Below are 53,809 nucleotides of genomic sequence, written 5' to 3'. Positions count from 1 at the left end.
ATTTCGACAATAAATGTCTCTTCAGTGATGTTAGGGATCGAAACGGTATTTGGAAGGCCATATAAAAAGTACCCTCATTTTTAGAAAAAGTACCCTCATTTCTAGAAAAAGTACCCTCATTTCTAGAAAAAGTACCCTCATTTTTAGATAAGACTCTTGAATTTTAAGAGTCAATATAGGATGAACGGATCATATAAACCGGAGGAAAATATGATACAAGCACAAACGAAAAAATATAAACGAGTCTAAATTGAAAACTACGTTCAAATCTATGATTGCGTTGGATAAAAACCGCAATTTTTATACGTGTGCATGTAAAACAAATTTCGTTGTAGAATATGCGGTATGGGATTTGCTCATTTTGAAGGCCGTTCGTTGGCCTATATATCCTTACATTTATGTCATTTGGTCTCTTGTGGCAATCATACCACATCTTCTTTTTTATACATTATTAATTTAATGCGACCGAATAGCTTTTCAACACAATCAAGTTAATTAAATTTTGAAAATCAAGTAATATATTTGAAGAGATAACAAATCACTACAAGTGCGATATATCAACTATTCTTTAGTCATTAAAAGATTCAAACAGACATTTAAATATTAAATATTCATCGTTAATGTAGTTTTTTTGATATCATTAATGTTTTCTACTTTTCACAAAATACACTGATTTATGAATCGGCAGTTTTCTATTCAAGCGAAACATAGAGCTAGATATATGGAAAACAATGGTCTTTTAGTATACAAATTTCAATTTTCTAGATTTCATGTATTCATTGACGATGTCATCTGTGACATTTAGCCGTCTCTCCCTATGTTCTCCAACAAGCTTCTGGAGAACATTAGTTAATTCCTGTTTCAGCTCTCCTGTTAACATTTTACCACTTGAATATCTCTGAAACAAACAAAATAAACCCCGATAAAATATAAAATGAATTTAGACAACTTCAGATCGAATAACAATTGGTTTTAGTAGTTACTGTATGCAGTGCTGACATGATTTATAATAGTTATCAAAGGTACCAGGATTATAATTTAGTACGCCAAACGCGATTTTCGTCTACATAAAACTTATCAGTGACGCTCATATCAAAATATTTATAAAGCCAAACAAGTACAAAGTTGAAGAGCATTAGGATCCAAAATTCCAAAAAGTTGTGCCAAATAATGCTAAGGTAATCTATGCCTGGGATAAGAAAATCCTTAGTTTTTCCAAAAATTCAAAGTTTTGTAAACAGGAAATTTATAAAAATGACCACATAATTGATATTCATGTCAACACCGAAGTGTTGACTACTGGGCTGGTGATACCCTCGGGGACGAAACGTCCACCAGCAGTGGCATCGACCCAGTGGTATAAATAGTTATCAAAGGTACCAGGATTATAATTTAGTACGCCAAACGCGATTTTCGTCTACATAAGACTCATCAGTGATGCTCATATCAAAATATTTATAAAGCCAAACAAGTACAAAGTTGAAGAGCATTAGGATCCAAAATTCCAAAAAGTTGTGCCAAATAATGCTAACTTAATTTAATCTATGCCTGGGATAAGAAAATCCTTAGTTTTTCCAAAAATTCAAAGTTTTGTAAACAGGAAATTTATAAAAATGACAACATAATTGATATTCATGTCATCACCGAAGTGTTGACTACTGGGCTGGTGATACCCTCGGGAACGAAACGTCCACCAGCAGTGGTATCGACCCAGTGGTGTAAATAGTTATCAAAGGTACCAGGATTATAATTTAGTACGCCAGACGCGCGTTTCGTCTACATAAGACTCATCAGTAACGCTCATATCAAAATATTTATAAAGCCAAACAAGTACAAAGTTGAAGAGCATTAGGATCCAAAATTCCAAAAAGTTGTGCCAAATAATGCTAACTTAAGTTAATCTATGCCTGGGATAAGAAAATCCTTAGTTTTTCCAAAAATTCAAAGTTTTGTAAACAGGAAATTTATAAAAATGACCACACAATTGATATTCAATAACACTTTTCTTAAATCATCCGTTTATAAATTTATACGTTATCAAGAACTAGAGATCCAACTCCCTCAGAGAAAGGTGACCAAAGATTGAGTCAGCTATCATTTGTTTATAGATATAGGAATATGTGGTGTGAGTGCCAATGAGACAACCTTCCATACAAATAACAATTTAAAAAGTAAACCATTATAGGTTAAAGTACGGCCTTCAACACGGAGCCTTGGCTCACACCGAACAACAAGCTATAAAGGGCCCCAAAATTACTAGTGTAAAACCATTCAAACGGGAAAATATCCTTTTTAGTCATAGAGCTGTTAAAACACGCGTTTCATTTCTCATAAATCCTTGGCTTTTAAATATTTGGTTTTGAGCGAAACCAATGAAGGCTAATCATACATTTATTATGTGTTTTCTTCTTCATTTTTATAAGTTTAAATGTGAATTAATTTAAATGACATATAATTAAGAAGAGCATACATACGTTTTGTGTTTCGATCATTTAGTCAGTTTTATTTGTCGATTATGAAATTTTCTACGTTAAGTACTGTAGAAAATATTTCATGTGTATCATGATAAGAGGAGTTTACAATAAATCGTACTCATTTTAAAATGTAGGACATGAATGAAGGGATGCATGTTTTGAAAGCTTTTTGAAATATAAGGTTTCCAATAGTTTTTGGAAATGTGTCTCCAGCTTAACACGAGGTATTATAAGTAAATACAACTACAGAATTTAAACAGTTCGAACGACAAATAAAGAGCTGAGATAGCACGGTCGACCAGAATTCAATTTAGTTTAACTGTCGGATTGGGGAAGTGGAGTTGATCATATTGCTATACCTATTTAATCCTAACGTGTTACATGTTTATAAAATAGTCAAATGTTATATTCGATCTATAGTTTTGTAGGAGTCAATGCACTCAATTTAACGTACAAACTGATTCTCTTTAACCTTAAAAGATTTTCAATCATTTACGACAGTTTAAAAGTATTTCATAAAGAACATGTCATGACAATTAACAAAAAACCAAACAAAATGACTTCCAAAGGTAAGCATAGGATCTTCAATGATGGATTATTTGGCCACATTCCAAGCACATACTTTGAACAAAATGTCTATTGAAAACATTTTCTTTTTCATTGAAACGCCATAACCTTCATGGAAATTAGTCTTATATTATAACAGCTTACAGATTTAATATCGGCTAATTTAGCGTCATCTTCCATAAAGAATGTCAGATATTGGTAAGACACATCAATGTCGCAGTCGCCGCCATGCTTTCTATGCTCCTCTTCAGTTGGCTTTCCTCCAGAGAACGCATATTTATTGATCTGTAAATTAAAATGGCAACATCAGTAATCTATGATATGATGATTAGTTGTATAGATTAACATGGATAGTAATGCATGTAAAGCTGGAGACATATAGAATTCATCACTGCAACACGTGTGTTGCGATATTTCTCCACTCGAGACAGTTTAATTTTAATATTTAAAGCTCGATGCTGGCCGAACTTTTTAAACAATTAAAATTCAACTGTTGAGATGGGAGAAATATCGTAATACACGAGTTAAAGTTCTCTCATGATTTTAATCCTTCTTTTTTGAAAGATTTGCAGAAAGATATATTCTTTATGAGTGACGTCATCATGCATGGTCGCCTTTTTCAGGACGTCACAATAGGATATTCAGAAGAAATCAAGAAAATTTAAATTGATAATTAAAACTAGAGAATATCTGTGATGCTCTAAGTTTCGCGCCCTTCATAGGAATATATCTTTGTTTTTGTTTTATTATATTTATTTGTATCGTTTGAATCGAGTAATGAGATATGAACATCGATAAACTGTTGAATAAATCCGGGTCTTGGGTAAACTTCTGGTTCTTATCGGATGAATACTTTCTTAAAAAAGAGGGTCGAAAGATATCAGAGGAACATTCAGACTCATAGATCAAAAGAACAACTGACAACGCCATGGCTAAAAATAAAAAGACAAAAAATAGTACACAAGACACAACACAGAAAACAAAAGACGAAGCAACACGAACCCCACGAAAAACTGTGGGTGATTTTAGGTGCTCCGGAAGGGTAAACAGTTCCGGCTCCACACGTGGCACCCGTCGTTTTGATCATGTTATTACAAACCCGGTAAATAGTCTACTTTGTTAGGTCACATTCATGAAAAGGGAACGGGATTGTAGTAACGACATAAGAAACATATCCGATATCATTTGTGAAACGGATGTTTCATAACGGTCAACCAACTCGTGATGGCGTCCGTAAAATTTATGAAGAAATGATTTCAACTTCACCATTTGGAACTCCTGATTTAAAAGCTTTTTTGTAAGCAGCAATCCTCTTAAGCGTTTATATTTTGAAACATGTTGAATTCGAACATCACTTGAGACACATTTATTGTCTATATGTGCATCTGATGCCGTTATGGGGTTATGCTATAAAGGTGGTTTTTTTTTTCATTAAAAGAATAACAACGCTTTAACCTATGAACGGAAACTATGGTTTGAGTGATACCTCGGTGTTAAAAGTGTACAAGAATGATTATCTTACCTTTGTTTTAATTTGTTCGTCTGAGTCTGTTAAAAATATAGACGAATTTGGATCACTTGCGCTCATTTTACCATGGGCTCCTTGTAACGCAGGAAAGAAAGTGGAATGAAGTAATGCTGGTTTAAGAAGACCTAGTCGTGGTGCTACATCACGAGTCATGCGGAAATATGGATCCTGTGTTGAAAAGTAAAAAATATAAGCAAAGAAGCATAGTCACGTGTAATTATCACTCTTAATTAATCAAAACTTCAAAGAATATTTTCATAATACATTAAAAAATTATGCTACAGGAATGACACGCAGACAAACCAACAACTACAAAATTTTAAAAAACACAACAGTAAACACAACATACACAACATAGTCCATATAGCCAGCATTCTTAAGGACAAAGAATGTGGTAGGATTAAACCAGTTGAAATGTGCACACTTTATTTTGGTTGATCTAGAGCATATGTCGCAAAAAAGAAACACAATGCAAAACCTGCACATTCTAGCTATACGTAAGGTACCCACTAACTTTAAAAAATAAATAAAGCCAGGTCAAAATGTAACAATATAAAGCTATATATGCTCTTCAATACTGCAATACAAAACTAGAAACACACTGTTTACAGATTTCGTAAAATATCAGCATTACAGTTACACGATATCCGCAGTATTTGTTACAGGCCAGTAAGCTTTTTTTTCAGTCAAAAAGTCAATTTAATTTTTAAAAACATACCAGCTGCAGCTTTGTAACCTTTTTAAAAATTTCCTATTTTATATTCTCATGATGAAATGATTAATCCTCAGATTTTTTTAAAGAGATTTATAAATTTGTTTTTAAACAAAAGAAAAATCATGAAATTAAAGAAAATGTATTTGATATTGTGGAAGATTTATTATTATAGTATGGGTATTTTGTCATGCGAAAAGCTTGAATATAAGCAGGAAAGGTACAATCTTAAAACTTAATGTTAAAGTAATAGTTTCCAAAAAAAGGAAATAAGGGATTTTGTCTTTTCTTAATAAAACAAATTTCTACAATTTTTAAGGGGAAATTTCTGCCGTACAAATAGATATTTGCATTAAACAGAATAATAAATTATTGAACACCAAAATGAATAAAATATGAAATTAATTTAAAAAAAATTAGTGCTACCAAGTTAGATGAAATAGATTACCTGGTCTATGGCGCACGGAATGAGACAAGGTACGTCTTTCTTTCCATTGAAGATCTGAGGAAATGCTGAACTGAAACTTGGTGTGGCTTGAATGGCAGGAAAACTAATTTTACCAATGCTGTCACTATCTGTGAATCCAAAGATTCCCTTCACTTGATTGAACGTGACGAGTTTCTGTATTTTACACATCATTTTATAAAATTCTGTGCTTTCTCTACAATACATATTTGTGATATTTGCAAAAAAGTCAATTTATATGATGTAGTTAGTTGTGATATGATCAAGTTAAACACGCCTGTTTGCAAACGGTAATATCCACTATGGGTTTGCCACATCTTTTATTATTATGATTTCCGGGAAAAATTACAATGCCTCAATTAAAAACCCTCCATATTACATCCAATAAATATGTATTACAATGGATGCTTGAAAATGAAAAAGATAATGTTGTGCTGATAATGAAACAATTGTCTATTTGCACGAGAAACAACCTGTGTTGAATAGCAGAATCAAATCGGCAATTGATATTGACTTTTAGGAGTAATGCAATAATATAAAAAAAAACCATATATATACTTTTTAGGACAACATCATGACTTAAATAGAAAAACCACAACAGACAAACAATAGTACGCAAAACACAACACCAAAAATTAATGACTGAGCAACACGAACTCAACCAAATGCTGGGTGGATCTCAGGTGATGCAGAAGGGTAAGCAGATCCTGCTCCACATGTGTGATCCATAGTGTTGCTCATACACGTACACACCAAGTAATGCGTCTAATTCTGTGGGTCACGTTATGAAAAAAGGGAAAGAATTATAGTTTCTAAATTAGGAACATAGCTGTTATCATCTGTAAAACCAATATGCAATAAAACTAAATGAGTTTTAATTTAAACTTCCATTTCTTTTTTTTAAAGTAAGAGTACCTATACCAGTTTTAAGAAAGAGTCACTTGTTAAATGGCAGACAACAACATTATTTATAACCGATAGCTAAAAGAAGGATATTTACGAAATGTATTCTACATCGCTGAAGATAAATGTCTTGTCCTTGTCAAAACCACAAGCAATGATATCTTTGGCATTCTCATGAGCAAGTTTGTTTGTCTCTTCAATTGTCAGATCTTTCCATAGAAACTTCTCATCATCGGTCATTTGGATCACCAGTGGAACATCGAATGTGTCTTGAAGCCATCTGTAAAAATAATGAGGCACACACTATTAAAAAAGAATCAAAAACTGATTTTTATTTGCAGAGTGAATGTTGAATTGATTACTTTTATATTTAGAAAAAATAAACAGTATGTGTGAAAAATTCACCTAAACAATGGGCGTAACAAGTTAACTATTTCTTAAGCAGGATAATGTTGTTATGAACTAATGCAAACAGCTGTTGATGCCTTTTAGTGAAAGAAGCGCCTTAGCACAATGCAGATGTGGTAGCTTCTATTAGGCTGGAAACTGGAAGGTATGAACATTTGCCGCTTTAAGAGAGATGTTGCTTTTATTTTCTAAATACTGCTGAAGATGAATATTATTTTATTTTACATTGTCCTGTTTATAATGATTTGAGACAAGTTCATTTTACCGAATCTCTTAAAATTGATGAGGATTTTAATAGTTTCAAAGATAGTCAGAAAGTGGTATTTTTGTTTTCGAATCAAGGATATGTGCCAAAACCTTGTATTTTGTTATGAAAAGACGTCGAAAACTTTTATAGTGTAAATATTATTATGTTGTATAATTTTACCATTCATGTTCATATTTATTATGTACATACATATTGTTTAGTTGATTATCATCTCTCATAAATCTATACAGATTGGCTGCTGTATCACAAAATGTATATTTTTTCTATAAATGTATTGTGTAATTTTATGCAGAAGACGTGAATAAAATAGTGAATTGAATTGAATTGAATAACACATTTAAACAAAAAGAAAATTCACAGTAAACAGGTAAAAATATCGTCTTTAGTCATGTATTACACGAAACAATCTGGTACAAAATATTATTATCCCATATCAATTTCTATGGAAAATGCTCTGTTAAGTGACTTGTAAACTAACCTTTCTTCTGTAATCAGAGATTAATTTTGTTTTGTAAACATTTGTACTGTTTGAAACGTAATTCATGCTTAAATGTATCAGATTGTACGTGTCCAGAGGCCTTACGTAACATGTAACTTAATATTTCAGGGCATAGATCCTTAATGGTTATTTGTACATTCACAATTGGCCGTTTCATAATCTAATGTATCCTGGGTAATATTTTCAAAAGCGTACACCAAAGCGTTTTGATTGGTTCAAAACATTATAAACAATGGAAATTCAACCAATGACGAAACGTTATTTTCACTTTGGGGTACGAACAATGAAATTACCCATGATGCTTTAGATTCTGAAACGGCCAATTACGGTTTGTTAATCATTTTCTTTGTCATATCTATTTCAGATCTATTTTCACTTGTATATTTTGAAAGATTTTTTCTATAATTAAAGATATATTTTTAGGAAAAACGTTTGAACTGTTTTAAACATAATAATTGCTTGTCTTTATCAGATAAGAAATGCCTTGATGCTTACGTAACATGTAACTTTATACTTTAAAAACCATTGAACTTTGATAGTGGTTAGTGCATTTATAATATCATTATAATAACTGTTTCGTTTATCATTCTCTATGCTATATCCTTGAACGTTCACTAAAAATAGTGAAATGTAATGAAATATATTTTTAGTTTGTAGAAAAAGAAGGATTTTAAATTTCGATGCAGGATTACACAAATAATTTTTAAACAATAAAAAAAGGGTAAAGCCAAAACATTTGGAAAAGCTCTTTAAACAAATCAAGATGATGATTATTCTGCACTGAATTAAAATGTCTGCAAATTTTCAGCAATCTTTGTTAAGCCCCATATAAAATTGATTACCCAAAATAGACATTCACATTTCCTGCCCACCAAAAACACGTCAAATCACCATATTAATATGAATATTGCATTCTTTTAAGTTAGACCAATTAAAAAAACAAAAACTACAGAAGAATATGTCATACTTTGTGAATATGAAAGGAATCAAGTGACCCAGGTGCATAGATTCTGAAGATGGTCCTCTCCCTGTGTACAAATAAAATCCTTTCTTCTTTTCAACAAGGTCAAGTATCTGGTGCATATCTCTGTAAAAAAAATATATTATCTTTTTGAAGGACAACAGTTTTATTTTTATTTTGCAATGTTCTTCATATAAGGTGTAGCACGAAAAAAAGAACTTCAAAATTTGATGAGATTGAAATTATCATAGCTCGCTTTAATTTACATTTATCAAAATTAACACAATGATAATTGTAAACAAACATGTATCATATATGTATGTTAAGCATACGTTCCAATGCAATAAACATTGGTGCAAATATACAACATAATGGAAATAACCTGTGAGAGAAGAAGATGCCCCTTCGCAGAAAGTGATGAGTCGGTTTTCCTGTTAATTTGACCATTCTGTCCATCAACTCTTTATCAATTTCGGTACTACCAAACCGTTCTATGGCGAAAAAAATGAATACGTATATATTAATATTAATAATTTGAGCTAACACCCGAACAAGTATATCAGCTAATAAATGCGGTTTTTTCTATAGTGACTTTATTATTTTCTTTGCTTGGCATATCATTTGTCATTTTCTAAAATTATATCTTTATTTATATAACAGATTTAAAGTCTTGCTTATGTTGCTTGAGATATTAACGTTAAAGAAGTTGGCTACACGTCACGTGAAAGAGGTTTGCTTCTGTTGGTGCTCGTAGAAGAAATTTTAACATGCTAGAACAAATATAATAAAACGAATATTGTTTGTAAAAATGCTTAAACCAGAGATATCGTTACCATAAATTACTGAAAACCTTTACTTAATTTTTCCATAGATATAAAGATTTGGTTTTGAAGTTTGGATGCACTTGTAGAAAACTTATTTCAAACGGGATAGCACATCCTCATTTTTACGGATAACCGTGCCCGGAAATTTAGAAATGATCCATGTAAACTTGTCGCTCCTTTAAAAAAACTTATTCTAAAAGGTTACCTATTCAACACCGTAATAAGATCATTGAATATTGTTTTATTGGAATAAATATTGATTTTGTTATCAGTAGATTAAAAGCTAACTAAATTTTACTAGTATGTTATATATATATATATACATATTCATGGATCTACAATCTGTCGATACCTGTAACTTGGCAATGTCATGTTTTTCTCTGGCTGTTTATGATGTCTTTACACTAAATCCATTGGATGTTGGATGTGTACGAATTGATAGTTTAGTCTTAGATGCATGATTTTTTTATTAGTTGTTAGTGGCTTTGAACTAGCTGTCAGATAACTGCGAGTACTCTCAGATCTGTTCATTGTGTCTTTTTGTGTCGGGATGTATAAGTACCCGGCCACGTCCACTTATATTTTTGTCCATCTGATGAGTTAAGCCTTTTTCAACTGGTTTTTATAGTTCGTTCTTATGTTGTACTGTTATGCCACTGTCCCAGGTTAGGGGGAGGGTTGGGATCCCGCTAACATGTTTAACCCCGCCACATTATTTATGTATGTGCCTGTCCCAAGTCAGGAGCCTGTATATTCAGTGGTTGTCGTTTGTTTATGTGTTACATATTTGTTTTTCGTTCATTTTTTTACATAAATAAGGCCGTTGGTTTTCTCGTTTGAATTGTTTTACATTGTCTTATCGGGGCCTTTTATAGCTGACTATGCGGTATGAGCTTTGATCATTGTTGAAGGCCGTACGGTGACCTATAGTTGTTAATGTCTGTGTCATTTTGGTCTTTTGTGGATAGTTGTCTCATTGGCAATCATACCACATCTTCATTATATCTTCATTATCTTTTTTATATTAATAAATATCCAATTAATAGATATTTTATACATTAAATATCATAATATTTATATCAGTTGAAATAACGATTTTTTCAAAAATTATTACTGAACTTAGTAAACAATAGTAATCGAACTAGATTTATCTCAAAATGAAATAAAAATAAAACAAAAACGTTCCATATAGAACAATTCATCACTTTACACAATAAATGGGAATAGTTTACTGATTAAACTTACTTATAAGTTTACTATAATCTATTCCTTTAGCAGATGAACTAACAACATCCCATGGATTAACAATGTCTTCATCGTCATCAATTAATGCTTTTTGAACTTCTTCAGCACCCTTATCCGCTTCAGATGCCATAATCTTCTATAATATATAGATAATACATATTTATAATATAAAATTTCAATCCTGGTATCTATAATGCAATATACAAAATTTATTGCAAACAATTAAAATATTTCGAATATATTTGTTCTAGTACTAAACATGCATTTCAATCAAGTGTGTATTGATATTAAACAAAAGACCCTTTTCATATTACCGATTTTTGACTCTGGAATTTATATTTTCTCGACCGGTTATGTTCTCTGTGGTAGGATATCCTAGTACACGGCCAATCAAGAGCAACGTAAATAAGTAAATTCAAGATTAAATCCGTACAATTTTGAAGAAAACTGTTTAATATTGTATAAACATGATTAAATCATCCAAAAACGGGTAAAATTTTCCCCCAAATTACATCGATTATATATTTGATTTTACCTCGTTGGTTGCTCGTTATTGACCGAATACCAGGATATTCTTCCACAGAGAAGTTAACCTGTCGAAACATTATAGAACCCGCAGTCAAAAGTCGATAATATGAAAATGGTCTATTGTAGCCTTCTGTTGATAACGCTTTTGCTATAAAAACTCCTAAACGGGTTTTACATTTTTTGACTTCTGTAACTGTTATCTTGAATCTATCTGTTGAAGGTTTCTCATAATCTAAGTCCCCTCGAGTCAGGTTTTGAAATAAGGAAATTTTTAACATCTGTTGGTTGTAGTCAAATATATATAGAGATTAATACATGGCCTTTTCAATATCAGCCTGGGTATCATCCCGAGACCCCCATATCAGCCTGAGACGGAGTCGAGTTTCCGATATGGGTCGAGATGATACCCAGGCTGATATGGAAAAGGTCATGTATTAATCGCTTTATCATATACTTCCGACAATAGTTTTATGTAAATGAACTCATCATAGATACCAGGACTAAATAAGGCAAATAAACAAATGCAATAACTAAAACAGTCAAGTTAAATTATGAATCAAATATACTATAATTGTCCAACAACAGCATCACTACCTCCATATAGATGTATGGTAACATTTCTTATAGAGGTATTTTGAAACATTGAAAATTTGGAGGAGTTATATGATCATTATTACTCCATGTTTGTTGTACTATAAAACTATTCTTAATTGTCAATGGCATTTGTTAGCAAGTACTAAACTGAAGACAAAAGTTCCCGTAAATTTTGACGTCGTCATAAAAAAATATCTGACGTCACAATGGAAAAGTAAACAATTGATACCAGACACACCGGAAGTAACTTGCACGAAAAGCACTGTTATGTGTTTTTGCACGAGACGCCCCTGATATGGGTTATCAGCCCGGGCTGATATGGGTTATCAGACCGGGTGGGAAATTATGGCTTGTGTACTTCCACTCTTACACATATGCAAAAGCTATCATATCAATGCTAAGTATATGATAAATGACAATAACATCAGCAAACCCTAAGATGCTTTCTTAAATAATTCTTTATTTTTGTATATAAAAATTTGAAAACAGTAATGCAACATCATAAGCGACACAAAAACAGGATACAGAAGTTGTTTGCATTAGAAAAAAAGTATTTGATCCAATTTCACAGCAAAATTTAGTCAAACGTTAATTCTGTTTCTATAGATTAAATATATGTACAGTTTAGTTCAGACCAAATATTACCTTAACTAATCACTAGTGATCGCCGGAGTGATTGTTCATTATTTGTTATCTTATCTCGTTTGCTTGTCAAAATCTTACACAACATTATTAACATTAAAACATTTCAATGAATGTTTTCACGTAAACGCAAATGTGATCGTGAAAGTAAAAACTTTTTGAAGCTTATGCATAGTTACATTATTGTTAACAGGAAGTGCACATATGTTGACGCTGCGTTAAAAGTTTTCCTTCGACTACTTTGTTTGCTTGATCTGCACCAAACCTTTTATATTCATATTGTTGTATTTGTTACATCTGTTTTTTTTTGTTTTTTTTTATAAAGTTTTACCGATTTCTAAAATGGGTTTTTGTAACTGTTATATTGAAAATAATTCAAGCTATTTTTGGAAATATCATTTTAAGAATGATGTAATACTATTGTATTTGGACATGACAGAAATGTTAAGGAAATAATTCATATTGTATTAAATTGAATAAAACCTTTTATTGTAATCGTTGACTGAGATAATTTTATTTGACAACCATCATGGTTTGTAATGATTAGAATAAAGGCGTTTACTTTTCAAAAGATACAAAGCTGTGGTCCAAAGTGATTACACGACTCTTAAAATAAATACATAGGCTCCATTCTTTTTTATGTTATTTATTCAGAAAAAAATAGGTTATTTGTCAATTTGCCAGCTAACCAATATAACTAACAACGGAATTGTCCTTCATTGCCAAACATTTCGAAACCTGTTCCTAAATGTGAACTAATACCATAATCAAAAAGAAAAATAACCTCTATATAATACATGCATGATAAATAAAATCAATTATTAGCTTCTTTAAAATTGTGAATACATTGAGATAATTAAAACGCATCACGCAATCATCGTTTAGTTTAACATTTATAAGTCGGTTATATTTGTTTTCTAAAAGTAAGCATTTATGTCAAAATGATTTTTGTCATTTTGCCAGTTAAATTATTTTTAAAAATGTAATCATTTAACTTTTCTTGCAATGCTGGATATATTTCAAACCTTAACTTTACAGAGACAAAATAAATACGCCCCTGATATGGGTTATCAGCCCGGGCTGATATGGGTTATCAGACCGGGTGGGAAATTATGGCTTGTGTACTTCCACTCATTACACATATGCAAAAGCTATCATATCAATGCTAAGTATATGATAAATGACAATAACATCAGCAAACCCTAAGATGCTTTCTTAAATAATTCTTTATTTTTGTATATAAAAATTTGAAAACAGTAATGCAACATCATAAGCGACACAAAAACAGGATACAGAAGTTGTTTGCATTAGAAAAAAAGTATTTGATCCAATTTCACAGCAAAATTTAGTCAAACGTTAATTCTGTTTCTATAGATTAAATATATGTACAGTTTAGTTCAGACCAAATATTACCTTAACTAATCACTAGTGATCGCCGGAGTGATTGTTCATTATTTGTTATCTTATCTCGTTTGCTTGTCAAAATCTTACACAACATTATTAACATTAAAACATTTCAATGAATGTTTTCACGTAAACGCAAATGTGATCGTGAAAGTAAAAACTTTTTGAAGCTTATGCATAGTTACATTATTGTTAACAGGAAGTGCACATATGTTGACGCTGCGTTAAAAGTTTTCCTTCGACTACTTTGTTTGCTTGATCTGCACCAAACCCTTTATATTCATATTGTTGTATTTGTTACATCTGTTTTTTTTTTTTTTTTTTTTTTTTTATAAAGTTTTACCGATTTCTAAAATGGGTTTTTGTAACTGTTATATTGAAAATAATTCAAGCTTTTTTTGGAAATATCATTTTAAGAATGATGTAATACTATTGTATTTGGACATGACAGAAATGTTAAGGAAATAATTCATATTGTATTAAATTGAATAAAACCTTTTATTGTAAACGTTGACTGAGATAATTTTATTTGACAACCATCATGGTTTGTAATGATTAGAATAAAGGCGTTTACTTTTCAAAAGATACAAAGCTGTGGTCCAAAGTGATTACACGACTCTTAAAATAAATACATAGGCTCCATTCTTTTTTATGTTATTTATTCAGAAAAAAATAGGTTATTTGTCAATTTGCCAGCTAACCAATTTAACTAACAACGGAATTGTCCTTCATTGCCAAATATTTCGAAACCTGTTCCTAAATGTGAACTAATACCATAATCAAAAAGAAAAATAACCTCTATATAATACATGCATGATAAATAAAATCAATTATTAGCTTCTTTAAAATTGTGAATACATTGAGATAATTAAAACGCATCACGCAATCATCGTTTTGTTTAACATTTATAAGTCGGTTATATTTGTTTTCTAAAAGTAAGCATTTATGTCAAAATGATTTTTGTCATTTTGCCAGTTAAATTATTTTTAAAAATGTAATCATTTAACTTTTCTTGCAATGCTGGATATATTTCAAACCTTAACTTTACAGAGACAAAATAAATTTTTTTAAAAGATAAAGATATATTATTTCTATGCTTCCAAAATGTTAATATCATGAGATATTTGAAAGTGGATTAAACTGGGCATCCAAAAAAGAATTAAAAATAACCAATGTAAATACGGATGATTCACAGACAAATTTTCAAGTCGGTTATATTTTGTGTATTGGAAACTAAGCAGTTTTTCAATAAATATAGACCTGAAAAACCGATATTTGTCATTACGCTAGTTGAAGATGTCTTATGTATAAAACCATTAAATAGTTCTAGCAATGCAGGAGATATTCCAAAAACCTACTTAACATTAGAGCAAATTCCTATATTAAAAAGATAAAGATATTATCTAATTAAATGCAGGCCCTTTAAATAAGCAATTATTTCTATATTATTCAAGAATGAAATATATCAAAATATACTACAAATCACGAATACCTCAACAAAATGTTGTAGCTCTCAGCGCTCCAGAATAGATTGGACCGTTGGTTTGCCTGTAAGTCAGGGCCCTTTTTTGACTTGCTGTTCGGTGTAGGCCAATGCTTCGTGTTGAAGGCCGCACCTTGACCTACTATTGTTAAATTGTATACACTGTGACTTGGATGGAGAGTTGTCTCAATAGTACTCATACCACACCTTCTTATTTATTCAAGTTTTTCTTAGAATTTAATATGCAATTCACAACATACATTTGTGCTAATGATTTTGTAAACATTAAAAATAAAGCACTTTCAAATTTATTAATACAGTTAATTTAATTATTTTGATGTCAAACCATAATTTTTTTAAAGCACTTTCCATCTGATTATCTGTTGTAAGCACTTTTTACGGTAGATATAACTTGGCAATGATTCAATATTTAAAATGAAACAGACGACATGTAATATGTGTATATAGTATCCATATGATTTTCCAAACAAAACAGACATATTAAAATAAATGTCAAAGTACATCAAAGATTTCACTTAAAATGGTATTGTTCGATTATATACAAATGTATAATACACTAATAAAGTATCTAAATTGTTTTTAAACCTGTCCATGCTTGCAAAGAAAAAAAATGTTTTCACCCAAAAAATCTGTTGTCGAAATATACACAAAATCACTGTGCATAAACATTTGAAATTCATCAGATGTAATCAAACTGTAAAACAGGGACGAAAGATACCAGAGGGACAGTCAAACTCATAAATCGAAAATAAACTGACAACGCCTGGCTAAAAATGAAAAAAGACAAACAGAAAAACAATAGTACACATGACACAACATAGAAAACTAAAGAATAAGCAACACGAACCCCACCAAAAATTATGGGTGATCTCAGGTTCTCCGGAAGGGTAAGCCGATCCTACTCCACATGTGGCACCCGTCGTATTGCGTATTTTATATCAAATCCAGTAAATAGCCTAATTTGGTAGGTCACATTCATGAAAGGGAACGGGATTGTAGTTACGACGTAAGGGACATATACGATATAATTTGTGAAACGGTTATTCCATAATGGTCAACCAAGTTGTGATGGCGTCCGTAAAATTTACGAAGGGATGATTTCAACTTCAACAATTGGAACTCTTTGTTCCTGGGTTTGTAAAATGCAAAGAGCGTGACACTGTGTTTACACAGCTGCAGTGGATTTAGCGTCCCAATGCTGACCGGATGGGGGTGCGTACTGGATACGTTCCGCACAGCAAGGGCTTTACTGCCGGTCGAAGGAAGACTAATGATGACCATATTTCTAATCACCAGTCAACTTTAGTAGTATTAACTTTATGTTTCTTCTGCTAATACAATATAATACTAGTTGTTGCAAAAACCATTACTTAGCAAAGAGGAGCAAAAGATACAAGAGGGACAGTCAAACTCAAAGATCGAAAATAAACTGACAATACCATGGCTAAAAAAAAAGACAAACAGACAAATAATAGTACACATGGCACAACATAGAAAACTAAAGACTAAGCATTACGAACCTCATAAAAAAAATATGTAGATGATATATATATGTTCCGGACCATATGAGTATTTGGACCATACGCGTATGGTCATGACCATATGCGTATACTCATATGGTCCGACCATACGCGTATGGTCCGACCGTACGCGTATGGTCGGACCATATGCGTATAATACTTGTTTGGTTATTAACGGGCCGGACCATATGAGTATTTGGACTATATAGGTATTTTTTTTTAAGTTACATCAAGTTATAAAAGTTTCAATAATACATATACTTTATCTAAAAAAACAATGATGATTACATGACAATGTAATATTTTTTATAATTCAAATACTACGTAAAACTTAAATATTGATGCCAGAGTTAGTTTTCATCGCTAATTACATTCTTGCATGTAGGCTTGGGGTGACATTTCAGTACTTCCAAATGGTATCATAGCTTTTTTACATTTGCAATTCTTGGTTGTGAACGATCCTTTTCATTTACACCTTTTGTTTGCGAGTGAAAAGCTAGTCTTTGTGTAGCTGCGTACAGTGATACCGAGGTTTTTGGCCATTCCGATATGTCTACGGTGTTTTAAGAAGCTCTAGATCTCAAATATTGCCGGTAACATGATTGCTATCATGTCACCATATTCACAAGACAACTTTTAAATAAACTATGTTACTTTCCAATGACTTCTTGTGTAACAGTTCATTAAGAAATGTTTTGAATTTATTTTTTAAGTCGACATATTGCCATTCACTCGTAATAACAAATCGGTAATGACCATCGGTATAAATTGTATTTATTATAGTTTTGACAAGTAAGTAAAATTAACTATGTGAAACTTCTTATATTTATTTAGCTAATCTTTTTATTATAATATAATAATGAAATTACCTTTATGAATGCGTCTTTTTAATGAACGGTCATACCATATGAAGAGTTAAGAAGTATTAAAAGTAAACTGTAACAAGAAAGTGTTAATTACCCCGACCATACGCGTACGGTCGGACCATACGCGTATGGTCGGACCATATGAGTATATACCCATATGGTCATGACCATACGCGTATGGTCCAAATACTCATATGGTCCGGAACATATATATATATAATGCAGGAGAATTTTCAAAAACCTGTTCTTTACACTTAAATAATTAGGTGACATACTTTTGTGGTTGATTATTCACCTCAATTAATAAGTTACTTATCATTTTGACAGTTGAATATTTAAAATTATACATGTAAAAGATTTATAAAAAGAAAAATGGGGGTTAATGGGTCAATTTTGTTAAGGCATTCAAAAGTCCCAAAATTTTATTTACTACCCTTTTTAAATTTTAATGTGAAAATGTTGCTCTCATAAATTAGACCAAGTTTAACCAACTTAAATATGATTTACAAAATCGTAACTTTTTTTAGGAAGGCAGTAAACACATATAGTTTTTATTTAGGTTTGACCTAACAGTCTTCTTCATTTTGTAATTGTTAATGTTTATCATGTACTTGGTCATATATATGAGAAGCCACAACCTCAGGTTCTTTTGTTTCCATATTAATAAATTTGATCCATGTTTATAAGTCATTTCAATCAACGTTTATTTTAGTATTTTTTTGTTTGTTGAATCATGAAGAATATATTGTTTTTAATACAATTAGATTTCATAAAAAAACTAACATATTTGTGTTCATCCACCCCAAGAAGCGCACTTTACGTATCGAAATTCTTTTTTTTCGGCAGAAGAGATCAGAGCCCCTTAACCCTATTTCTCTTTTTTGTCACTCAAACATGTTGTCAAGTATTGAACAGTTAAATTGAAGCGATCTTTTTCATGTTATTTCGACAAATAATTGTTTAAAAGAGGGACAGTCAAACTCATAAATCGAAAATAAACTGACATATATTGTCTAACCCGTAACTAATAACTCTTTAAGAACCATTAGGACAAGTCTTGTTGTAAGGAAAATACGACTCTCTTTCCAATATACTCTCATTTCCATGTGTCAGTCAAAATGATTAAACTACATGTAAATCAAGATGGATCATCTTTTTAGATTATACCTTCTGGATTATTTGATAATTTGTTGTGGTCCCGTAAATGCATAACATATTTTTAACTAGAGGTTAATCAAACACCAATTCAATCAAAGTCAAAGAGTGTGTGTGACAGTTTATAGAACGTATTTGTGGTTCCAAATTATCGGCTGGATGAGTGTAAATGTCTTTTTATTAGCGATCGTATCCTTCTTTCTTTTTTTTTAAAACATTTTGGGCGAGTTGAACAAACTGAACTATCCTTTTCATGATTTACAGTAAGAAGACCTATTCCGATAATTTCATGTTTACAGAATCAAGTTCAGAGGAAACCCTAAAAAATAGATGCTATAATCGCTGACAGTTATCTATTCGTTTGTTGTGTTTGAGCTTTTGATTTTGACATTTGATAAGGAATTTTCCGTTTTGAATTTTCATCAGACTTTTTGTGATTTTAGTTTTTAGTGGTATCCTGAACATTTATAATAGATATTCACCTGCCGTTTCTTGGTTTTAAAACCCTTTTTCTCTTGTGTTAATGACAAAAAGTAATCTTATATTCTAATGTTGCTGGAATTGAACTGACTAAATCAGTTTAATCTAAGGAAATTAAAAGACATATACTACAATTATTGATTTAATTTAACATTAAATTATCTTTAAAACGACAAGGAGAGGTTGATTTTGCATGAATATGCTAATTCAAGGGGAAACCAAGCTATTTGACCTGATTCAATCAACAATTCTCTCGGAAATACCTGATCCATGTCGGGAATATATTGATATATAAAAAGTAAATTGGCTATTCTGTAAAATCCGGAATATACTAGAATAACGACCAGTTTTCTCTTATTAAAAACTAGCGTTGCTTACACTTTCAAAAGAATTAAAAATCTATTTGGGAATTGAAAATAAACAGCACATCATCAATTCAAATAACCAGATTATATCTAAAAGTCACCATTCCGTCTTTAGCAATAGAATCATCCAACCAATCAATGTCTAAAGGTCTAAATTGTCGCAAGTGTAAAAGTCGTATTTCTATTTAACAGTTTTATCATGTATTAAATAAGTATAATAATAATTGGTGTTCACCATCAGCATTTTATTATCTAAATTAAAAGGTAGTATACCAAGTTACTTTGTTCATTTACAGAATGCATTATATATTACATGCTTCAACGGACAACGGGTCTAAATAAAGGCAACAGTAGTATACCGCTGTTCAAAACTCATAAATCCATGGACAAAAAACAAAATCGGGATAACAAACTAAAACCGAGGGAAACGCATTAAATATAAAAGGAGAACAACGACATAACACTAAAATGTAACACACATAGACAAAATCCCACGAGAATAACAAATATAACATATATATATAACATCAAAACCAAATATATGAATTTGGGATAGACAAGTACCGTGAAACGTCTTATCGCAATGTGAATTTACACTCAAAAATAAGAGAAAACAAACGACACAACGTTATAATGTAATACACACAGAAACGAACTATAATATAACAATGACCATATTCCTGACTTGGTACAGGGCATTTTTAAAGGAAAAAATGGTGGGTTGAACCTGGTTTTGTGGCATGCCAAACCTCGCACTTTTATGGCCATGTGAAATATAACATCAACATGACAACACAGGACTACAATATAAATAAATTGGAGAACACAATTGACAAAGAATCACATGAACAACAGCCAACAAAAGGCAACAAGTTCAAAATTTTAATACGCCAGAAGTGTATTTTGTCCACACAAGACCTATGTGTGACGCACAGATACAAAAGTTTGAAAGCCGAAACGAGTACAAAGTTGAACAGCATCGATGACCAAAAGATCAAAAAGGTTGTGCCAAAAACGGCAAGGGTTTTCTGTTAAGTTACCAGAAAATCCCTATAATTTAGAGTAATTTATACTTTTGCAAACAGTAAATTTAATAAAATGAATATACAAAAGATGTACATGATAAAGCTGAAGTATTAACTAATTACAGGAAACAACTGAAATACATTTACATAACCAGACATTTGAAACACAAAAGTAGACACATCCGAATACGTTTAAACCTCTACGCCAAGTGACGTCCTATTTGAATTAGTAAAAAACTGAAAAATGACGAAAAAATGACGTCATTTGAATTAGTAAAACAGAGCATCAAAAAATGAAAAATGACGTCACATAAGAATGAATAAGATAGAATTAGGATTAATTTAAGATTATATATTTGAACCAAATACTGATATTGCATTTAATAACAAAGCACATTTTAATTCTTATTAATATAAAACTGAGGTAGCAATTAACTATATTATAAAACTATGTCAGGTTTGTTATGAATCCAACCTCAAACGTAAAATATCGTACTGATTACTTTGAACGAAATCAAATCCGATAAATGAAGGCGGCGACTAACTCTCTCTACCATAACACATAAATACAACAGAAAAGACGTCAACACATCCGACAAAACCCGATGAGAACCACAAATACAACATTAAACATTTAAACTAAATACATGAATTTGGGATGGATAAGTACCGTACCACGTCTTATAGTAATGCGAGTTCACATTCGGCAAAACAGTCACAATCGGGAATAAGTCACGTTTGGTAATTAAAAGATTAGACGACATTATGACAAAACACAATCTACCATGTGGTAAACATGTCCTTAGCTAGTTTGGTCAACGAAACATCGTATGGATCCACCAAATCGTGATGGTGTCCATAAAATTTACGGAGTGTCAATTTTAATCTGTCCTCCTCATAACTTTGTTGGAGCAGTTTCTGCGTAAGGAGCACACTCCTGTATATGAAGTCCGTATAGTGTGAACAAGCACGAGAATAACGTATCAATTGTGATATGTAAACACCATACGAAGGGGCAGAGGGTATGTTACTGCTGAGAAATGGGAAATTGATAATTGGGAAGTTGAAATCATAGATTTTCGTGTGAAGTCGTCCATCTACGTCAATATTGAGGAAAAGATCAAGGTATGAAGCAGTCCTTCTAGTATCAGTGGTATCCTTAATTTCAAACGTAAACGTAATTGGCAAATAACTGAAAACAAAATAAACGGTACCAATTTTTCTGCACCAGATTCACATTTCGACAATCAATGTCTCTTCAGTGATGCTCGAGGCCAAACTATTTGAAAAACCAAAGCTCATTTAAAATACGAAGAGAATTAAACAAAAAAGGACCAAAATGTATAGCCAAAGCTGGGCAATGAATCAGAGCTTTGCACGAGGGATATAAAGTCGTTAATTATGAATAATTTCCAACAGCAAATTTTAATAACATAAAATTCGTATTTTTTCATGCCAGTACCAAAGTAACTAACACTACTATCATTATGTTACTCTATCGTATGATACACATTTTGGGAGTGTAAATATGATCTCAAATGGAATTAATGCAAATATGTCCGTTAAAGCATGTTATATATAATGCACTGTGTAAATGAACAGTGAAACGTTGTATATTACCTTTTGATTTACATAATAAGATGACTAAATGTTAATGGTAAAAAGTAAAATAACAACAACACCGAACTCATTTTCTCATGTAGCAAATATGGGATTAAACCTGGTTTTATAACTAGATTAACCTCTTGGTTGTATGATAGCCTAATAAAATTCCTTGGATGTCTTAAAATGGATTAAGATATCAGTAAAAATATATTAACCAGTGTGTATTCTGATCAGGTTTTGTATAAATCAATTTTGACATAAAAATAGTTTCTAGAAGTTCCCCACAATAAATTTCCCTTTACAGTTCATTTGTTAACATTTGTAGTCATTTGATATAGTCAATTGATTATGGTGTTAAGTATAGAAATATTTATAAAACTGATAATGATTTTTCTTAAAAGTAAGAAAATCATTTAAGAGGTCATATATAACTATGCCATGTTATTACCTTCAATACCTTCAGCTGATTAAATGATTCCTTTCGGCCATTGCATGTAAATGTAAATATTTTTGGTAATTTTTACAGCCTAAATGTTAGTATGATTCATTTAACATTGGTCAGTTTGTCGATCCTCGTAAGTTATTTTATATGTTCTATATAGTTATCAAAGGTACCATGCTTATAATGTAAGACGCAAGACGCGCGTTTAGTCTACTTAAGACTTATCAGTGACGCTCAGATCAAGATAGAAGAGAACATGCCGTACGGTTGCCTGTTATTGCTTGCATCCTCATTATTTGAATGATGGTGACACATGTAGTTGTCTCATTAGAAATTTTACCACATCTCCTTTATTTGTCTATTTATTACAAAATTACAAACAAACCAACTATTGTGGATATATTTATTTTGTTGATACCAATTTTCGTGGATATTTGATTTTAAGGTTTTTTGCCAAATTTAATGCTTACCTATACCCACAAATCCACAAAAACTGGTATTCTACGAATAATTATGGGTCAACATTATCACTCTATACTTCATAACCTTTTATTGGTTAATTTTATTTATTGTTTGATTGTTTTGCCATTGAACTGCAACATCAAATATCATAAAATTCCAAAAAAGCCCTTTATACTGCTTTACATTTTCATAAAACATTATGATTTACATAAACAAAGCAATATACACAACAGAATACAATACGAAATATGATTTTTTATATGTTTTAACTTACCCGCTAATCGTTCATTATTCATAGATTTTGAGAAGTCAACCTCATATATTAACATTATGCATGTGGTTGTAAAATCTCTTTCTCTTGGCTGGTGATACCCTCGGGGACTAACAGTCCACCAGCAGAGGCATCGACCCAGTGATAGTAATAACATTAACGGTACCAATTTTCCTGCACCAGATGCGCATTTCGACAATACATGTCTCTTCAGTGATGCTCGTGGCCAAAATATTTGAAATCCAAAGCTTAGATAAAAGATGAAGAGCTATAACCCAAAAGGTCCAAAAAGTATAGCCAAATCCGTGAAAGGAATCAGAGCTTTGCATGAGGGAGATACATTCCTTAATTTATAATAATTTCTAATATTTTGTAACAGTAAATTTTAATAACACAAAAAAATCGTATTTTCATGCCAGTACCGAAGTACTGGCTACTGGGCTGCTGATAACCTTGGGGACTAACAGTCCACCAGAAGAGGCATCGACCCAGTGATAGTAATAACATTAACGGTACCAATTTTTCTGCAACAGATGCGCATTTCGACAATACATGTCTCAACGTGAGATTGTCATGTATCTTACCTTTACGTTTAACCTATACTTTATAATATGATGGCTGCATTTCTTTCTAACACGAACAACGCAAACGGCTAAGGGCGCACATGTTTTGATAATTTGTTTCTAACATACGTTCGCAAAGATTACATAAACTTTGACAAACGATGCACTCGCTAAAAATGCGTCAGCAGTTTTCGTTCATCATTTGTTGGAACAAACGCTACATGTGTTTCTAACTTCACCCTGATTAAACGATGTATTTGTTTCTACGTTTGTAAAAAGTCTGTTTACCAACAATATGTGCATACATTATTGAAAGTTCAAACAGGGTCAGTAAACACTGATTAAACGATGCATTTGTTTCTACTTTTGTAGTGTTTAGAAAACAACAACAAACGCCACCCAAAATTTTGTTAGAAAGAAATGCACTCATAATATATTATGATACTTGTTTTCAATTAACTCTTGACCGTTTAAATATTATCAAAGCAGTGTTCACTTATATTTCATGTCATATATCATACATTTTTAAGTTGAACATAGGAAAATCTGCGATATCAGTAAAAGAAATAATGTAAAGGTAATTCTATAAAGTTATAAAAATTAAAAATAATCTTAGACAAAGCAGTTATCATATTACAGCCAAAACCCCCGAATGCATATGAAATACATTATAACAGACTTACCAGTAGTCTCTACGAGGTTGTCAATTTCAAAATGACAAAACGAACAAAATGTATAGTACAGTGAAGTTATGAATTTCAGAAAACGATTGAACAGGTAATACTTCGAAAAGATTTTAAAAATAGACACTTGGTCATAATAACTCTAGGTCTAATTATATTTCTGTATACAATTGGTATTACATGCCTATAAAAAATTGCTGTCTATCAGGTGACCGTATAAAAAAAGAAATTTGCTAAAATATTATATACTTTCAAACTGAAGTGCATCTGCGTGTCACACTCTAATATTAATAGTTTTACACAAACTTATGTACGAAATTCGCAATTGCAGAACAAGGTAAGTTGTATGGCTTCGAAAACCACATATTTCAACAGATAAAAAAAAAAAACCTGAAATAATTTGATTTAAAGAAATATAAAGTAAAACAATTGATTAGTTTCCATTGAAATCAGTCATTAAACAACAATATTTCTGAATTGAAGATAATCTTTTTAGGCATGGACGGAGCATCACAAACGACTGCTGGTGGAACTGTTGGAAGATTAGAACATGAAAAGGCAAAGTCTTATGAAAACTATCTACAAGTAAGACTATTATTTTCACTTATGGATACTGAAATGATTTTTTCACTTGTAAGCAAAGTATTTTCTATATTCGATTTAACCGCTGGACACATTTTAAAAAATGACAAAAATTGTCAGGATTAAACGTATCTGTAAAACAAATTCGGATTAAAAATAGCGTATATTATCATCTTAATTGTAGTTAGAAAAAGTTTTAGGAGGTGTAAGACGATTGAGTGAAGTAAACGGTGCTCCTGCTCACGATGAACATCTTTTTATTCTCATTCACCAAGGTATGTATACACTTTTTCAGTTATTTCACTTTTATTGTCAACCATCTTGACAAGAGATGATAATAGAGATGAAAGAATTATAAATTCTGCAGTTTTAAGGGCTATTACATAGTTATATGCAAAAACCCATCAAAGATATAATGATTATAATTCGCGCGTTTGGTCTACGAATGACACTGTTGCTCAAATGAAATCAATAAAATAGTCATGAAAAGTACTTAATTTAAGAACATCAATGGACGAAAACATTCTTCCTTTGTACAGAGAATTATCCAATTAAAAAAAAAATCACCACTTTACGTATCCCTTTTTTTTTATTTTTAGAAGCTCTCAATTATGCTGTATAATTTTTTTTTTGGTTATTTTTCAATATACTTTTTATTCGAACGTCACTGAGGAGTCTTTTGTATACGAAAGGCGCGTCTAGCGCAAATACAAAATTTCAATCCTGGTATTTATGATGAATTTAAATGGTCAATTTTTAAAAATTTACTGTTTGCAAAAGTAAAAACTATTCTAAATAGTAAGGATTTTCTTATCCCAGGCATAGATATCCTTAGCCGTATTTGGCACAACCTTTTAGAATTTTTGTTCATCAATGCCCTTCAACTTTGTATTTGTTTGGATTTCTTTTAAATTTTGATCTGAGCGACTCTGAAGAGTCTTATGTAGACGAAACGCACGTATTGTGTAATAAATTATAAGCCTGGTACCTTTGATAACTATTAGCATGTCGAAATGTCCTATTGTAGTGTTTATTTGTGCACTTTTCTGTAATAAATGTTCCTGCATTTATTTGTACTATACTCCTGTCATGTAATGTTGTCATTTAAGTGTTATATTTAACATTGCCATAAAAGCGCGTTGTTTTGTTGTTTTCCTCTTATAGTTGATTTTTACCTCAGTTTTAGTTTGTAAACCGGTTTTGTTTTCTCTCAATCGATTTTTGACTCGAACATCGGTATACTACTGTTGTCTTTATTTATATTCAATTGATAGGGCTTTAACGTTGCATTCATATCATAGAGGATCAAAATGTATCATAATTAAATATGCTCTAGTGTTAGCCAGTCTGGTAGTCTAGGTGTCATGTGATTATACATAATTTGAATAAAAAAAAATAAAAAACAGAAATTTTTGCGAGGTTTTATTCAATGCGAATTCTGCGACTGGATGGGTATCGCAATAATAAAACTCGCATTCTGATATCTGATTCATTTTACTGTATGCATATTTTTTCTCAAATTGGTCATTGTTCTCCTTCCAAACTCGCAATATCAAGTGGACGCATTGATATCCAAAAGGAGTAAGTTCGGTAAGGGCCATATTTGGTCCCGATAATAAATTTCAATGTTACAAGATGAACATATGTTTTATGTTGACTTAAAGACATGTGAGAAAGTTAAATGGAACTATTTCTGTCAAGTTTGCTTTAACGTTGATTTTAACATCCCAAATAGGTTAATATAAGAGTTTTTAATGAAACTTGACAAAATCGGCCAGATTTCAACCATATTTAGGACCAGAAAACAGAGAGCACAGACAAACTAAATATTCAAGTGAGACATTTAATTTTAATTTTAATTTGTCAAACATTTTTTTAAAAGATCTTTTTTGTTGAACGTATGCACTCAATGTTTCCTGTCTTCTGTACTTTTGTACATTATAACGCGTAACTCAAATTGCGCGTCTTGTCTATAAAATTCTAATCCTGGTACACACTAGTTTCATTTTATCCGTAAGATATTTTATCTGCGTTTAAACACTGTAGAGGTTCAAAAAGATAATAGTATCGTTTTTGTTAGGAGCCTGGCATCTTTGATGAGGTAATTCCCTATCAAATCGTTAGCGCATCATTTGCAAAGTGTTTAAAGCTTGATACCCGGACAGTTTGAACATATGTAAGACATTTCATTCATGTGTGTGTTTTCGTGACAGCACATATTCATTAACTCAACATACATTTGTACTAGTATCTACTTGATTCAGTGTTTATGTTTAACGCTGCATAAAACTGATATAACAATTATACTTGTGTCAGTTTATTATTGTGTCAAACGTTGAAAATAACTATAACACCTTTTGATATATCTGTTAAAAATCGTTATCAAAATAATTGAAACTGACAATGTATATTCCTAAAACATATATATCTGAAATGCATATAGAAGAAAAACGATATAAAAGGATTTTTTTTTATCAAAAGTTAAACATAGCATGAACACAGATTAAAAACCCGAGGTGTTTGGTTAATAAAAAAAACCTAGTCTGACTGGTTACAGTACAATTTAAGAAAAACTGCGGGTTGAACCTCGTTTTAATGGCTTTAATTATTACAATATACAGATATTGGTCACTTATATTTCGGAGGGTTTAACAATAAACTTAAGGTTAGTGGGTTGTTAATATTGGCGGATCGATAACAAAGAGTAAAACAATAATGACACAAAACAGTTTTGACGGCGGATAGCGATCCGAATTTAAATCTAAAAAGGCGAACAGACTTGGGAGTACGCCAAAATGAGAGTGTCTTTCATGTTCATACATATATTATATATATTCGGAATGTTTTACCGGTTCTAAATGTAAAAGAAGAAACATAGATGAATATGCACGTAAACATATGTCAGCGACCCAGGCTGTTTATGGGCATACGATTCAGTTTTCATCCCATAATTAAATTTTGATGAATATTTGCATTTTACCTGCTTAAATCAAATATGTATTTAAAGATATACCTTCATCATGTTCATGTGCTACTTTTTGAGTAAAATCAGGTCGAAATTTCAGATATTAGCTCAAAATTCGGATTTGTGGACGTATTTTTCCTTCGACAGAAATGCATAACTTTCTTGTTTTAAAGATAAACACAAGCTGATTTTTGTTATAATTGTCCTATAAATTTATGAAATTTTTTGATACGAAATCACTTAAATTTATCATATGTTCATGTCTGTAAAAAAAACGTCATTTTTTGCTGTAATTTATCAAATTTAAAAAATTGCATTATCGACTTTTTTTTATAAACATTGGTACACATAATTGTATGTGCTTCAAAAGATATACTTGATTTTCTTTGGATTTTACCTCAAAATAAGGCATTTTGATTTTGCCATTTGATTACTTTTGCCATTTGAGTATGGACTTTCCGTTTTGAATTTTCCTCGCATGTCGATTTTTTTGTTATATACTTTGAACTGTAGATTGTCATGTGTTTGTTGTAATTTAGTTTAATTTCTTAATCATTCTTAGACGTGACAGAAGAACCTTTCATTTGAGTGTCACTAATGAGATGAGTATTTTGTAGATTAAACGCAAAATATAGGCCTGGTATAATTAATAGGTTTTCTGAAAAGGCGATTCTTCATTACCTTATAATGTACGGGGATGTACGTAAAATAAGCCTTTTCTTATTGTCTTATTGTCTTATCAACTGTCTAAAAGGGTAAAATTCTTCCTCATATAAGTGTAATAACTTTTTTTTAGATTGTTCACATATTTCTCATCATGTATATTTTTATCTCTTTTTATAAAGAAAACTGTCTGCATTATGTCTGGCCATAAAAGAATTGTACATAAAAATCCCTTTGATCGTTCAAGCTTTATATAAATGTTGACAAACTTTGAATGTTTATATGTATGGCATATTGAAATAAAAAAAAAAAAAAAACATTTAACATTGTTACATACGAGTTTTAACTAATTTCTATTAAAATAACCATTGATGACAAACGCTTTTATCTCAAGAAAAGATTTAGTGTTATAAATTTTCGAAAAACTGAAGGTTTACACACATATATATTGCTCTTTACCAATTATGGAATTGAAATAGAATTTTTATAAGAAAGAGTTTGTGACATTGCATGTCTTCTCTCATATTACTATTTATAGTGAATACAGAGTCTTTAGAAACAAACCGAGCGGCAGGTTTACTATAGATGCAACATATTAGGGTGTGATGTAGGTACATGTATTTAATTACTGAGTTGATATTAAAACATTAAGATTTATAATCGCTGGTCAATCGAAGGTCTTTAATGTTTTAAAACTATCGTTTCAGAAGGGTTGATCATTAGATTAACCCATCATTGCAACTAAATTTAAATACGTTTGACACTTTCATATATATTATAATATCCCAATATTCATACATTTTTAATGCTTCTGGCTGTGCTACTGTTAATGGCTAGGAATGTAGATACATGTATGTATAAGATATATTTAAAAGAGTCGACAGACAGTATTGCTCTTTAAGTAGCTCAATTATAACACTAACACTAACATTGATTTGCCGCTTTCTCATCTCAACAATAAGAAAACGGAGTTTTCCAATTTTCGATTTTTGTCTAATAAAATCTTTTATTTTTAGCGTTTGAGTTATGGTTCAAGCAAATGCTATTTGACATGGAATCTGTAATAGAAATATTTGATAGCGGTCCGGTAAGTTCCCCTCTCGTTTAAAAAAAAGAAGAAATAATAAGTAACATTTTTAAACTTTAATTTGATATTTGCATTCTGTTTAAATATTTTGAGACAATATTTTCAGTAGAAGTAATTTGATTAGAAAGTTTCGACTGTGAACATAAGTTTAAAAGAAATAATGTTATTTAACAGTGACGTCCTACAATTTGTTTCATTTTTTTCAGGCACGCCAGGAGAAGCAGATGTTAATCATAACTCAGAGATTGGAAAGAGTTGTTCTTATATGGAAGGTTATCGATTAATGAGACTTTGAAATACATTTCGGGATTAAATAAATTTCTAGTTAGCCCAGGTTCACCCCACCATTTTCTACGGAAAATGCCTGAACCAAGTTGGGAATATGGCAGTTTTATTCACTTGTTTTTTGTTTGTTTTTTGTCCTGTTCTGTTGATTGATAGCGTTTGTTTTATGGACTTCCCCTTTTTTTGAATTTGCCATGGAGTTCGTTTTTTTTGTTTTGAAGTTTTCCAGACTACGTAATGTGCTTTAATATTATTTTGTCACACATTTCACAACAACGTCTTCAAGACAGGCGTTTTTGACCGAATCACTCACATGTCAAATGTTGTTTTACAATATATTTATATACAGATGACCAAATGAAGTCAAATAAGTCAATATATTAAATTATGCCGAAAAGAAGTAATTTGATGAAATACAATTTACAAAAATAACCATTAAAAATGTAGAAAGTTTTTGGCATGCAGAAGTTCATATATTTGTTTCTGTAGTATTGTCAATTTTGATGATCCAATACCTATTAAGTTTACTGGTTGGTAGATTCTTATAGACTCTATTTATATATATAGGATGAAATGTACATGTCACAATGATATGGAAAAAAAAACACAATATATGCTACATCTGTGAAACTTTAAAGGCATACAGACATTAATGTACCCTTATCATGGAACAAATAATGCAATCCCATTGACCGTTGTTCGATCAAATCAAAAGAACGTCATTGAATACCTTAAAATCATAATTTAATATCCAGTTGGGGATGCCCATTTGAATTGCTTGAAAAAAGGAGACATCAGAAGTACTGTTAAGAAAATGTTCATTACCATTTGTTGTTAGGCAGATCATTTAATTGGCAACGGTTGATCGAAAACAAAAAAAAATCGTCCTGCTAATCAGTGGGGTGACAAAAAATATATTTTCCTCAGTCAGTAATAGTGAACCTTGTCAACAACTTCTGACAGATTTCCTTACTTTAACATGTTTAAGGAAGACGTAGAACAGTCACAAATATACAAGTCGCAGATTATTACTTACACTTACAATTAAAATAATTCTGACTTTTACATTTTTTTCTCTTTATCTGCAGAGAAAATTGCAATGGTAATAAGTGAAAACGTTTTTAAATTTATATTTTATTTTGGGAAAAATGCTTTTTACCAGCCCTAACTTCCTTTACTTGAATATTTCAAATATTTTTTTGATTATTCTATTTTGGTAGACTTTTGCAGACCAATGAAAGTAATAATTTGAATTAAAAAAAAAAATATCATAAAAACAATAATTTCAAATATGTTTAGGTCACCTGGACGTCGTCTCTTCTGATATTTTGGGGCAATATTTAACCAAACTTGTTCACAATCAACATCAGGGTATCTAGATAAAAAAAATTGTCCGATGATCATGCCCAAAACCAGCAATATTTGGCTGTTATCTTGAATACAAATTAAAGATAGAAAAAATCTGAAATGAACAAAATGTAGAAACTGAAAAACATTCTTAAGTAGGTTTTTGCCTTTATCTTGAAAACCATAATAAAAAGATAGAATTTTTAAAAATCAAAAATAATCAACAAGACAAGATTTTTAACACACTTTTATAGCCGAAATTGTTAAATGACTCTTTATTGAAGAAATTATTCATTTTTTTAAATTTTATTGCATTTTTGTCTTTATCTTGAAAAAATGTAGTAGATAGATAAAAAAATTAAATTTAACTAATTATCTACATGTTAAGATCTACGAATGAATTGGGATGACTGAAGTCGTTGTTCGACTACTAATGTGTCATTACCCTTTAGTAAAAATGTCCACCCATTTTTGCATGTTGCACTATTATCTTGAAAACCATAATAGATAGATAGAAACTTTAAAAGAAAAAAATGATCAGCAACACAAGATCTACAATAAACTTGTAAAACAGAAATCGTTAGTTTACTCTTAAATTAAGATATTGCTCTTTGATGATATTTTCTACCATTTGTTGCATTTTTTTTACGATCATCTTAGAAAAACTGTAAATGATACATAGAAACATTAAAAAAGAAACCGCATCAGGAGGATTAAATCTACAAATACGTCAAAATTAATGAAATTGTCTGTTAAATCTTTATGTTCAATCCCTTTTAAAAGTTTTTTTCCTAAAAGTGGCAATTAATAAAGATGAAGGTAAACAAAACATGATTTTCAGAGCCTTTTTTATGTGAATTAAGCTTTCAAAGTATTTAAACCCAGACGCACATGGTGCATTTAAAAGACATCATTTAGCGAAAATACTTGTTGTGGCATATAATAATTATCGCATGCATGCATCTTTTTGTAGTTACTGATCGACCAGTTCTTCATACTTGAGACTATGCCACCACTGAATTTTCTAGAATTCAGGTACTTCATTGTAATTATTACTAAGAACACGTTTTATTTGATGTACCTATTTTAGCTTGTGTTCTTCAAGAAGTTATTTAATAACATAAACGATACCAATTACTCTGCACCAGATACGCATTTCGACAATCAATGTATCTCCAGTGATGCTCGAGGCCAAATATTTTAAAATCCAAAGATTATTAAAAAGACGCAAAGCTATGAACTAAAAAGGACAAAAACAAACATAGCCAAAGACGAGCGAAGAATCAGAGCTTTGCATGAACGAGGTACATTTCTAAATTTTGATATGCATTTTTTTGGAGCATATTAAATTTAATGTATCATTAGTTACATTGTGTGTTAGTGACATAATACAATATATATGGCGTCAGTAAATTCCATATGGGGATTCGAACGACCTAATACGATATATATGGGTTAGTAAATTCCATATGGGATGAAAGGGAAACTCGAATACCCATATTGAATTTACTGACACCATTTACTGTCTAGTTAATACTGAACGATGATTTTGACAATACCTAAGTAAAAAGAGATTTTGATGTGAAGACATCTTTCATATTTCGCTATATTGACGTATTAAAAAACTTCTTCCATATAACTTTATCCCAAAACATAATAAGTTAGAAAGTAGCCTGTTTCAGCACATTTCGACCAAACAACAAGTATTATGTTTATCATGACGACAAGAGTCATGGTTAAAATATATCATGATGGTTTTTAGTGAAAAGCACCCTTGTTAGAAAGTACGCTTTAGAGTTCATGTTGTCATTCAAATTAATTTTAAATGAGGACTATACAAACCAAATGCGGTTTTATGTCAAGTTGATAAAGTAGTTCATAAAGGATATTTGCTTGTATTTATCAAAATAGCATAGAAGATAAATATTTTAGGGTGAAGTGAGTAGTTGATTTTAAACTATAGATTGCTTTGTAAATCAATATTTCGGTTAATTGTTACTCTCTATACCTGCATATGTTGGTCATAACTTTAATAATTGTATAATTGCAAATATTGCAAATGGCTGTATTTACCACATAAAACACATTTATTCAAAAAGAAGGGTGAACGATAAAATCATAAACATTTTATTCCTAAATTAAGGTATTGCTAAAGTAATATGATAAGAGTTTCTTCAAATTTTAATGTTATAGAAGTCATTGAACCAATGCATGTATATGTACTAAAAAAGTGTCACATTCTCGTTTTTTAATATTTATTACACACTTAAAACGTATGATTGATAAATAATATTTCATTCAGTAGTGGTTGATCGCAAGCTAATTAATTTACTTTTGCGTTTCTTGCCGAAGGTTATCGGATCGTGACAATGATAAACAATATAATCAAAGAACGTGGAAAGAGTGACATATAAGTGAATTTAAAAAACCATGACATTTTTTTTATCATTTCCATGTGTAATTGATAAGACGTGTCACGGTACTTGTCTATCCCAAACTCATGTATTTGGTTTTGATGTGATATATATTGTTCTCGTGGGATTTTGTCTATGTGTGTTACATTTTAGTGTTATGTCGTTGTTCTCCTCTTATATTTAATGCGTTTCCCTCGGTTTTAGTTTGTTATCCCGATTTTGTTTTTTGTCCATGGATTTATGAGTTTTGAACAGCGGTATACTACTGTTGCCTTTATTTAACATTTGTAAATATAACTGTTCATTAACAACAGTTTTATTTCTTTTTACCTTCAAGAGCACGTGTGTTTACATTCTTTCGTCACGGTTTCCTCCTTGCATTTGGTCCATGTTATAACGACAGGTCTTGAAGTAAAGGTCACTGCATATGGGAAAATAGCAGGCGATAAGTATCATGGAAGTCAATAATTCAACATCGGCACATTTATGGAGATTTTGATAAATGAATATGACAGTTGTTATCCATTCATTTGATGTGTTTGAGCTTTTGATTTTGCCATTTGATTAGGAATTCCAGTATTTGTGTGTATTACTTTTGGATAGTATTAAGTTTTTGATGTTTACTTATTTTATAGTAACATTTTAAACCATTCAAGGATATAAAACATGTTCAACGTTTTTTTTTTGAATTTTTAGTTCCAAATAACTTTAAAGTTTGACATAGGGACAAAATTTTCATAATAATATGATCTTTTTTGTAGACAATATACATTCATATCTTTGTGAACAGTTGTAAAAGGGCTTTCATTCATTTGGTTTTGAGCGTTTCTGATGAAAGTTAACAGAACAGAAAAGTGCGTTGGATGCATGCAATTCATAACGTGTTGTTTTCCTTTTTTATAGACAAGAGTGCATCTACCACACAGAAAGAAGCTCGCAGTACTCATCTATATTGTAATAAATGGAATTTTCATAATAAATTATAAAATGCTCTTTAATTTTTTGTAGACATCACCTTGGAAAAGCGTCCGGATTTCAGAGCTTGCAATTTAGATTGCTTGAAAATAAATACGGAATTCGTGAAGTATGTTAGTAATATATAGAAAATGAAATATGTTTTTATAAATTTCCAAATCGGTTTTCAAAAACTGCAAATATTGTACTTCGTGTGCAATGCACTGTTTTTTTTATTCCATTTAATTAGTTGACAGATAACAGTTAAATAGAGGGAAAGTCAATTTCACTTAATTTTTTCCTACAAGTACCAATTTCAAAAAGACTGTCAATCTTTACTTAAATGCACAATATCACAGCCTATTATGTGGACCTAAGGATTGTGCAATATTAAGGCTCATTGTAAAGATTTAAAAAATATATTGTAGTATCATCGCCCGCTGAAAAGGGAGCCAATAAACCAAATTTTAACAGATCACATATTCCAGAATTGTATATTATCAATTTCAAAGTTATGTGAGTGAAAAGTAAAGATATATATTATCTACCGGATTTAATGTAGTGCAATGGTACATGACATACTACGATTCAAAATCTGACAAAAACATGTTAACATTCCTATTTTGTTTTTAACAAATGAAAAAATAGAACGTATTCAAACAATCACAACGCATAATTTAGTTTTTCAACAAAATTATTTTGTCGGTCTTTACTTGGTAATTCCTAAAGGTTAACTAAACAGAGATGTACAATCTTTCAATATTGTTTTTATTAGTACTAGTGATGATTATATGAAATAAAAATAAATTAATTAGTTATCAAAAGTACCAGGATCATAATTTAGTACGCCAGACGCGCGTTTCGTCTACATAAGACTCATCAGTGTTATTAAAACATGAATAAATATATATTTATAATATTGGTAATTTGGAACAATTATGAGAAAATCCTGTCCATACTGTTAACTTATATTTTGGCTATGCGCAAATCCATACGTTTCTCAGTTATTGGCTTAGAGCTAGTTTTTAGTAACTGCGAATACTCTTTTTATTTCGGTCTTTTGTCTTTATATGTTACGTTAGTTTTTTTGTGCTTCGTACTTTTCTTTATATTTAATCGAATTGTTACTGTGTTTTACAGTTTGCTCTTTTGCTGTGATGTTACACAACAGTCTCAAGTTCCCAAGTGAGAGAAGGGTTGGACGCGCTAAAACATGTATTACCTAGACACATTCTTTATGTGCATGCCCCTAGTTCGGAACCTGTTATTTTGCGTTTGTTGTTGTTTCAAGTCTGTTATATTTGTGTTCCGTGAATTGTTTTATTATAAATTAGTCCGTTAGTTTAATCAATGGAGCTTTTTCATATTTTTCATGGCGGGACCTTGAAAGTCGTCTATACGAAAGTTTTTTCTCCTTGCTGAAGGTCATACAATTAACTTTAATTGCTTCATTTTAATTCTGGTGACTTTTTTTATTGTCATTTCAAACCACATTTCAATATGGTTATTTTGATCGACAATTGGAATGTTAACCCGGAGACAATTTAAGAAACTGTGTGTATGCCAATGCAGGAGTTATAGTAATAATTCATTATTTCTTTTTGTAAATTTGTTTTTTACTATTTTGTGGAGATTTTGACTTCTATTGTTGTACTTACAGAAAGGTATATTAAAACGCATACTGCAACCGATACTTTTAATATAACTCACCAACTGCTCGGTTTTTTAATATTTTTCTTTCTTTTTTCGTTACTAATGTATTTATTTTACAAAAGTAAAACGGAAAAATAAAGATAATAAAAAAAATTATAAGAAAGTAACCATGAAGCTTTGGTAGCTAATGATTACTATGTATTATAATTTGAAATTCCATGCACTGTACTTTTGTCCATCTGATGAGTTAAGCCCTTTTCAACTGATATTTATAGTTCGTTCTTATGTTGTACTGTTATACCACTGTCCCAGGTTAGGGGGAGGGTTGGGATCCCGCTAACATGTTTAACCCCGCCACATTATTTATGTATGTGCCTGTCCCAAGTCAGGAGCCTGTAATTCAGTGGTTGTCGTTTGTTTATGTGTTACATATTTGTTTTCGTTCATTTTTTTTAACATAAATAAGGCCGTTAGTTTTCTCGTTTGAATTGTTTTACATTGTCTTATCGGAGCCTTTTATAGCTGACTATGCGGTATGGGTTTTGCTCATTGTTGAAGGCCGTACGGTGACCTACAGTTGTCAATGTCTGTGTTATTTTGGTCTTTTGTGGATAGTTGTCTCCTTGTCAATTATACCACATCTTCTTTTTTATATTTTGTTATTAGAAAGACAGAATTCAGTATGACAATAGACCGTATTATGACAAGCTTGATTTAGAGAGTTCAAGAATAGCTGTACGACAATCAGCGCAACAAAAAACATTGTTTAGCGTTGTTCAGGTATGTTTAACATACTTTATATGGATTAAAATAAATATTAAAAACTCATTGTATTATAAACATCATGTCCTGCATGCAAATCATATGTGTAAAGGGTAGAAAAGAAAGAACCACAGAAGCAACGTTATACTCTGATTATGCGTTGCTTGAGCATAATTGTAGAGTGACCAAGTAAAACAAAATTCAACTTTGAAGAATTACACTACCTGTCGGCCAAATGATGATTTTTCGTGTAAATAAATGTTTAAACTTTACATTTTGCCTAGTCGTAAAATCGAAAAATGGTACACATTTGAGGAATCTGATGATAACGTTCGCTATTTGAGTTATCCATTAGCGTCCAAAAATCACAAGGGGTTAAAATGCAAAAACATAATATCTATATGAATTGTAAAATAGGCAAACTATACAAAATGATCAACGTGTAGCTGTATACTATTGTTGACATTGTTCTTTTGAATAATCACCTTTTCATCACATTTCTTTCTTTTAGAAATGGCTTGAAGGAATGGACGAAATAGATCCTGAATTTTGGCAACGCTATAAAAAGGCAGTTGAAAACAGGCCAGACAGAGTAAGCTGTTACACAAAGCAAAATAAAATGAAGCAAATCTTTTCCCTGACCATTTCTTTTAAAATCACTTAACTAGATAGTCAGTGTTTCGGTATTGATAACATATTTGACAGTGTTTTTAATTAATCCGACACTTAAATTAGACGTTATGAAGTACGTCTATGTTCAAAGCCCTCGGGCAAAGTTGAACACAGTTAGATTTGGTTATTCTGTTCATGTACTTTTTGGCCTTCATGCTCCCTAATAATGCAAGTATGTTAACATTCTTGGCTCTCACAATTTTCAAGTTTTTTTTAGCTTTCTAGATGATGATAAATCGAAAGAAGCTCAAACTTATAAAGTCTTTTTTCTTCATTAAGCAGGCTCTTGATAAAATATTCTAAGATCAATCAGAAATAAATAATTTCAGAACAACAACAAAAACTTGTCCAAAATAGAACATCCAAACCATCTGTGGTCTACTGAACTTTGTTTTGGTCGTCCAAACAAATCATATGGCTTCTGAGTGCACACCAAGAAATTGAAATTATTTAATGAGGAAAATCTTTGAAATTTTATAAATTAGATACTTTAAGATTTTCTATCGAAATTCAATATCATATTTCATATTATATTGTTGCAGGCTTCATTTCAATGTGTTGTAGACAAAGCCAAGTATGAAAGTAAGATAGATATTAAAAGTTTGCATTTTACGTTTAAATCAAAAACTTTCAATACAGTAAGATAAACATTAAAACTTCACAATATATGATTGATAGTTTTGTTTTATATATTTTTCTGAATACGGTTTATCGGTCATAACGACACTATAATTCTCAGCCATTTGTTTTTCTGCAATCCGCGATACTGCTTACGAGGCATAATCCCAAAACCATGCCATTTTATGCACTACAGCTAACAAGCTCCATTATAGATACATCTACATACTTAATCTTTGTAAACATAAACATAGATTTTCGTCATTAAATATTTAAAATACAATTAGGGTAGATACGGGAAGTCGTGTATTCAACATGAGACACCATACATAGTCATTCATATAATTTCAACAACATGTGAACCTTGAGAATTAATATTTTTGAACGATGCTTAAATATTTTAGTTTTTAATGGTTCAATTTTTTATGATCTATTATTTACTGTAAAAGGAGATTATAAAGAAGGTGTAAGACGCTTGAGTCATAAAGCCTTCAAGGGTGCACTACGGATTTCTCTTTTGAGAGATGAACCTGGTTACTGTCTGCCGTACAAAGTCATGACCCTTCTAACTGATGTAGATGGATTGATGATGAAGTGGAGACGTGAGTTATCTCTTTAACCATGTAAAACATGTAAAAGGAATAAAATGAAATATAATATATTAACAAAAAGTACACACAATTGAGCAATTTAAAAAGTTCTAAAAATAGATATAACGGCATCAAAAAGCAAGAAAAGTTTTGGAGGACGTAATAAAAAAAACAACCCCACAACACAAATGACAAAACATTTACAGCCGTAAAGCAACTTGCAATTGGTAATTTATTGCATTCGAATTAAGTTTTCACGTTTACTTGTATATACCTTCATTTCTAAGGCAGCACATTTTCATTTCTCTTGATCAAACTTTTAGACAATCATGCGCTAATGGTGCATAGAATGATTGGAAGCAAAGCTGGAACAGGGTCAACAGATGTATCCGGAAAAAAATCAGGATATCAATACTTGAGCTCTACAGTAAAGTAAGTTCAAATATTGATTAAATGTTAGAAATACCTTAAACAGAACCAATAAGTTTAGTGTATATCCATAGGAAGTGAAATATCTGATGTATAAATAACATTAATATTTGATATATCATCATCGTGCACTACATATTTCACCCCACATATTTGAAAATTCGTTTTTATAGCAACATACAAAATATATCTTTGTTTAACATCAAAGTAGTAATCGAATCATATCAGTTAATTTGTAACTAAAAGCACATTTTTTCCTGTTAGAAATTTCTCACAATGAAATTAAATTTGAGATGACATACAATCTTAGCATTTTGTTTACACCAATGAAAGATGATTTTGACCAATAATACCAATAATACCAAGTTTCTATTTTTCTTTTCTGATATCTCATGAATATTTACGATTAAAGGAAACGTCGATGTACTTTTTCCCTTGTTACTTGTCCTCACGTATATTCATAAGATACACGACGATTGACAAATATGAATCTTAACAAATTATTCTGGTAGTGCAGTGGTTTCTTTTAGTTTATAATTTATTTTTTTTACATTTTGGTTATCTATTTTTTTTGTGCATTTTTGAAACAAAGTTTAAATGTGTTTTGCTTTTATCTTCATACTTTTCATATGGATAATTTCATAAACTTAATTGGTACTGCATCTTTACTAATACAACATAATTAATATGTTTTATTTCAATTTTCAGCGACAAGTACAGAGTGTTTATAGATTTTTTTAACATGTCAACATTTCTATTTCCTCGATGGGAATTGAAGGACTGTAAAAGATGGTAATGTTTGAAACATGTACAAAAAGAACATAATAGACCTTTCTAGCTCTGAGTGATTAAAAAAACACACTATAATGTGTATATTTTATTTTGCTTTTTTGTGTGACTGATTTGTTAGCTTACATATCTTTTAACAAATAAAATGGTGCAGGATATTTCATGTGTTTAATCTAAAACACGCAGTAAAAAGTGTATTGCATTATCGTTAGTTTACCGATTATCGTGTCTTTAATTAAGTATATTTGAAAGAAAGAAAACAATTTTAGAATTCCTCACATTATCCACTGTCTATTGTTGTTGGTGAAGACCTCTTGTTTCCTTGATAAAATTAGTTTGCGTCTTATCGACCTAAATGTCACACCTATTCAAGCAATGTAAAGATAAATTGATCATAATAGTTAGCAAAGGTACCAGGATAATAATTTAATACGCCAGCCGCGCGTTTCGCCATACATAACATAACTACAGACTCATCAGTGATGCTCAGATTAAAAGAAATTATAAAGCCAAACAAGTACAAAAACATTGAGGATCTAACATTCAAAAAAGTTGTGCCAAATACGGCTAATAAATCTATTCTTGTGATAATAAAAAATATCTAAAATCATCAGAACCAATACTTACATTTTTAAGAATTATAAACATAGTTCATAAACATAAAGCTTCGGACGCAATAAATTATTAAACGTGTTGTTTTATATTTTTACATCACTGGGTCGATACCTCTGCTGGTGGACTATCAGTCCCCGAGGGTATCATCAGCTCAGTAGTCAGTGCTTCGGTACTGACATGATTAAACAAACTTTACTAAAATTGTCCGTTTATAAATTTTGAAATTATTATGAAACTAAGGTTTCAACTCCCTCAGGCAAAGTTGGCTTCAGATGAATTTGGCTATTTATTTTATGTATTTTTAACATATAGCTCTTCAACGATTTTCGGTACTTATACATCTTCGGATTTGAAATGTTTGGCTTTGAGCGTTCCTAATGAAGGTAAATCCAGAAAAGCGCTTCGGACGCAATAAATTATTAAACGTGTTGTTTTATATTTTTAAAATTGATAACGGAGTTCTTAACCCTCGACTGTTTTCTGCTTACATTGACAACATATTGATGTACTAAGATAAGTTCAAATGAGAATCAACCCTTGAAACATATTCATAGATGTGCTAACATTAACGGCCGCAATGATATGTTACAGTACAAAAAGAAGAAGCACAGTTCCATTTGTTTTAACATACTATCCCGCCTTAACTAACCTTTCACGTTTGATATGTGCCAATTATAAAAGTATTGACAATCACCCAAAAGTATCCAAAATCTTTCCCGATCCTCCTGTCTTAGCTTTTCTGGCAGGAATATATAAGTGCGCAGACACATTCGATTTTTTAACCTCAGTAAAAATGTATTACTCATTTTTCTAATCATCAAATTACTATATATTTGGGATGTTTAAATACGCAGTTTCTGTTGCAATCGCTTTACCGTTGTCATATTTAAAATATTATACCAGCTTAGATCGGTCAGGGTTGTTTATTGGGACTGTATTTCAACGCAGGTGTTGTAATTTCTTAACTGTCATAACCTTTGAAATTTGAGAGTTGTGCCAGTTCATCATATCGCAAATAACTTTTTTATTTTAGCATACCTGTAATATGCGGTCTTTGAGGCATGTTTTAAAATTTTAAAATTGTACAAGCGTCTCTGATGTTCGCTTTAACTGTTTTATTGTATAAATTTCAAGATTGTGATAGTATGAACTGAATAGATTGATATGATTCATTTACATCGCGATCATACTGATGAACGATATATGTTATCCGAAATATTTAACATATTGCTAGTTTAGTTGATATTTTTGGTGATGTTGTACCCTTTTAGACTTGTTATATATTATATTTTGTAGTGTACTGTATCATACTTAGATGATCCATCGCCCTGTAAGATTAACCGTTGACTATTATTCAGTAGATAGTATGCATCGGCAACACTACATTAAAAAGATAACAAAAATCTCAAAAACTATGGACTAGAAAAAAAAATCAAAAAAATCACAACAATACTGAACTCCGAGGAAAATTTAAAATATTAACAATACGCATGCAGAACACAAGTTGCATTAACAGTTTCATTTTACTTACAATGTTCTAAAAAAAAAGCATCAACACGATATTATATAATGCGTTCAATAATATTAAACGCATTATACTTATATTATTTTGCACAATAAATAAAATAAGAGAGAGATATATATATATAAACATATTTCATTTACGTATCTTTTACAACTTTTTGGAATTTTGGGTAATCAATGCGCTTCAACTTTGTACGAAAAGCGCGACTGGTGCGTATTACCCTGGTACCTTATATAACAATTTAATAGATGCTTTTGAATAAATAAATGGTCTAGTACAAACATATTTAGGATAAAGATGTGAAGTAGTGTTCGCTGGATTTTTTTTTCTCATAATGAGTTTTGAAGTAAAGTTTTTTATTTCAGATTTTGATATTTTATATAAATAAGAATAAGCAATAAATCGATTCTAAGGTGACTAATTCTTATATAATAACACACAATCGTTAATGACAAACTAGACCATACTACTGTCAAACTTTTTTGTATTGTCTTTCATAATTTCTTTTCATGAGCAGAACACCTTAATTGCAAGTAACAAAATGCAAGTAATCAAATACAATTAAAATACACTAGTGGGAAATACTTTTTAAAGGTGTCATGTATTTCTTTGTGAGACGTCAGGGTCATTTGCAACCTTTAAGTAGACGTCATAAAGGTATTTAAACTGGTAAGATCTCAATATTGTATACCTTGGCTGATTTATTTTTTGCATATACTGAACACCTGACCAATCTACTATCTTACAGTAAATTTATAAAGATGTTATTGATAACTTTCGTAAACAAGAATTACTACATTACGTGTTGTATTTTCAACTACTTATAATTACTTGTCCTTGATTAGAAAGAGACAAGAAAATTCAGTTCTCTGAAATCGATAATGGTTGTATATAAACTCGTCAAAGATAGCAAGCTTACAATTTTTTACACAAGACCCACAAATTACTTCATAATTGATTAGCAGCTTAGAACTTGTAAAGCTCAGAATTTGTAAAGAATGCCTCTCGATAAGCAGCTTAGATGTTGTAAAGAATGCCTCTCGATTCTGTCAGACACATTTTCCCCATTTCCTGATAATTAGAATTGGGGTTTATTTAGCTATCAAGGGTACAAGGCTTATAATTTGATATACCAGACACAAGTTTCGTCTACAAAGACTCATCAATGAAGCTTAAACCAATACACAAAACACAACACAGAAAACTAAAGACTGAACAACACGAACCCCAGCAAAAACTTGGGGGATATCAGGTGCTACGGAAAGGTAAGCAGATCCGGCCCCACATGTTGCACCTAGCGTGTTCCTTTTAAAAGTACAACTCGGTAATAAGGCCTAAGAAGTAGGGTATTGTTTGCAAGAACACACTTGCATTTTTGTTGACATCGCACAAATCTATGCTTTTCACAGGCTGTTTATGACGTGCTTATACTAGATTCATTTGGTGTGTTCCTCTTAATATCTTTCGGAAAACCTGGTTTATTTATAAGTTCATTTTGTCTTCGTACTGAGTTTACAAAATTCAATTATTGCGAATATCTCTTGATCGGTACCTCGTGTGTTTCCTTTTTATTGGCGTGTTTGTGTCTTCGAGCCAATTTGCTAATCAAACCTTTTGACTATTTTTTAAGAGTTTGTTTTACATATCATTGTGCTGCTTTGATACACCAAACTCCCTTGTTAGTGATAGGAATGAGTGCTTACAAAACTTACCCCGCAATATTAACTATTTGCATATCCAAAATTGAAAGCAAGTGATTCACAGACAGTCATTTAAAGTTGAAAAAAGTAAAATTACAAAATACTGAACATCAAGGACAATTCAAAACGAAAAGTTCCTACTCAAATGGCAAAATCAAAAGCTCAAACACACCAAACGAATGGATAACAACTGTCAAATTTCTTTATGTGTTCGGTGAACTTGAGACTACTAAAGAAAACCCCCCAATATGTTGCGTGTAAGGACCATTATGAAAAATAGACAAGTTCCTTATCTTTCAGTGAAATTCCTTTTGAGTTTGTTTGAGTTATAATCAAAAAAATATTTGATAAAAAAAACAACTTGTAACATAAAATTGTGAAAATATTAACACACAACGAAAATCTTTAAATAATAGTCTTATTGATAAATGATTTCATTTGTCATTGTTTTAGGTTCCCGTATTTATATAAATATAAACCTATTATGACTTTGTTTAGATATTGTTCTTCACCATTTCAAACTTTTGTACCATATAGTTTGCATTTAAAAACGCGTTCTGTTTGATATATTTCCATATATGATTACTAATTTTGTAACTTCACGTAGTAATATCACTCGTTCACTATAATAATTACTTTACCTTTTTGTACATATTGCGCATTTACTTGTGAACCTGACGAATAATTCTAGAAACACTCGATATCAACATGAAGGGAGTAGAAATTATATCGTCACGCATTTTCGGAAACAAACTTTGATTTCTGAATACGCACTAAAGATCCTCAATTTTCATTTTCCGGACAAGCTCTATTTTAATAAAAACATCAAAGATTTCATTATATTTATATGCTGGACGCACATTTCGTTTACAAAAGATTCATCAGTTACGCCCGAATTAAAAAAAAGATAAAGTGTTAAATAGAATACATATTTGAGAATTTTAAAATGACCCCCAATTTCTAAATTATCTTTTATCGACATATGCAATGAGCAATAACCCTTTTATTGTATAGCAATATAATTGTCAAAAGTAAAAATTGGTTTAAACTAAAATTTTGTCGTTGATGACGTCATGAATTTTGAAGATTTATTGCACTAGTGCAATATAAGAATTTATTGCACGCTAACTTTTCTTACTTTCTTTGGGAAATATTATATTGCTATGCAATAATATTTAATTCAAGACATGTGCAACTGTCTATCCTCTTTACTTATCCATTTTCGTAGAGGGAGTGATAATTATTATATAATAATTTCCGATTCTAAGGTCATCACTCGAATTGTTCTCGTTGAATTTAGTTTTCCATATTTACCTCACTCCTCAGTTTTCAAGGGAATTCATTAAAGCTGTAATAAAAACAAGAACTATCTTTAAAAAAGATATTCGACGTATTTAAATTTGAGTATATGTTTAAAACTATCATTTTGATAACCTTCAGAAGCAGAATGACTTAAATCTCCATCTGAATGTTCAATGTCCCAAAAATCTTGGTGTTTGGGTTGTTTAATTGTGATCTTAGCTGCTGATACGTTTGGTGACCATTTTGTACAATGTAATCAATAGTATCTGGTGTAAAAAAACCGCAGGATTTACTGAACATACGGTAATGCGTGCATAAATGGCGACTGCAGTGCACTGAAAACCTGCATAGTTTGGCACAATTTGTCCTTGGTTGCAACGCCCGTTCACTACCTTTATTTTGTAAACAACAATGCTCTAACTCTCTAAAAATCAATGAATTACCAACAAAAAAACGTTACTAATTGTTTTGTGAATATTCCGATTATATTTAAATAAGTGATTTACCATTTAAATAACGTTTTCTCTGTTTGTGTTCAGTATTCTCGGTCCTCGTATTTTTTCTGTTTACATTCACCAAAACCGCGCAGAAATCTCGCATGCGTAGATGCGTTCAAAAAGTCATGTACGTTCGTACAACAAAGTTTACATTAAAAATTATATAATTGTCCCGAAAAAACAGCTGTCATGGTTGCAAAGAGCTATTGGAGAAACAATTATTTAAATAAAAATATAAATCTTTGTAAGATCTAGTTCAAATATTTATAGTTTTTCACTTGCTTTCCATCACGATATAATTAACGAAACGTTTTTTTTTCAAACACAACCAAATCACCCACCATGACAGCATTTTGTCCAATAACGGGGAGGAAGTTACGAATCAAATCTACTCTAACATCGTTAGGTTGATTTTCTAGGCACTTTATATCCATGTATGCATTAGAGTTTAGTTGACATCTATATTTTCTCGTTTTGCTGAGAACCAATTGGTTGCCTTTTATTGTTTTAATCTCTTTGGCCGGGTTGACATATTACCCATTCCAATTCTCAAATTGACGTGAAAGTTGTAAAATTTATTTGTATCATTTAGAATTTTGAACAATGGCAACCACAAATTTGGAGGAATGTGAAAATGTATGCATGGAATTGCTAAATTGTACACAGTGTGAAAAACGGTATGACCAAATCTCACATCAACCGAGAATTTTACCTTGTTTGCATACAATATGTTCTGATTGTTTGATGAAGCATTTTCAATCGAGTTCTTTCAAATGCACGGTGTGCCAAAAATCAGTTGACATTCAAGATTCATTTGAATCATCGAAGGATAAATTTCCGATTGACTTCACCATAAGAGATCGAATAGAATTTGTAGATTTCAATCGGAACATTATTAGCATATGCGACTTCTGTGACGAGTCGAAAACTGAAATATATAGATGCAAAGACTGTGAAAGCTTTATTTGCGAAACATGCATAAAATTTCATAACCAAAGCAATAAATTCAAAAATCATGTTATATGTAACCTGTCGGAGAGAAGTGATGTTTCTGAATTTTCTCATGAAGTATTTTGTACGAAGGGTGGCCATGAAAACAGACCACATGGAATATTGTGCACAGGGGACGGATGCAAAAGACCCATGTGTTATATGTACTTCGCTATAGATCATTCTAATTCAGAAGACCATCAAGCAAAGGATGTACAAGATGTTTTTACAATGGAAATGGCAAAAATATTTGATAAATATAAAAGAATTGAGAAATTGGGGAATGGAACAAGTGCAGTGAAAAAAAGAATCAAAGACGAGATGTCAAACATAAAACGTCAAAAAGAAGCAGAACAAAACAAAATGAACGAATTTTTCATTCACTGTCATAAATTACTTGAGGCAAGGCAAAGGATGTTAACGCAAAAATTAGACACTGATACTGAGATAAAGTGCAAAGCTCTCGCTTTACAAGAAGAGGAACTTGACAGTTTTTAGAATAAAATATTGACTTCAAAAATCTTTTTACAGCAAGCTTCATTGTCAAAGAATGCACCTGCCTTTTTGGCATCAGTCTCTTGTGTCGACAAAACATTTGGACGAAATTAAAGAAACAGAATTTGACAGGCAACCTACGCATATTGCAAACGCAAAATTCATCGACGATAGGAAAATTCAGAACATAAGATTGAACATTTAGGAATACTTCTAACATCGACAGCAGTTCCTTGTACATCTGAAATAGAAAATCCGACATTAATGTACGCCAAAACAGAGGAAATATTTGAAGTTAGCCTGAAAGATAATCAAGGCAGGCCATTGAAGGATGAAAGTATTTACATGGAGACAAGCTTTTCCAAAGAAAACAGTGGCCAAGAGTTTACATTTCCATTCTATGTGTCTGGTGCTAATGATTGTTTTAAAGCCAAATGCATGCTTAATAGTCCAGGAACATATCAAGCTAATGTGGGTAATAAATGGGGCAACATTCTTTAAGCTGGATAAGATTTCTTGTTTAGAACATAGTATGTATTTTTACATAAACCTCAAGGTAATTATAAAAACAACAGTACACATATAAAACCAAGCAGAGCGAGTGATAGAGTAGATAGTTACCCCAAAAACATTGTCAATTGAGGCAAAGGTAAGATTGACCTTGTTCACATCTGGTAACACAAACTGTTTTGGGTGGGTAACAATCTGCACTGTCACACTCTCGGCCATGTGTTATTTAATTTGTCATAGTGAGTGTTCTGTTATAACTGTCTTTAAAATCAACATTGAAAGCAAAACAATTTGACGTCCAGTATATAACAGCTCTTACATTTTGTACACCAGTATGATGCAGCCATTTCCATTCTCAATTTTAATGCTTCAGAGACATCTTTGAAATATTTCCTGCACTGTAAACTAGTACGCTATCTACTATGCTACATCACATAAAGATATACAAATTATTAGACTAAGGCATTATATCTAAAAAAATAGGTGCCTGAGTTATAAATTATAATAGTCATTTTTAGTCTTATACTTCGAATTTGACATCAGCGGTCAACTGAGCACTTGCATTCATGACAAACGAGACGATTGTAATTTTGAAATTTTCAATTTCATCCACCATACAGTAGCTCTATATCAAATTCACCTGCCTAAAGGATATTCTTTTCCCAACTCATTCGGTATTCAAGAGCTTGCAGCTGCTACTCAGACTTTATACAACGTCACCAGTGCCTGAGCTCATAAAGTCCTTTTTATTCAAAGTTCACCGGAAGATACCAATACCTTGTTGATATACATTCTATGTGAAACTTCACAAATAATACATGATGATTTTCGAATTTATATTCAAGGTACTGACGTTGTGTGTATAGTATATTTGGGACGTTTGAGCAAATAGAAAATAATAATGATCAGATGTCGCCAAATATGATCTGTTATCCCTTTTCACAAAGTGAAGAAATAAAATGTATATTCTTAAACGCACAAAGTTTAAAAACATATGTATTTGAAGAAAAAAAGTACAGTCATAAAACTCGGCAAAAGCATTATTAACAAATCAGTGTGGGCTTGAAACTTGTATCACAGACTTCTGGGGAAAAATCACTTTTTACTTCGTACTGGCAGAACCGTGAATTCAAGTCTAGAAGATTATTTTGTTCTCCTTGTCCGTTCGGCTATGAGGTGCATCAAAATCAATATTCAACCTCGGAATATCGATGTAAGTCATAGATTGTAATTTTAATAAGATAAGATAATAAGATAAGATAAGATTTATTTTATTAAAGTGTCACCATCCATTACAATATCAATATATATATACACATAAAGTCATAAGAACCTAACATTTAAGTAAAAGGATGCCAGCCGAAAACGACTTATGAGACACTATCATTAAAACAAACATCTAATACATACATAAAAGGACAGCTTTGTTACATTTAAAAAGTATTTCGTAAATAAAAAAAAAAGTAATAATAAAAAAAAACATATTTAATTATAGTAGAGATTTAACTCAAGACTTACTTAAGTGTAAAATCAAACAAAAAAATTTCATTTTAAAATCTTTTTTTAATACTTTTAAAACATATTTCCTCAATTCATTTTAAATACAAGTATTAAAGGAAATTTCACCCAAACGTGCTATTTGAAAATCGAGAAAAGTTTTATGTAATATATATATATATTCCGGTGCAAAAATGTCATATATGTCTAGCTCAAATGATCCTATCGTCATTTAGTCCCGTTCAAATGTCCTACTCCCTTTGCACTACTGTGAACGTTTATACAATATAACTATGTTCAGATATAAAAACCAAGCACGTTTTTTTCAATGAATTTAGAGTAACTAGTTATGAAACAATGTTCCAGTGTTATCTCCCCAAATACTTAAATGAAACATGATCAACTAAAAATGAACATTTTCATTTGAAAAGTTTTGTTTAGTTTGGCTATGATTCGACTTGATTCGATTGACTTTTTTTAATTTAAATGTTCACCTACTTCAGTATACACGGTTTAATAGAGGTTTCCTATTAAAAGACATGCGTACGTAACTCAACATAGGGACCATATGGGACTACAGGTTATTACCAACCTTTGAATTTGATTAAATACGTAGCTTAAGTTCAAACAAAGTATTCCAAGACTTTTCATAAAATCACGTAAACACACGCATCCCATACATATCGTACATACGATTTGAGTTATCTTTCATGGTTTTGAATATGACAATTATTTTTCAATATACTTTGCAGGTGAACGCTCCATCATTTTTTTCTTCTCTCTCATTCTTATCATTTTTTTTTTTTTATTTTGTTGCAGGTAAAATATTCAGAAGGATATTTTTCTGACAATTTCAGATATATCGATGCAAAAGTTTGTCAAAATCAGTCTTTCTTTAAAAGAAAATTTAGATAACACAATCGCATCTGTTTAATTTTTTAAACAAAAGCAATTCTCATTTATAATAAAATCTATTGATAAAAAAATTCCCGTATATGCGGGTTTATTTTAGAATTAAGGTATGTTCGTTTTGAGATTGTTTTAAAGTACTACTTTGTTTAAAGGGAATGCTATCGAATTCCAAATACAAAAGAAATTTCCAGGCATTTTTTATGTATTATTTACTAAAATGATAGAAATTATTATAAATTAAGGAATGTATCTCCCTCATGCAAAGCTCTGATTCCTTTCACGGATTTGGATATACTTTTTGGACCTTTTGGATTATAGCTCTTCATCTTTTATATAAGCTTTGGATTTGAAATATTTTGGCCAAGAGCATCACTGAAGAGACATGTATTGTCGAAATGCGCATCTGGTGCAAGAAAATTGGTACCGTTAATTTTATTACTACCACTGGGTCGATGCCTCTTCTGGTGGACTATTAGTCCCCGAGGGTATCACCACCCCAGTAGCCAGTACTTCGGTACTGGCATGAAAATACGGATTTTTTTGTGTTATTAAAATTCACTGTTGCAAAATGATAGAAATTATTATAAATTAAGGAATGTATCTCCCTCATGCAAAGCTCTGATTTCTTTCACGGATTTAGCTATACTTTTTGGACCTTTTGGATTATAGCTCTTCATCTTTTATATAAGCTTTGGATTTGAAATATTTTGGCCACGAGCATCACTGAAGAGACATGTATTGTCGAAATGCGCATCTGGTGCAAGAAAATTGGTACCGTTAATTTTATTACTACCACTGGGTCGATGCCTCTGCTGGTGGACTATTAGTCCCCGAGGGTATCACCACCCCAGTAGCCAGTACTTCGGTACTGGCATGAAAATACGGATTTTTTTGTGTTATTAAAATTTACTGTTGCAAATTGATAGAAATTATTATAAATTAAGGAATGTATCTCCCTCGTGCAAAGCTCTGATTCCTTTCACGGATTTGGCTATACTTTTTGGACCTTTCGGATTATAGCTCTTCATCTTTTATATAAGCTTTGGATTTGAAATATTTTGGCCACGAGCATCACTGAAGAGACATGTATTGTCGAAATGCGCATCTGGTGCAAGAAAATTATTACCGTTAATTTTATTACTAACATATTTTTATATTATATAACAATCTGTCGTTGCCAAATGCTGGTCCAGGATTTTTACAATACATATACTTGGTTGGAATACATGCTATTAAAAAATTAGCACAAACTTCTGTTTAAATCTTTACATATTTTGTTATAAAATTTGGGATAATTTCATAAACAACAACCTTCAAGGGGAATTATTAATTCAGGTACCTGGAATCAAATGCACCGATCATAACTTCGCCATTTCACTTGACCCATATATTTATCTTTCAAACAAAGCTACCAAATTTAAATTTAGTGTGAAAAAATAAAAAAATGAGTAATCTGAAGCAAGACCATATTTTAAATTTAGTTTCAATAATAGTTATAAGATTCAAACAAGAGTTTCAAACACGCCGGCATGTAAAAAGTGTGTGGCACACACGACTTGCTTCTTCTTCTTAGCAGACTTTATAATTTATCTCGAGGTATTTTTGTCCAAAGTTGAAATTCAGACAATTGCTGTATTTTTCTGAGAGTACTTGTCGTCTTTCCTTAGAATTTTATCAAATGGAATTTATAAGTACGCATCTTCACGAAAACATATGATTACATTCTTTTCTGAATCAGTCACTTTTAATATCAGAGGTGTATTTAGGGGGCAGGGTGCCACCTTTTTTGTTGGAAAATTTGGTTGATTATACAGGGAATCACTGACGCAATACTGAAGAGGGACCCCTCTTAGGCAGTCATTAGGATCCCCATTATGAGAATTTCTGGATCCGTCAATGATTTTAGTTTTATGACCAACGTATGGTAGCAAGGGGTTTTGATTATGATGCTGGTCGGGCATCCGTCCGTTCTTCCGTTTTGTTTAAAATAATAAAAAAAACCTTAAAAATTATTTACAAAATTAGAGTTTGACCCAAATTAAGTAGTACACTGAACATGAAAATATGATCATGAGAAGGGACATGGTGTATTAAGGTAACACATTATTGTTGCAAATGTTTCGAATAATACATGTACATGTATCATTATATGCATAACTGTCTCTTTTGTCCCGCACGCGCCTCGACAGTAAATCCTCAAAAGTGATCCTGGTAAGAAATATGATCCTTATTGGTCTTGTTTCGATCGGCAGTTAAACCATTGCAAAAGTAGGAAGTCCGTTTGGTTGTGCGGGATGTACAAAAACGTAGTCTCGTCTGGTCAGAGTCGGGACGTGAAATCTGATGCCTCTCGTAAAGAGAATGTATCTTCGCGTTAATTATGCATAAAGTATTTGCCAATGGACGTTAAGCAACAAACTATCAATCAATCGACAGTAGCATAACTTTTTATTTCTGGTGAGTCAAATGATTTGACAGTCAAAGTTTCACTCTGTACTTAAAAAAAAAATCAATCGCAAACTACGTATAGGTGATCATAATCTTGATAGGTAACATACTGACAAAGGGGTCCTTTCGATCAAAAATCGATTCTTATGGAAATTTGCCATGAAATAATATTTCTCGGATAATTTAATCAATATATTTAAATGAAACTGCTGGTTATAGGTTTAATTCTCAGTACTTATTACTTACATATTGGTCTTGATCAAAACAATAACAATGACAGAATTATATGCATGACATTCTCTAAAATGCTTTTGTACAGATTTAGGGATATTATGCTGAATTTCCGCTATGTCTTTTAACTTTATAAGTTTAGATTTTGTCAAAATCTTTGGCTGACAATAATATAAGGGAGAAGAGTACTACATTAAGTATAGAAGTGCCAAGTATCTGTTGAAAAAGTTAAAAAGAGATATGTGCATCTACCATGAAAGAAAATATTAAAGAGGATTATTATGAGGAATGTGTGAGTAAAGAGTAAAGCAGT

General features: G+C 31.2%; 2 protein-coding genes across 2 annotated transcripts; one reads left to right on the top strand and one right to left on the bottom strand.

Moving 5' to 3' along the window:
• Window positions 1-470: 470 nt before the first annotated feature.
• On the bottom strand, window positions 471-25,101 carry LOC143074825 (tryptophan--tRNA ligase, cytoplasmic-like). Its single transcript, XM_076250078.1, has 9 exons — window positions 24,965-25,101; window positions 10,856-10,991; window positions 9,169-9,277; window positions 8,793-8,912; window positions 6,748-6,930; window positions 5,730-5,943; window positions 4,564-4,737; window positions 3,186-3,326; window positions 471-898 (listed from the first exon to the last, which is right to left on the bottom strand). Exons 2-9 carry the CDS (start codon window positions 10,983-10,985, stop codon window positions 740-742), a joined length of 1,230 nt encoding a protein of 409 aa, XP_076106193.1. The 5' UTR covers window positions 10,986-10,991; window positions 24,965-25,101; the 3' UTR covers window positions 471-739.
• A 44-nt stretch (window positions 25,102-25,145) lies between these two features.
• On the top strand, window positions 25,146-40,932 carry LOC143074812 (tryptophan 2,3-dioxygenase-like). The gene is made up of 13 exons (XM_076250072.1): window positions 25,146-25,301; window positions 25,461-25,549; window positions 25,731-25,821; window positions 30,191-30,261; window positions 30,468-30,533; window positions 32,867-32,928; window positions 35,316-35,391; window positions 37,581-37,694; window positions 38,188-38,268; window positions 38,891-38,930; window positions 39,416-39,568; window positions 39,880-39,988; window positions 40,694-40,932. The coding sequence occupies exons 2-13, from the start codon at window positions 25,463-25,465 to the stop codon at window positions 40,779-40,781; spliced, it is 1,038 nt and encodes a 345-aa protein (XP_076106187.1). The 5' UTR covers window positions 25,146-25,301; window positions 25,461-25,462; the 3' UTR covers window positions 40,782-40,932.
• Window positions 40,933-53,809: the final 12,877 nt, after the last annotated feature.

Source organism: Mytilus galloprovincialis, chromosome 1 (assembly GCF_965363235.1).
Source record: "Mytilus galloprovincialis chromosome 1, xbMytGall1.hap1.1, whole genome shotgun sequence".
NCBI lineage: Eukaryota > Metazoa > Mollusca > Bivalvia > Mytilida > Mytilidae > Mytilus > Mytilus galloprovincialis.
This window is presented reverse-complemented; position numbering and strand designations above follow the sequence as displayed.

Bases quoted from the DNA above. Each gene is read 5' to 3' on its own strand.
- LOC143074825 (XM_076250078.1), bottom strand. From the start codon at position 10,985: ATGGCATCTGAAGCGGATAAGGGTGCTGAAGAAGTTCAAAAAGCATTA. The intron at 8,913-9,168 runs GTTATTTCCATT...TTTTTTTTACAG, and splicing joins GGCATCTTCTTCTCTCACAG to AGATATGCACCAGATACTTG. The intron at 4,738-5,729 runs GTAATCTATTTC...TTTTCAACACAG, and splicing joins TTCCGTGCGCCATAGACCAG to GATCCATATTTCCGCATGAC.
- LOC143074812 (XM_076250072.1), top strand. From the start codon at position 25,463: ATGGACGGAGCATCACAAACGACTGCTGGTGGAACTGTTGGAAGATTA. The intron at 32,929-35,315 runs GTACTTCATTGT...AATTTTTTGTAG, and splicing joins CTGAATTTTCTAGAATTCAG to ACATCACCTTGGAAAAGCGT. The intron at 39,989-40,693 runs GTAAGTTCAAAT...TTCAATTTTCAG, and splicing joins TACTTGAGCTCTACAGTAAA to CGACAAGTACAGAGTGTTTA.